Source organism: Oncorhynchus gorbuscha, linkage group LG05 (genome assembly GCF_021184085.1).
Source record: "Oncorhynchus gorbuscha isolate QuinsamMale2020 ecotype Even-year linkage group LG05, OgorEven_v1.0, whole genome shotgun sequence".
Classification (NCBI taxonomy): domain Eukaryota; kingdom Metazoa; phylum Chordata; class Actinopteri; order Salmoniformes; family Salmonidae; genus Oncorhynchus; species Oncorhynchus gorbuscha.
In genome coordinates, this window is record NC_060177.1 from 75,118,956 (window position 1) to 75,180,021 (window position 61,066).

Here is a 61,066-nt window from a genome sequence, read left to right on the forward strand (position 1 = left end):
CAGCGAGAATCAAACCCATCTGAACCACACAGGACATACATACAGGTATGTATGATATGTATGATAACTGGGACTTGCCGTTCCTCAGCATCACCTTGCATCTGAAGATCTCCTGCCCATCGTCCCCGGCGGTGCCTATGGCCCACGGCCGTGGCATGGCCTTCCCCGTGCCCCAGGTGAAGATCGAGATGGAGTCGGACTACGACACAGACACTGACCACCCCCGCCACAGGGACATGAGCAGCGAAACAACGCTGTAGGCACTGACTACAGTGTGACAGAGCAGTGGCATACGTGGGTCGAACGCGGACGCTCTACAGTACATAGCTTTAGAGCGCTGACCCACTCACACATTATGACTCTTCTAGAATGCCTGCAGAGGACAGTGCAAGGTGTCATGGACTAACAGCTGACAGCATATGACACCTAATGTAAAGAAATTAGATGCTGGGAATACATGTACATGGAATAACTTAGCTTGAATGTACAGTGCATTTATACTTGATCTGATTCCTCATATAGCTGTCCATTTTGATGTGTCCAAAGTCCAAGCAACAGCTTCTGCTTTTAACCTAGGAGGCTCTTTGCTGTCGTAAATTGTCATGGATATCTCTGTTGAGAACATGTTGACTGTATAATCTTCAGGACACGTGTAGCTTTAGAAACAACGTAGAGGGATATAGGAGAAAGGTGGAGTGAAGGATCTCCTCTGTATGTGCTGTATATAAGAATATATTTTATGTCAAGATATTTCTATTTCTATAAATATATAGAGTACCAGTCAAAGGTTTGGACACACCTACTCATTCAAGGGTTTTTCTTTATTTGTACTATTTTCTACATTGTAGAATAATAGTGAAGAGATCAACACTATGAAATAACACATGTGAAATCATGTAGTAACCAAAAAAGTGTTAAACAAATCTAATTATATTTTGCATTTTAGATTATTCAAAGTAGCCACCCTTTGCCTTGATTACATCTTTGCAAACTCTTGGCATTCTCTCAACCAGCTTCAACCAGCTTCCAGGTAGTCACTTGGAATGCATTTAAATTAACAGGTATGCCTTGTTAAATGTTAATTTGTGGAATTTAATTCCTTCTTAATGTGTTTGAGACAATCAGTTGTGTTGTGACAAGGTAGGGGTGGTATACAGAAAATAGCCCTGTTTGATAAAACAGTCCATCATTACTTTAAGACATGAAGGTCAGTCAGTCCTGAAAATGTCAAGAAATTTTAAAGATCTTCAAGTGCAGTCGCAAAAACCATCTAGCGCTATGATGAAACTGGCTCTCGTGAGGACCGCCATAGGAAAGGAAGACCCAGGGTTACCTCTGCCGCAGAGGATAAGTTCAATAGAGTTAACTGCACCTCTGATTGCAGTCCAAATGAATGCTTCACAGAGTTCAAGTAACAGACACATCTCAACATCAACTGTTCAGAGGAGACAGTGTTAAATCAGGCCTTCGTGGTTTAATTGTTGCATAGAAACCACTATTAAAGGACACCAATAATAAGAAGAGACTTGATTGGGCCAAGAAACACAATCAATGAACTTTAGACCGGTGGAAATCTGTCCTTAAGTCTGATGAATCCAAATGTGTGTCTTTGTGAGACGCAGAGTAGGTGAACGGATGATCTCTGCATGTGTGGTTCCCACCGTGAAGCATGGAGGAGGAGGTGTGATGTCTTTCTGAGACACAGAGTAGGTGAACGGATGATCTCTGCATGTGTGGTTCCCACCGTGAAGCATGGAGGAGGAGGTGTGATGTCTTTCTGAGACGCAGAGTAGGTGAACGGATGATCTCTGCATGTGTGGTTCCCACCGTGAAGCATGGAGGAGGAGGTGTGATGTCTTTCTGAGACGCAGAGTAGGTGAACGGATGATCTCTGCATGTGTGGTTCCCACCGTGAAGCATGGAGGAGGAGGTGTGATGTCTTTCTGAGACACAGAGTAGGTGAACGGATGATCTCTGCATGTGTGGTTCCCACCGTGAAGGAGGAGGTGTGATGATGTGGGGTGCTTTGCTGGTGACACTGTCTGTGATGTACTTAGAATTCAAGGTAGACTTAACCAGCATGGCTACCACAGCATTCTGCAGTGATACGCCATCCCATCTGGTTTGCGCTTAGTGGGACTATCGTTTGTTTTTCAACAGGACAATCAATGTTTAACACTTTTTTGGTTACTGCATGATTCCATATGTGTTTTCATCGTTTTGATGTCTTCACTATTATTCTACAATGTATAAAATGAGTAGGTGTTTCCAAACTTTGACTGGTACTGTATATATAGTATTTTTTCACAGTTTGTTCATACAGAAAGTTACACTGAGTGTACAAAACATTAGGAATGCTTTTCTGATATTGAGTTGCACCCCCTTTTGCCCTCAGAATAGCTTCAATACGTTGGGGCATGGACTCAATGTTCCCCCAAATTGTTTGGGGCACTGAGTAAATTTCAGTTCTGCTGAGTGCAAACTTTAATGTTGTGACAATTCTGTGCAACTTCCAGCGTCCATTTACTATGACCATTGAAGCTGTACCTGCTTTAACTTACAGTTGCAAACAGTGGTCAAGTAGGCTCCTGTGGCTATTTGATCTTAAATTAGGCCTACCAGAGTGTCCTACCATGAAAAACAATGTATAAAATGCATCCCATAACATTTTAACATGGAAATAGCTGTTCTATCATTCAGCCTTCAATAGCAGCCAATGTGTGGTGTTCAATGTAGGCCTATATTCCATGACTTTAGAAAAAAACATGCAGGGCTTGACATTAACCTGTTTATCCACTTGTCCTTCAGACTAGGAGGTGACTGAATATGTTGTTGTGTTGTTTGATGCAAGAAACACTTTACAAAAAATGCACAACTATTCCCATACAATTATTATAGAAAATCAGACAAATTATGCTAACCTATGCCTATTGGCTACTTAGCTTATTCAAGCCTGTCTCAAAATAGGACATTGACCCCTTTAAGACAAAAAAAAAGCTCTTTACCTGACTCGCTTTTGAAAGATGTCTGGAAATGTACACATTTGTGCTATTGTTGGAAGCAATCACTCCCCCATTGCTGACTACAAATTAGCAATAACTGGGCTAATAGCTCACTAACTAGCAAAGGATATAGCAAAGGATAAGAACAAATGTGCCCAGGTGGCTATATGCAACTCTGGCTTTGATCTCAAAAATACTACTCACTACCACTCATGCTGTAAACACAGTCCTGTGTTTGTGTAGAGTACGGGCTGAGTGGTGAGAGTCAATTTAATAGAAAGCCTACAACAAAATATCTTGCATACTTAGCTTTGCATACTTGCATAGTTCTTGCATAGTTTGTTTTGTTTCGGTATGCTGCATTGAAAGTGACTAATATTGGGTGGATTTGATCACTATTCCCACAGTAAAGGGAAGCTTGGATAGTGTTAACTAAGGGGGAAAACTCTAGAAAGTTGAGTCAAGTTCAATCTCCTGCATCTCTGCATGGGCCAATATTTATTCTGCACACACACGCAGCTAAGAGGGAACATTGTCTACAAGGTGTTGAAAGCGTTCCACAGGGATGCTGGCCCATGTTGACTCCGATGCTTCCCACAGTTGTCATGTTGGCTGGATGTCCTTTTGGTGGTGGACCATTCTTGATACACACTGGAAACGGTTGAGCATGAAAAAAACAGCATGGTTACAGTTCTTGATACAAACCGGTGCACCTGGCACCTACTACCATACTTTGTTCAAAGGAACTTAATACATATTTTCTGTTGCCCATTTACCCTCTGAATGGCACATATACACAACCCATGTCTCAAGGCTTAAAAATGGTTCTTTAACCTGTCTCCTCCCCTTAATCTACACTGGTTGAAGTGGATTTAACAAGTGACATCAATAAGAGATCATAGCTTTCACCTGGATTCACCTGGTCAGTCTGTCTTGGAAAGAGCAGGTGTTCCTAATGTTTTATACACACAGTTATAGTAAGTATAACGTATAAGGTCCAGGATAACTTTAAGTGCAATCCAGAATTTCAATGTACTGTAGGTGATTGTTAACATGGCCTGCCTTTTCATGTGACAAATGAGTTTTTGAATATCCTTATTTAGCTAAATAAAATAAATGTTTTGGTGTGTGTGTGTATGTGTGTTGAGAGGTTATATGGTGCATCTCTTCTGCTAGCAAACTAGCTTTCCTATTCCCTGTTCCCTCTTGTGTTTTCAAGCCATTGGAAAAAAGAAACAACCAAAAAAATGGAATAGCCCACTGGACTGAATATTGTTTTTAGTGCTGAAAAGGATTGATTTGATAATAACATGGTTGAATACAGTGTTTTGCAATCACGTTATTATTCCCTACTGTGTGTAAATGACTGTGTGCAATTACTGTGCAGACACTGAACAACAGGGTGTAATGGAGGACAATTAGGAAGGAGGGGTTACCATACTTGACAACAAAAGAGGCATGCACAAAGGGGCAAGAAATTGATTATCAATTATGGTTTATTAAATTAAATATGATTTATACTATGTACGAACTGTATTCTTCAGATATTTGGTGTGTAAATGTGTTGTTGATCCTTTCAATATTATTGATTTTACCAATACAGAGAAATGCCTGTGCATTATTGTTTTCTAAAAATATATTACTGACGTACTAAGATAACTACAGCTATGAATGTATTTATATTACTTACATTATGTATAAAGTTTACAGCATTTAAAATATTTCCCAATTTCTGTGAACAAGAAGCAAGCCCACTAAAAGTAAGGTACAAAGGTGAACGCTCAGGTTTTCTTCACTAGTGTCTCTTGACTTTTGGATATGTAATATCCCTACCGGGACAAAAGACCATTCAAATCACAGGCTACACATTTTTTATGGACATGATAATTTAGAATAGATTGGAATAAATGTGACACTGCGTAATGAAGTATGTAGTGCAGTGTTATGTAGAAATAATGTTCCTAATGTCTACCACGTTTCCTCTCTATAACTCTTTTTTTGGCACATGCGATAATGTCCACGATAAGCAGACATCCAGAAACAAATCATACACAAATACATATGGACCAGCAGCATTAAGTTAACGCGGAACGCATGATACATCCTGTAGAAGAGACATCCCTGAGTCACTGGTGAAACCATCTGTGAAGCTCTGTCCCTCGACCAAGGTAGGCTTCTTTTTGCACATGGGGCACAGTTTTTTCCTCTCCTGTGAGGCCCTCATCCAGACAATGAGGTTCCAGCACTGGCCAGAGGAGATGGGCAGGGCACCGTGCATGTGTTGTCCTCTGTATAGGAGACCCTCTGTCATTCCCTGCTCTACCTCTGTAGACACTCTCACTCAGAAGCACCTGCAGGGTCAGGAAAACACTATCAACCAATGAGCCACACTAGACTAACAATGAGAATGTTTACTCATTGGGCTGTGGCGACTTTTGTTTGTGCAACTAATACTTCTGGGAGATTTCCTAACCCGAAATATAACAGTGTGTAACCTGTATGAACTGGCATGGTTTTAAAACCACAGTGCGTGGAATCAATGAGAGATAGTATGAACCTAAATCAAGATCACAGCTTAATTTGTTCTTTCATTCTACATAAGATCAATTCAAATATTTCAATATCTATAATAAATTGGATATTGGGTTATTACACTTCCCAAATTGGCTCTGATTAGGCACCTGTTTCATGTCACCAAAGTAGAGGTTCCCTTCAGCAAACTTTTTCCCCAGAGACACATTGAGTGACCTCTGCATTGTCGTAATGGTAGACGAGGTCCAGGTCTTCATGAATGTCATTTCACCATGAAGGCCTTGTGGCTGTCTAGGCAGCGTCCACAACAGTTAGGGTAGAGCAGAGATGTGAGAGGCTACAGATACTGCACACGGAGAAGGGTGGTAAAAGCCATTGTCAAATCCTAGCTCGTTCAGGAGGATCTGTGTGGACGAAAGAACATCGCAAACAAAAGGACCATGAGTTACCACAGGTAACACTTGATACATTGAATATTTTGCCTGAGGTCTCCATATCTAATAGCCTACAGATGTATTTTATATGAAAGAGGAAGCATACCCTGTAGTTCATTCTGTTGGGTCTGTAGACTGTTCAAAGTGTTCCAGCTCATCACAGAAGCGGTACATTTTTTTTTAAACACAGGCAAGCGCAAGATCCTTGGGGCTTCAAAAGATTTAAAATAATGACATGGACCACCTATTTCAAATAGGAACTCTTTATGGAAAACGTAACCTCTACTGGTCTCATCACTTCAACAATAATCCATCATCTGCTTAAACTCTGGAGCCCAACAGGATTCATAAAGAGTGTAAGTCAAATATTACACTTTACAATCTTAGTGTGTATGGAGACTAAAGTATTGTAGGCTTCCTTCCTACCTGTAGATGGTAGACATGGTCATGGAGGGGTTTATAAATCTCCCTTATGGCAGCAGCTCTCTCAGCTGACTTCACGCCAAGGCTCTGACGCCATTAAACTTCTTTGGCAATCTAGAAAGGAAACATTTAACCACACATCAAAATGGAAAGATCATTCAGTAGTGTCTAGACATCCGCGTTGCCTCCCACAATTTTCAAACGCTCCGGTTTTCGAGACTAATCATTCAGTACAATTTTAATAAATACTCACAATGCGTGGGCCTACTTGCCTTTGTCAGGATATCCTCGAACTGTGTGTTAGTGGAGCAGCCAAGCTTTCTCAATAACACCTGTTTGGCAAACAATTTTTGGTTTCTAGTTAACTAACTAACGTTAGCTCGCAAACTAGTACAGTTATCCAACAAGATGTTTTAACATGACAATTATTTGTAGATCTACTGTACTGGCTAGCTAGTAGATACCCACCGCTTGATAATAAGTTCTAACTGCTGTTTGAACACAAGGTAAATGTTTAGCGCTAAAACAACTAGTGTAAACATTTGCGTTAAGATCCTTACAGTTTTGCATGATTATCCTATGAAGATAATACACAAACGTATCAAAGTTATAGAAAAATCCATAATAAAAAGCTATTGTTCGTAGTTAAATGAGAGTGAACGAGGAGCTGTCAAAAGCAGGTATGGTATTGCTTCCGGATTTTGAGTTGTTTGTTGTGATCCAACGTTGTTATGTGTCCGATGTGAACCGATACTCTTAGCATTTAGTTTCCAAGGTATGTAAATCAACAAAACGGCTTTAATGGAGTCACATTGCTACATATAACATTTCAAAATATTAAACATGAATTATTTAAATGTGTGGCAAATTTTCTTGGTGTAAAATGGATTCAAGCGGAACGGTAAAAATAAAAATGTTAGAGATGTGTTTCCGCATGCGTCAACATAAATCGTCCCTTCTCTGAATACCAGGGCAACATGCGAATCTTTCCTCCGTTGATTAATTCTTTAGCTAGTTCTTCTTTTGTCCTATTTGTTTGCACGTAAGTCGGTTTCTCCTTCCATTATATAATTTGCCTTGCATATTTTACGTAGTTTGAGGTTCATTTCGCTGCAGAGATGTTGAGTGTGGACTCGTTGCAAGTGGTGGCTGAAGAGGAGGTGGTGGAGTCGAGCTCAAACCGCTTGGGTGACATCTACACGTTTGTGGCCGAGGGCTGCTACCCCCAGACAATGAATCCCATACGAAAGAAGAATCTCAAAAGATATGCTCAGAAATTCATCATTGATGGTAAGAAAGAGAAAATGCTTGAGACGTAGAGCGATCTGAAATATGTTCTGTTGAATGTAGCCTAGTGTCTCTTTCTAATGGCATGTTTCATTGATTGTTGTCTGTGTGGTTGTCGTCCTAGAAGGTCGACTGTATTATGTGGGGCCCAAGAAGGAGGAGAAGCGAGAGGTTGTGATTGAAGCTGAACGTAAGAGGCAGATATTCCTTGAGTGCCACTTTAATGACATTGGTCATCACCTGGGACAGAAGAAGACTGTTCACAGGATCCAGAGCAAGTATTACTGGCTGGGTATTGTAAAAGATGTCGTGGACTGGGTATGTTTGTCTATTTGGAGTTCAGTGTACAGCTTGGAGGCATACATTCATTAGTCTTACAAATTGTGCAATTGTCTGTTTCAGATAAAGGTATGTGAAACCTGTCAACACACAGAGAGGAACAAAAACATGACAAGGACTGTTCGGCCAATCAAAGTGGATGCTCCCTGGGAAATTCTAGGGATTGATATATTTGGTAGATAAACTCATATCTTATCAGAAAATGAAGCTACTTGGCTAGTCTCTCAACAATAGATGAACTCTGAGTACAATTGTTTGTCTGACTTTGTTGAATGTGTTCATGTTTTCACCAGGGCCTTTCCAAAAAACACAGCAAGGTAATTCCAGCGTGGTAATTGTCACAGATTACTTCAGCAAGTGGGTGGAGGCGTTTCCCATTCAAAAAAGAGATGCCCTCTCTGTTGCCAGATGTATATCTACATCCATTTTCAGGTAATTCAACACACACACAGAATTTCATCTTGATTTGACAATTATTTACAAGATACAACCATCATCACCAACATGAGTGGCAATGAGATAGAGCACCATATTTGTTTTCCTATCAGGTTTGGAGCAGCAAAAACAGTCATCTCCACACAAAGCGTTGACTTTTGTGACGAGGTAAGACATTATTAGCCTGTTTCTATTTACAAGCTCTTAAAGTAACTGTCCAGTGGAAATCTCACTTTTAAAAGTTCATATTCTATTAACTCGTACCTAAATAATGTTGACTCGTCATTCTATACTCATATCTGAGGCCAAAGCATGAATTTGAGAGAAAATCCAGCTCAAACTTGTATCTCAAACAGACTGTTTAAATAATGCTTGCTATTTTCTCATAGAACATGCTGTCATGTTGGCTCATTGACTGAGCTGACCAATCAGTGGTCTACTTGCATGAATATTTTTTTATGATCTGTTTACGCCCACACCATTCTGCTGTTGGGGATCGCCCACACTATTCAAACACAGAAAAGCTGCTAGAATTGTTTTAATAAAAAAATTATTATAACCACAAATAGGTGCTAAGTTTGCATGAAAAAAATCCAAGTCCAGGCACTCGTGTGGATTAGCAAGTTAAAAAGCCTTTAATGTGTAAAAATACATGAATGCCTTCATCAGGGTGTCGGATACAATGTGTGACACACTTGTGTAAAGGTGATCACAGGTACAGAAAATATGCTTCTTTTTTTTTTTTTACATAAAATGAAAAAAGGAAAACCTTTTCACTCATATTGTAATTAATTCAATCAACATTCCCTCTGTATAATATGTTGCTTCTAGGTGACAAAGCACCTCTGTAACAGGTGGAATGTAGTGCAGAGAGTGTCTGCTGTAGAGTTGAACCCGCTACACGACCACAGCAGTGGACTACTGAAGGAAGCCATCACACAGGTGGTGGCAGAGAAACAGGCAGAGTGGGACGATTTCCTGGACCCTGTCTTATGTCTGTTTAGGACGACCATCAACCCCACAACAAAGTTCACACCCTATTCACTCATGTTTAATAGGAAAACTATTTTACCTAGTGAGGTGAGATATTGTTTTGTTTTTTAAAGACATTTAATTGCGTTAATACTATGTCTTAGTTGTTAATATTGAATTATTAATTTAAAATGTATTTTGTCAAGACCGACCAAGAGACGGATTTGTATCACTCAAAGGAAGAGGCCTCGGCGTGTATGACAGTGATGCAAGAGCAGCAGAACTCCGTGAAGCAACTGGTGAGTTTGAATTGGAAATGGAATATCTTGCCGTTTGGGAGACGCTGTGCTACACTGCCAAAGAGAGCCTGATGAGCTTGTTTCATGGTTGCCACTTTTCATTTCTACTTCAATGCTAACTTACTTGACCTACAACCCTATTAAGCTCTGCGGAGCATAGGTCATCGTATGACATAGGTCATGTGTGTAATTCCCATGTGAGATTTCTCTGGATTCCACTGGAAATGGTCAATAATAGTTTGTGTTTACAGGTGATTGCCAACATGAATGCGGCGTACAAACAGGAGAAGAAGAATGCCAAGAGAAGAGCTCGGAACATGCCCTCCATTACCTTCAAAGTCACAGATCCATTGTTTGGCTCGGGTGAGTCGTCCTCCCAGAAGAAACTGAAACGGAGCATTTACCTGTCTTTCCCGGTGGAAACGGTCCTTGCCACTGAGCAATGCAGCTCTGATGACAAAAAGAGTGACTTGGAATACCCCCTGCCGATTTCTGATGCGCATTGAGGCCTACTATGCTGGGGGTTATAGTTTACAAGGAACATAATTGAGAAGCATACAGTGGTTGTATTAATTGATCAACAATACCTCTTGCTTCAGTGGTATGATGGAGACATGATGTCCTCATAAGATGCTACATCTCAGAGAGAAGATTGGTGAACATGGAGGCACTGGAATCAAGAAGCCTGACCAAAAATATTGCTAAGAAATTATATTGGGTTGGACATATGTCCAAATACATAGATTTTCCCAGTCAGTGCCTGGTGGATTTGTGGTCTAGTCATTGATATTGTGAGGCATGTAGGTGCTAAAGGGCATTTTTTTGCAAAGATGTGAATGAAATGAGCATGTCCACTATCCTATCATGTAGGATACACCTTTCTCCAACTCTGTTAAAAATGTGATATGAAGTTGTATTGACATCATGGAGCAGGGTATGTGCACTTGGGGTCAGCATCAGTTTTTTTGTGGCCACACTTAGAATACTTTGTCTTCACAATCAGTCATTCATTCATAGTTCTTTGAATTTCGGGTCTGCTACATGCTTTAGGGAAGGACTTTAAATAACTAGTTAGGGTCCATATCAAATGATGGCATTTGGTTTATTGCTGTGCATGGATTCAATATTCCCGATAGCACCAACATTCTATTGACCAGTGCAACCTTGAAGAAATGTGGATGGAAAAGCACAATAGAGTTCTAAAGTAAAAACAATGTATTTTAAAATAAGCTAACACAAAACAAATCAACCTTTTAATCTATAAAGGTGCAATATCCAGAAATCGTTCCAAAAATTCTAATAGTTAACCTAATTTTAGTTTTTGACAAAACAAACAATGTGTAGTGTAGAGCAGGGTTCCCCCATTGATGGCCCCGGGGCCAAGTCTGGCCCCCCAAATGAATTATGAATATTTTTTCCCCCCATAAAAAATACTTAATCTCGGACCCGAGATTCAAAAACTCTCAAATGTAATGTCGCAAGAAGGAAGTTACCTTACCTTAGTAATGTAAAAGTTCCGTTTTACCTTCATGAGGATAGAAATATACTAATTATGTTCTGGACCGCCGAATATTAGTTCAAAAACAAAATTGGCTTAGGGTCAAACCTAGTTGACGAACTCTGATGTTGAGAAACATTGTACCATCTAAATCTCTGAAATAGATTTTCAATAACCAAAAATAATGTATTTTCAGCTGTTTGTACCTGGTGTACAAAAACCGATAGTAAAAAAAAAATGACATTAAAGCATAGATATAGTTCACATAGAACAGATCTACCGCTTAGCATAGACTGTAAAAGGTATTGGCAAAGTAATCGATTACATCACGGCATATTTTGTATGGGAACGCTCAGTGGCACATTTTGAAGACCAGAAAGCATTGTTGATGCGTGCGCTATCTTGTTTCATGGAAGAGTTTTGGAACATCGCATGCGCCGTTTGAGCTAGTCCAGGAAGTGACGTCACAAGCTCCGACAGTCTGAAAGGACAACATTCCATCACGTAGAGTTTAGGCAAACTGCTGGTAGTTCAGATGTATGGTCATAGGCCAACTGCATGCAAGAGCTGTCTATGTGCCAGAGGCAGCTTTTGTTTCTGTCAGTGAGAGCTACATAACTCTTCGATCTGCTTCGGTCTATGGCTCAAGCCAGCTCTATGTGCATGAGTAAAAATCTTGTATGTTGGGGAGAGGATATCATGCACCACCACGTCTAGCGGTACAAAAGGCAATTGTTTAAATACAATGTTATTGGTCACAAACCCATGTTATTGCGGATGTAGCGAAATGCTTGTTTCTAGCTCCATCAGTGCAGTAATATCTAACAAGTAATATCGAACAATACACACAAGTCTAAGTAAAGGAATGGAATTAAGAATATATAAATGAGCAATGTCAGAGCGGCACAGACTAAGATACAGTAGAATAGGACAGAATACAGTATATGGGTCATTCTTTGGCTTGGGTAATATTTCAGTCCCTCTGACTTTTTATATTATATTTATAATACATAATACATGCCATTTAGCAGACGCTTTTATCCAAAGCGACTTACAGTCATGTGTGCATACATTCTACGTATGGGTGGTCCCGGGGATCGAACCCACTACCCTGGCGTTACAAGCGCCATGCTCTACCAACTGAGCTACAGAAGGTCACCAAAATGAAATGTTAAGATTTTGTATATAAATTTAAATGTCCAGTATAAATGCATTTAAATAAAGAATGAATTTAAACTTTTTATTTAATAAATTGTATTTTTTTAACTGACACTAATAATTGTGTCATGTCCCCCTGTCACACCCTGATCTGTTTTACCTGTCCTTGTGATTGTCTCCACCCCCTCCAAGTTCATCCATCTTCCCTATAACCCTTAGTGTATTTATACCTGTATTCTCAGTTTGTCTGTTGCCAGTTTGTCCAGCCTTTTTCCAAGCTCCTGTTTTTTATAGTTTCTCTTTTCTAGTTCTGACCTTTTGCCTGCCCTGACACCGAGCCCGCCTGCCTTACCATTCTGCCTGCCCATTCTGCCTGCCCCTGACCTCGAGCCTGCCTGCTGCCCTGTACCGTTTGGACTCTAACCTGGTTATGAACTCTTGCCTGTCCTCGACCTGCCTCTTGCCTGCCCCTCGTTGTTCAATAAATAAACCATCTGCCTCCTGTGTTTGCATCTGGGTCTCGCCAAGCCCAGGACCTCGGCACCATCGTGAATGACTGCTTAAAGTTCAGACCTTAACCCAACTCGACCCACTTGCACAATGGCCAGGGACATGATCACAATTATGCTGGTGAGCCTAAATGACGATGTGAAAGTGAAGGTCCCTGTCGCTCAAGCACTGATAGAGGCAGAGAGTGGCAACCTTCCCAGACCCGGCTAACCCAGAGGATACAGGCCCTGCTAAATATGAGTGAGATGGTCCAGCCTGCTGCAGATCTTTAAAAAAATATATATTTAATTTCACCTTTATTTAACCAGGTAGGCAAGTTGAGAACAAGTTCTCATTTACAATTGCGACCTGGCCAAGATAAAGCAAAGCAGTTCGACACATACAACGACACAGAGTTACACATGGAGTAAAATAAACATACAGTCAATAATACAATAGAAACAAGTCTATATACGATGTGATCAAATGAGGTGGGATAAGGGAGGTAAAGGTAAAAAAAAGGCCATGGTGGCAAAGTAAATACAATATAGCAAGTAAAACACTGGAATGGTGGATTTGCAGTGGAAGAATGTGCAAAGTAGAAATAAAAATAATGGGGTGCAAAGGAGCAAAATAAATAAATAAATACAGTAGGGAAAGAGGTAGTTGTTTGGGCTAAATTATAGGTGGGCTATGTACAGGTGCAGTAATCTGTGAGCTGCTCTGACAGCTGGTAAATCCTTCTGGACTGAACAGAGCAATCATTGCCCAGAAATAGGAAGGGCAATCATCTTTTATGTGAGGATGCCTAACCCAGTGGCAGGTAGTTTAATATACCAACTCCAGGATACATTAAGATGCTCACAATAACGGCATTGTAGTTACCCGTTGTTATATTATCTATAAATAGTTCACTAAACTTTTCTGCATCACACTGTCCGCCTACTTGTTTTCTTTCTTGTTCGACACAAATCTTATCAAGACCTCCAGTGGTGTCAGGTTATGTACTGGCTGCTGGCCCAGTTGATGGAGTTTGACATTTACCATCACAGTCTTGAGGGACTGAGAAGCTGAACCTTCACAGGCACAGATGATAGTCTAGACTGCAAAGTGGTGCTGCAGTGTACCCAAGTCGCGTCAGGAGCAACTGCTTGCATGCGCGTTACCACTCCACTATGTCTCCCTGTCATGGCTTTTGCGCCATCAGTAGATACCAACATGAGTAGCAGCTATGTTTGGCTACATACGGACCGTTAGTGGAATTCCCGCGAGAGTAACGGTTAATGTGATTGGATGTTAATTATTTGACTAGGCTACCTGTATTTGACATTGTGTTGTTATTTCTCTGAACACTAGATGCTCTAATTTTATTATTGGCAGTGAAATGAGTCTACTCAGAGGCGAGAAAAAAACCTCATCCAAATGTATAGCCCCATTGGAGTAACCCCAGTTCAGAATACCTGTTCTAGTCCAACCATCTATCAAGTCCCAATCGCTTATTTTTCATGCTTTGACATGCGGTAATCACAAATACTGGTGTAATAGCCTAGTTTTCTTGAAATATTGTTTTAATCATTGTGATAGGTTCATGTTTTACCGGTAGTGTAAGTTACCCCCAACTATTTATTTTGCCTACAACCTTACTTTCACCCCTGATTTTGATAATGAGTTTTGTTTCCACATAGCTACATATGAAATTACATCATGCATGACACAGCCTATGTATGACACACTGTACAAAACAATTATTCATGTTGAATAGGCGTAATCTTTTTTCAATGCTTAGGCATTCGCATTCACAGGTTATAACTAACATGGCTGATTGTGCTATCTTTATGCAATAGCAACCAGAGATATATAACTCAGATTTCTATGTGCATTTGGTTGGGTCACCCAATAAGTTAGATATTGCAGCTTTAAGACTATAATGATAAATATTACTTTCACTTAATGCATATTTTAATGTTAATATTAAAATAAATATTGACTTGTCAGTTCTGTTTTTCATAAATGCTCTCTCCTCATTTACGCGCGCACACACTATCTCTATTTTGAATAAACATAATATAAATAACAATGTACAGGTCTGGTTGTCCATTTGTCCCGCCAAACCCGTCCTTCTATTATCTTGAGGGAGGAGCCTCTCACACCATAACTATTACCGGCTTCCGTAAACACTAAACAATAAGGCATGAAACAAGAACGAGAGACGGGTCTGTCACCTAAAATATAATACATTGCTGAAGCAAGGACAGCTGTTAAGTAATCGAATACCAGAGAGAAGACAAGCAACGGTAGGGAAATGTGATAAAGTAACGCAAGCCCTTGAAACCTGATGTCACCGGCGCATTAGTGATCACGGTCGGCATACAATTTGGGTTGAATTCAAAACTAGTCTGAAAAAAACCTTTATAATTGTAATACCCTATTAATTTCTTCTAATACCAGCTCTATTAAAACAAATATAAAAAGCTATAGTTTGAGTTTCACTGAAACTTGTTTCTCCCAAGACTTTATGACATTACACCACTGACAGACTGAAACAGAATGGGGGTCATGGTAGTGGTGAGCTGCATCTTGGTATTCATCCTGATGGATGTTATTGTCACCACTGTCATCTACTTACACGGATCCCAGACTGAAATATTCACAGAGGATGGGCAGAACTTTGACATTCTCCACTCTGTCCTGGACCTCTGGTGTACTTTGCTGGTCAGAGTCTGCCTTCTGCTGGGGGCCTCCATAGGCGTGTTATGGAACAGAGTGGACGGTCCACACAGGGTCTCTGCCCTGGGGACCCTGACTCTCCTCATCTGCCTGACCATCAGTACCTATGCCTTAGCCAAGCTGCTGATCCTGTCAGAGCAGGGCGATCTGGCTCACCAACCCTGGTTTCTTAGCCTGTTCTCCTGGACCTGTGTATCAGCGCTGGGGACCGTGCTCCTCTGGAGGCTCCTGGGAAGGACTCCCAACACTGTTACTGAAGGAGAGGGAGGTGGTGGTGGAGGAGGACATGGGGGCTCTGAAGAGACTGAGAGGCTGGTGGAGACAGCTGGAGAGAATGGCACTGAAGAGGTGGAGGAGCAAGGACAGGAGCATGGGGGGGAAGAGGAGGAGGGCTAGCAGGAAAGGGACACAGGACCAGACGGACTCAGGGGCCACAATGGGACGTCTGCTGTCCTACTGCAGTAAAGACGCTGGGCTGCTCTCGGTTGCCGTCCTCTTCCTCCTCATCTCTGCTGTGTGTGAGTAACTCTAACCCCTTATTTATGGTCATGGCTAGAAGGGATGCAGCTAATGTCGAGGTGATGTCAAAAGCAGTGGCGTGTATTCATGGATGCCAAGGGAAGCCAGGCTTCCCCCCAAAAATGACAAAGAAAATAACAAAATAACAAAAAAACATACAAAATAATTTATTTTATTTGTATAATTGACAGAAAAAAACTTGAATTGTTGCATCTCCATTGTGTCGTTTTCCTCCGGTGACTAACTAGCAAGCTAAAATGGTCCCTTTCCTAAATTAGCCGTGGATGGAGATAGAGATTTGGACTTGATTATAACAGCCATCGATTACAAAGCCAATACTGATCCAACCATAAATTCATACATTGATGTGCCCCTGATCTGAGAGGATAGGAGTTAGACGTATTATGCTAATGTTAACAAGCTGGCCTGGCATATCGTTGCCCATGAAAGGAAGTAAGGGTAGGAAGCATGTACAGTGCCTTCGGAAAGTATTCACACCCCTTGACTTTTTCCACATTTTGTTACATTACAGCCTTATTCTAAAATGTATATTTTTTTAAATCCTCAGCAATCTACACACAATACCCCGTAATGATTAAGCAAATATTTTTGGGGGGCAAATTTAGCAAATGTATTAAAAATAAAAAACAGAAATACAATATTTACATAAGTATTCAGACCCTTAGCTATGAGACTAGAAATTGAGCTCAGGTGCATCCTGTTTCCATTGATCATCCTTGAGATGTTTCTACAACTTGATTGGAGTTCACCTGTGGTAAATTAAATTGATTGGACATGATTTGGAAAGGCACACACCTGTCTATTTATGGTCCCACAGTTGACAGTGCATGTCAGAGCAAAAATCCACGCCATGAGGTTGAAGGAATTGTCCATAGAGCTCTGAGACATAATTGTGTTGAGGAATAGATCTGGGGAAGGGTATGAAAAAAGGTCCCCAAGAACACAGTGGCTTCCATCATTCTTAAATGGAAGAAGTTTGGAACCACCAACACTCTTCCTAGAGCTGACTGACCGGCGAAACTGAGCAATCGGGGGAGAAAGGCCTTGGTCAGGGAGGTGACCAAGAAACCAATGGTCACTCTGACACAGCTCTAGAGTTCCTCTGTGGAGATGGGAGAAACTTCCAGAAGAACACCCATCTCTGCAGCACTCACCCAATCAGGCCTTTATGGTAGATTGGCCCGACGGAAGCCCCTCCTCAGTAAAAGGCACATAACAGCCCACTTGGAGTTTGCCAAAAGGCACCTTGAGACTCTGACCATGAGAAACAAGATTCTCTTTGACCTGAATACCAAGCGTCACACCTGGAGGAAACCTGGCACCATCCCTACGATGAGGCATGGTGGTGGCAGCATCAAGCTGTGGGGATGTTTTTCAGTGGCAGGGGCTGGGAGACTAGTGAGGATCGAGGCAAAGATGAATGGGGCAAAGTACAGAGATCCTTGATGAAAACCTGCTCCAGAGCACTCAGGACCTCAGACTGAGCGAAGGTTCACTTTCCAACAGGACAACGACCTTAAGCACACAGCCAAGAAAACGCAGGAGAAGCTTCGCGACAAGTCTCTGAATTAGAGGTCGACCGATTAATCAGGGCCGACTTCAAGTTTTCATAACAATTGGAAATCGTTATTTTTGAACACCGATTTTGTCGTTTATTTTATTTTACACCTTTATTTAACTAGGCGTGTCAGTTAAGAACACATTCTTATTCTCAATGACGGCCTAGGAATGGTGGGTTAACTGCCTTGTTCAGGGGCAGAACGACAGATTTTTACCTTGTCAGCTCAGGAATTCAATCTTGCAACCTTATGGTTAACTAGTCCAATGCTCTAACCACCTGCCTCACGAGGAGCCTGCCAGTTCTTACATGGCACATATTACACTTTTACTTTCTTCTCCAACACTTTGTTTTTGCATTATTTAAACCAAATTGAACATGTTTCATTATTTATTTGAGGCTAAATTGATTTTATTGATGTTAAAATAAGTGTTCATTCTGTATTGTTGTAATTGTCATTATCACCAATTAATCGGTATCTGCTTTTTTTTTGGTCTTCCAATAATTGGAATCGGTCGACCTCTACTCTGAATGTCCTTGAGTGGCAAACAAGAGCCCGGACTTGAACCCGATTGAACATCTCTGGAGAGGCCTGAAAATAGCTGTGCAGCAACACTCTCCATCCAACCGAACAGTGCTTTTTTAGGTTTTGTGGAATTCACAGATCACATGTTGCTCCCCGGTTTTGTTGTGAAACAAAGGTGTGGTTGAATTCATTTATCCACTGTCTTCTTATTGTTTCGTCTTTAGGCGTCTATATCATGGTGTCAAGGCATGTGAACTGAAAGGTTATAGAGCAAACAATGTATTTATCACAAGACATGTTGTAATATGTAATTTTTTTTAATGGATTGGCTTCCCCAGTGATTTTACCCAAGCACTGCTACTGGTCAAAAATTGCATGCTTGAGTTGCTTGTGGGATAATTTTTTCATTTTAGCTAACACTAACCCTTTTCCTATCTTTAACCTAATTCTCCTAACCTGCGACGCTAATTCAGCTAACCTGCTGTGTAAGTTCTCCTAACCTGCTACGAAAAGTCACTTCTGACAGCTGCAATCATCCCATCTAGTCAAAACCCTTATTTAAACACAATCCTCAGATGACTAGGGCTTGACCCAATGTCTCACGTTACGCTCGTCTCTCAACCTATACGGCCTTCGCGCTATCTGATGTGAGACAATGGGGCTTGCCCAGGAACAACTCATGGCTCCTATAGCTTATTACTAGGGCCACAGAGTTCTTCTTGGTCAGTAATGTGTCAAAAGGGGACCACCGCGCTCTCCCAGAAGAATTCATACAATCCAAAGATGTAATGAGTCCACACTCAAAAAGAGGTCACAAAGCTTACTTAATTTTGAAAGTATTTTTTATTATTTTCACTGCATCAGGAATAGCGTACACGTGCAGTGAACATGTAACATGGTCAGGAAAAACTCTGGGCCCTATAGATGACAAATCAAGTTGCTTAATGATCACCATTGTGAGGCATACACTTTACACAGTACTGTGTAACATAGAATACTATCTACAGTAGGTCAAAGGTGAACATGGGTAATAAAGCCGCAATACTATCTTTGAAGTTCTGTTTTGATCCCATGCGTTTGTGTTTTATGACGGTGTTACTCATACTCACTCATTCATATATCCTTATGTACATATTCCTTATCCCCTTACACTGTGTATAAGACAGTAGTTTTGGAATTGTTAGTTAGATTACTTGTTGGTTATCACTGCATTGTCGGAACTAGAAGCACAAGCATTTCGCTACACTCGCATTAACATCTGCTAACCATGTGTATGTGACAAATAAAATTTGATTTGATTTGATTTACCAGCATTGTATTGCATTTACGGTTGCAATATGTTTCTCTACTACTTATTAGCCAAACTTACTGTCCAATTACAGTAGATGACTCGTGCTACATGAGTAAATAACCTAAGCATGGTGTATAACTATTGCGTTATTCTTACTAATTTCCCTTCATTAGAGACAACAGTATGTTGCATTACCATATTTCTATTTTACACTGTTGTGCTTATTTTTTAGCATTTCATAACAGTTAATGACACAATGTTATCCCATTCATAGGTGAGGCCTTCATCCCCTACTACATTGGGCAGGCTATAGATGGCGTTCTTATTCACAAAAGTATGGAGTACTTTACTAAGCCCCTGATCACCCTTACGGTGTTGGCCTTAGCCAGGTAAGAGACTATGAATTGTTGAAGTTTTGTGTGTGTTGTGTTAACTTTTTAGACTATGTTGTGTGCTACATCTTCTCTGGTGGACTGTATCTGTGCTTGATTCTACATTTGAATAGATTATGACGTACATTCTTGTGTTTTTTGCGTATATCCTCGGCAGTGTTTAATTTCTTGCATCTCTTCTCAGCTCTATTGCCGTTGGAGTACGAGGTGGTCTCTTTAGTCTAACATTTGCCAGACTGAATCTTCGCCTGCGGAACCTTCTCTTCAGATCTCTGATGCGTCAGGAGATAGGCTTCTTTGATGCTAACCACACAGGTGACATCTCAGTTGCGTAACGAATTGCATCCTATTCCTTTATAGTGCACTATGGGCCCTGGTCAAAAGTAGTAGACTAAATAGGGAATAGGGCATCATTTAGGAGGTATTGTAGACCTCAACACTTATTTACATTCATTCCCTTTTCCTTTGTTCCTCTGATCAGAAGATACATAAAACACTTGCCTACGCTTTACGTTAAGCCTGCAGATATAATATTTTCTTAGATCCCCATCAGCTTACACTATAACAAGAGCTAGTCTACCTGTTATAGCAATTTGTAATGCTTGCTAACTTGTTGTTCATGCTTTATAACTTGTTATTAATGGTTTATAACTAGTTATTAATGCTTTATAACTTGTTATAAGGATGTATAACATGTCTAAAGTGATAATTTCTTATAACAAGGCTTATATCTCTTTATGCCTACAGGCTTTAAGTAAAGCGTTAAAGTTGTGGAGGAAAAAACCCAACCTGAAGGGAATCGAATCTCAAAATACAGTAAAGCTTTATTTGAGCGTGCATAAGAAAACAAATTCAACTCGCTCTTTGTTCTCATAGACATTTTATACAGACCCAGGATGGGTGTGGTGTTTAGCATGTCATTCGTATGAGTCTGGTAATTCTGCTTATCATTAGATAGCAGCCCCACAGGCAGAAGACAAATCATACCAAGGACACTGATTAAGAGCAGTCTTACAGAAACTAAGAGGAATCGGATCGGTCCCTTCTTCAGGGCATATAAGATAACAAATAAAATGTTCCTCTTCCACAAAGTGTAAAAGCTTTTCATTCTCCTGGGCCCAGAGTTTGGTCCTCATGACAGTGATCCCAGTTCGGTCCCTGCATGAGCCCTATATATTGTTTCCCTGCTTCTGTTCCTATCCTCTCATAAAGTAATGAGAATACGAAAGTTTGGAAAGAGTTTAGAAAAAGTACAAGAAAAAAACTGTTTGTCCTCCAGGTGACATCACCTCTCGCCTGTCCTCTGACACTACACAAGTGAGTGACTTGATCTCACTGAACATCAACATGTTCCTAAAGAGTATGGTGAAGGGCATAGGGTTCTTCATCTTCATGTTCGGGATTTCCTGGAAGCTGACTCTCGTCACCATCATGGGATTCCCCTTCATCGCAGTCATCTCCAAAGTCTACGGGGAGTACTACAAGGTACACGCACGCACAAGCAAGCACACACTCAAGTGGACAAAAACACAAACTTCACTTGTCTTTCCGAACAAATGTCCCCAGCCCATTTATTAAGTTGAAATACTTATGCGTATTAACAGATTAATTCACACCGTATTTAGTTTGTACATTTCTCTTAGAGACTGACCAAAGAGGTTCAGACTGCCCTGGCTCAGGCTAACCAGGTGGCCGAGGAGACCATTTCAGCAATGAAGACGGTACGCAGCTTTGCCAATGAGGAACAGGAGGCTGATTCCTACTACGGCAGGCTACAGGTCATGTTTCAGCTGAACAAGAAGCAAGCGTTGGCCTATGCCCTCTACATGTGGTCCAGTTGTGTAGGTATTACCCAGATGTGAGACCGTCACTGTAAATAAGAATCAAGAATTTTGTTCTTAACTGACTCGACAGGTTAAATAAAAGTGAAATAAATAAAGATAGACTGGGACTGAATGTTGCTCTGACATACAACAGATGGAGATTTAAGGAGCTGCCTTGTGTTTTATATCTGTTTTGTATGCACTGTGTCGGGGCTATACCCGTGTCGTTGGTTACATTCGCAAATTCACAAGAGTTTCAAATGTGTTTGTATTGCTTCAGATCTCATAGCTTGTTCTTGAAGTGGCTATCCTCTTCTATGGCGGTCACCTGGTCATTACTGAGCAGATGAGTGGAGGGGGCCTGATATCATTCATCTTATATGAGCTGGAGCTAGGAGAGTGCCTGGAGGCAAGTCTGACGCATTCAAATCAAATCAAAGTTTACTTGTCACATGACAGAATACAACAGGTGTAAACCATACAGTGAAATGCTTACTTACAAGCTCATTCTCAACCATGCAGAGCTCAAAATCAGAGGTCCGAAATAGAAAGTAGGATCTTAAAAAAAGCAAGGAAACAACACTAGGTCTGATAAAAAATAAAAGCACATATACTGTACATCTGTAACTGTACACATGACAATCACAACCTATCCCTTTAGAAGGCTTACATTACCATAGGCAAGATGAAGACTTTCACTATGAAAAGCCAGAGTAACTGAAAAGGACTATGACAATTGTATTATCATTATCTCCTGTCTTGATTGAATTGTGTTACAGAGCATATCATCGGTCTACACGGGTCTCATGCAGGGAGTGGGAGCAGCTGAGAAGGTATTTGAGTACATGGACAGGGAGTCCAAACACCCACATGATGGGAAAGAGGTCCCTGGTACCTGCAAAGGACTGGTCGAGTTTAAAGATGTCACGTTTTCCTACCCAACACGGCCCGAAACAGAAATTCTAAAGGTATGTGTCAGCTGACCATTAAAATTGGGCTCAAAGCTAGACTGCTGAGTGGAGCTATAGACAGAAAAACTTGTCAGGCAATTCTGTATCATTTCATGCCAGTAGAAAGTTTATACACCATTACCATAGAGTAAAGTTAACCGCTACACGTCTCTTGTCTATCGTTATAAAATTAAGCTATTAATCAATGTCAGTACATTTCATGTCTAAACGTATATTTGTGATATACTGTATGTATGCCTATGCCATGATGGCTGGGTGTGAATGAAGGGATGGTTTGTGTCAGAGCCATCTATTTAGAGCACGGGTGTCAAACTCATTCCAGGGAGGGCCGAGTGTCTGCGGGTTTTCGCTCCTCCCTTGTACTTGATTGATGAATTAAGGTCACTAATTAGTAAGGAACTTCCCTCACTTGATTGTCTAGGTCTTAATTGAAAGGAAAAAACAAAAACCAGCAGACACACCAATAACAATATACAGATCATCTAAAAGTAAAAAGAAAAATTAAGACATGTCAGAACGAGAAATGTCAGAACGAGCAATGTCAGAACGAGCAATGTCACAGTCCGGAATATAAATAAATATGTGAATGGTGTGCATAGGGAGCACATACAGTGCCTTCAGAAAGTATTCATACCCCATGACTTATTCCACTGTTTGTTGCGTTACAGCCTGAATTCAAAAATGATTAAATCATTGTTTTCTCATCCATCTACACACAATACCCCATAATGACAGAGTGAAAACATGTTTTAAGAAATGTTTGCAAATGTATTAAATTAAATACAGAAATATATAATTTTCATAAATATTCACTCCACTGAGTCTATACATCTTAGAGTTGCCTTTGGCAACAAATACAGCTGTGAGTCTTCATGGGAAAGTCTCCAAGAGCTTTGCACAACTTATTTTCAAAATTCTTCAAGCTCTAATAAATTGGTTGTTAATCATTGCTAGACAACCATTTTAAAGTCTTGCCAAAGATTTTCTAGTAGATCCAGTTGTGCAAAGTTCTTAGACTTACTCAGAAAGACTCACTGCTGGAATTGCTGCTAAAGGTGGTTATTAACTCAGGGGTGTGAGTACTTGTGTAAATGAGAGATTTCTTCATTTCATTTTCAATAACTTTGCACACATACAATGCCTATAGAAAGTCTACACCCCCCTTGAACTTTATTCACATTGTTGTGTTAAAGTGTGATTTAAATAAATTGAATTAAAACATTGTCATAGATCCACAATGTCAAAGTGAAAAGAAAATCCTACACATTTTTACAAATGTATAACAATTAAATAACACATTGTTGTTGAGTAAGTATTCACCCCTTAAGTATTTATTAGGATCCCCAATTAGCTGCTGCCGAGGCAGCGGCTACTCTTCCTGGGGTCCAAACAGGAAACAACACAAATCAAATCCAAATAAAATGTTATTTGTCACAAACACATTTAGCAGATGTTATTGTGGGTGTAGCGAAATGCTTGTTTCTAGCTCAAACAGTGCAGTAATATCTACCAGGTAATATCTAACAATACACCGTCTAAAGAAAAATAATGGAATTAAGAATATATAAATATTTGGATGAGCAATGTAAGAGCGCCATAGACTAATATACAGTAAAATAGGGCAGAATACAGTATATACATATGAGATGAGTAATGCAAAATATGTAAACATTATTAAAGTGACTAGTGTTCTAATGATTAAAGTGGCCAGTGATTTCAAGTCTATGTATAGGGCAGCAGCCTCTAATGTGGCAGTGATGGCAACATCACAACCAATTTAAAATATAATATACATACATCGCACTGCATTTACATTACAATTTAGCCATTCAGCAGACGCTGGCATCCACAGCGACCCACAGCTAGTGCATTCATCTTAAGATAGCCAGGCGAGCATAGGCGAGACAACCATATCGTAGTCGTATCCCAACCACTTATCACATACAGTAGATAATACAAAACAAAATGCAAGAAAATGTATGTTGCTTCACACTCCCGTCGTGCTGTAAGGTCTTCTTTTAGCAGTTTTTTTGGATTTGGTGTTATTGCTAGCTTGAGTTCCCTGGGGTTCAGTGGTGTAGTGTTATTTTCTTTAGGCGAGGGAGGCAAAAAAAGTGTCAATTACATCAACATTTGTACGGACAGATGTAGGCTGTCATTATACAAGATGCATAAAATGCATCCTCCAGTTGCAACTTCTGTCTACGCCCACATATATTGTCCCAAGAACATGTTCTATTTTTAAAACCCTCAAACACCAAGTTAGGCATATGTGGCCGATGTGAAATAGCTAGCTGGTGAGCGGTGGTGCGCGCTAGTGTTTCAGTCGGTGACGTCATAACGATGCTTCGTGAGTGACTGTGATTGATGTGTGCAGAGGGTCCCTGGTTCGAGCCCAGGTTGGGGTGAGGAGAGGGACGGAAGCTATACTGTTACACATACATCATTTCAATATAGGCCGTTATCACTGTCAACAATGTCATGTTGAAACTGCATCTGCATGCCATCCATTTCAATGATCTCAATAAGTTTCATGGTAATAGCCAATGCATTTTGATCTTCTTGAGTTACTGTTTCGTGAGCGAATTTGAGTAGATGGTGTTAACAAACTATTAAACGTTCTTATATTTTGTTTAAATCAAAGCATGTATAATGCATAGTGGCGCGCTCTGTTGAGTTTTTGGGCATGATTAAACATGTTGACTCTTCATCTTCAGCTAACCATTGTAAAATCTCATTAGAAAGGTGTTGTTTGTGTAACAGTAACGTCTTAGGCCTACTATGCTTTTCTATTACAGTATATATATTTTTAAATATTTTTTATTTCACCTTTATTTAACCAGGTAGGCTAGTTGAGAACACGTTCTCATTTGCAACTGCGACCTGGCCAAGATAAAGCATAGCAGTGTGAACAGACAACACAGAGTTACACATGGAGTAAACAATTAACAACTCAATAACACAGTAGAAAAAAAGGTGAGTCTATATACAATGTGTGCAAAAGGCATGAGGAGGTAGGCGAATAATTACAATATTGCAGATTAACACTGGAGTGATAAATGATCATGTACAGGTAGAGATATTGGTGTGTAAAAGAGCAGAAAAGTAAATAAATAAAAACTGTGGGGATGAGGTAGGTGAAAATGGGTGGGCTATTTACCAATAGATTATGTACAGCTGCAGCGATCGGTTAGCTGCTCAGATAGCAGATGTTTGAAGTTGGTGAGGGAGATAAGTCTCCAACTTCAGCGATTTTTACAATTCGTCCCAGTCACAGGCAGCAGAGTACTGGAACGAAAGGCGGCCAAATGAGGTGTTGGCTTGAGGGATGATCAGTGAGATACACCTGCTGGAGCGCGTGCTACAGATGGGTGTTGCCATCGTGACCAGTGAACTCAGATAAGGCGGAGCTTTACCTAGCATGGACTTGTAGATGACCTGGAGCCAGTGGGTCTGGCGACGAATATGTAGCGAGGGCCAGCCGACTAGAGCATACAAGTCGCAGTGGTGGGTAGTATAAGGTGCTTTAGTGACAAAACGGATGGCACTGTGATAAACTTGCATCCAGTTTGCTGAGTAGAGTGTTGGAAGCAATTTTGTAGATGACATCGCCGAAGTCGAGGATCGGTAGGATAGTCAGTATTACTAGGGTAAGCTTGGCAGCGTGAGTGAAGGAGGCTTTGTTGCGGAATAGAAAGCCGACTCTTGATTTGATTTTCGATTGGAGATGTTTGATATGGGTCTGGAAGGAGAGTTTGCAGTCTAGCCAGACACCTAGGTACTTATAGGTGTCCACATATTCAAGGTCGGAACCATCCAGTATGGTGATGCTAGTCGGGCGTGCGGGTGCAGGCAGCGGTCGGTTGAAAAGCATGCATTTGGTTTTACTAGCGTTTAAGAGCAGTTGGAGGCCACGGAAGGAGTGTTGTATGGCATTGAAGCTCGTTTGGAGGTTAGATAGCACAGTGTCCAATGACGGGCCGAAAGTATATAGAATGGTGTCGTTTGCGTAGAGGTGGATCAGGGAATCGCCCGCAGCAAGACCAACATCATTGATATATACAGAGAAAAGAGTCAGCCCGAGAATTGAACCCTGTGGCACCCCCATAGAGACTGCCAGAGGACCGGACAGCATGCCCTCCGATTTGACACACTGAACTCTGTCTGCAAAGTAATTGGTGAACCAGGCAAGGCAGTCATCCGAAAAACCGAGGCTACTGAGTCTGCCGATAAGAATCTGGTGATTGACAGAGTCGAAAGCCTTGGCAAGGTCGATGAAGACGGCTGCACAGTACTGTCTTTTATCGATGGCGGTTATGATGTCGTTTAGTACCTTGAGTGTGGCTGAGGTGCACCCGTGACCGGCTCGGAAACCAGATTGCATAGCGGAGAAGGTACGGTGGGTTTCGAGATGGTCAGTGACCTGTTTGTTGACTTGGCTTTCGAAGACCTTAGATAGGAAGAGTTTGGGTCCAGGGTGTCTCCCCCTTTGAAGAGGGGGATGACTGCGGCAGCTTTCCAATCCTTGGGGATCTCAGACGGTATGAAAGAGAGGTTGAACAGGCTGGCAATAGGGGTTGCGACAATGGCGGCGGATAGTTTCAGAAATAGAGGGTCCAGATTGTCAAGCCCAGCTGATTTATACGGGTCCAGGTTTTGCAGCTCTTTCAGAACATCTGTTATCTGGATTCAGTGCAGTGGGCAGCTGGGTGGAGGTGCTCTTGTTCTCCATGGACTTCAGTTTCCCAGAACTTTTTGGAGTTGGAGCTACAGGATGCAAACTTCTGCCTGAAGAAGCTGGCCTTAGCTTTCCTGACTGACTGTGTGTATTGGTTTCTGACTTCCCTGAACAGTTGCATATCGCGGGGACTGTTCGATGCTATTGCAGTCTGCCTCAGGATGTTTTTGTACTGGTCGAGGGCAGTCAGGTCTGGAGTGAACCAAGGGCTGTATCTGTTCTTAGTTCTGCATTTTTTGAACGGAGCATGCTTAACTAAAATGGTGAGGAAGTTACTCTTAAAGAATGACCAGGCATCCTCAACTGACGGGATGAGGTCAATGTCCTTCCAGGATACCCGGGCCAGGTCGATTAGGAAGGCCTGCTCACAGAAGTGTTTTAGGGAGCGTTTGACAGTGATGAGGGGTGGTCGTTTGACTGCGGCACCGTAGCGGATACAGGCAATGAGGCAGTGGTCGCTGAGATCCTGGTTGAAGACAGCGGAGGTGTATTTGGAGGGCCAGTTGGTCAAATCAAATCAAATTTTTGAGGATGACGTCTATGAGGGTGCCCTTGCTTACAGAGTTAGGGTTGTACCTGGTTGGTTCCTTGATGATTTGTGTGAGATTGAGGGCATCTAGCTTAGATTGTAGGACTGCCGGGGTGTTAAGCATATCCCAGTTTAGGTCACCTAACAGAACAAACTCTGAAGCTAGATGGGGGGCAATCAATTCACAAATGGTGTCCAGGGCACAGCTGGGAGCTGAGGGGGGTCGGTAGCAGGCGGCAACAGTGAGAGACTTATTTCTGGAGAGAGTAATTTTCAGAATTAGTAGTTCGAACTGTTTGGGTATGGACTTTGCAGGCTAACTCCTCCCCCTTTGGCAGTTCTATCTTGACGGAAGATGTTATAGTTGGGTATGGAAATCTCTGAATTTTTGGTGGCCTTCCTGAGCCAGGATTCAGACACGGCAAGGACATCAGGGTTAGCAGAGTGTGCTAAAGCAGTGAGTAAAACAAACTTAGGGAGGAGGCTTCTGATGTTGACATGCATGAAACCAAGGCTTTTTCGATCACAGAAGTCAACAAATGAGGGTGCCTGGGGACATGCAGGGCCTGGGTTTACCTCCACATCACCCGCGGAACAGAGAAGGAGTAGTATGAGGGTGCAGCTAAAGACTATCAAAACTGGTCGCCTAGAGCGTTGGGGACAGAGAATAAGAGGAGCAGGTTTCTGGGCATGGTGGAATATATTCAGGGCATGATGCAGAGACAGGGGTATGGTGGGGTGCGGTTACGGCGGAGGTAAGCCCAGGCACTGGGTGATGATGGAGGTTTTATCTCTGGACATGCTGGTTGTAATGGGTGAGGTCACCGCGTATGTGGGAGGTGGGACAAAGGAGGTATCAGAGGTATGAGGAGTGGGACTAGGGGCTCCATTGTGAACTAAAACAATGATAACTAACCTGAGCAACAGTATACAAGGCATATTGACATTTGAGAGAGACATACAGTAATCACAGGTGTTGAATTGGGAAAGCTAGCTAAAACAGTGGGTGAGACAACAGCTAATCAGCTAGCATAACAACAGCAGGTAAAATGGCATTGACTAGGCAACGGGGCCGACAGAAAAAACAAACAAGCAGAATGGAGTACCGTGATTAATGGACAGTCCAGCGTGCATCAGCTATGTAGCCAAGTGATCCGAGTCCAGGGGCAGCGGTGGATGGGGCAGGAGGGCTGGACTGGCGAGTGTTATCCAGGTTAAAAAACTAACAATGACTAAATATCTTGTAGCTGGTTAGCTTCTGGAGGTTCTTGAGTGTTCTAAAAATTTAAAATAATAGCGATTCCGTATCACATTGGGTGAGGCAGGTTTCCGGAAGGTATAAACAAATTTTAAAAAATCGGGAAGAGATATAAAGTACATATGGGCCACTGCGATGCAGACGGTTAGCAGGCCTGTGCTAACAAGCTAACAGATTAGCAGGCCGGGGTAAACAAGGTAGTAGTTAGCGGACCTGGGCTAAACAAGCTAGCAGTTAGCATACCGAATTAGCAAGCAAGGAGATAGCGAGGGCTAGAGAGTTAGTCTTTGGAGGACGTCGCGATGGGGTGAGTCTTTATTCCTCTTCATGCAGTGACATCGATAGACTGATCGTGGGTCCGGGTATAGAAGCCCAGGAGTATGCTAGGAGCATAGGAGCTCTGGCCGGGCTAGCTTCAAGCTACGTGGGTGGAAACGCTAGCCAGGAGTAATCAACCAGGGTTGCAGTTTAGCTCGATAGCTAGTTGTGAAGATCCGGTTCGGTTATGTAAAATACTAATGATCTTGCGAGATATTGATTCAGCTTTAATCTAACTTCACTAAACAAGCACCATTGTTGGAAGTGATAATCTTCTATTTGTAATAATAATCATAATAATACGTGATGAGTATAAGACTATTAGATATTGAAAGCACAGCGCCAGGATCGCGCAATGATATTAAAGAACGTGAACCAATTTGTGGTGCCGAATGATAACTCTGCCATTCGGCCAGTTCAGGATAAAAAAATAATTTCAGTATAACCTCATAGGCTTACGGTTACGTGGTATGGTTATGTGTAGGTTATAGCCTAATAAATACATATCTTAATTTCATTGCACTGTTTGCAGGAGAGCTTAAGTTGCGCGTAGGCATTTCTTTGTATTGTGTAGTTTACACTACGCTGTATTGATTGATTGATTGGTTATTTAACTAGGCAAGTCAGTTAAGAGCGCATTCTTATTTACAATGACGGCCTATCCCGGCCAAACCTGGACAACGCTGGGCCAATTGTGCGACGCCCTATTGAACTCCCAATCACGGCCGGATGTAATACAGCCTGGATTTATTTAATTTATTAGCTTGAACACGTGGTTACAATATACCCTATTACAGAATCAAATAAAACATAGTTGAACTACAGATCCATTTAATGTATTTGTCTAGATGTAAACATGCTATCAAATCAATTGACCAAGTAGTGAACGTTAAATATAATTTCATGAAATTTGTTTTAAAACAGCGAAACAAATCAAGCTTTTGGTGTGATGTATTCATGAATCTCAATAAATTATAACCTAAATAAATGCATTATTACCTCCAATTTGGCCCAATTCACGTTTCCAGTTTCCCACACTGACATACCAAGCTTGATCGGGCCACGAGTCTCAATCAATAGCCAATCAGCTACATATCCCAAGCACGGCTACAGCAACTTCTAGAGAAGTTCAGGCTCCTTCGGCATTGCGGTGACTACTTTGGTTTGGGTGTGCTCGGCAGAACCGTGTTGCGGTGACTACTTTGGTTTGGGTGTGCTCGGCAGAACCGTGTTGTGGTGACTACTTTGGTTTGGGTGTGCTCGGCAGAACCGTGTTGCGGTAACCTATTGGTCACACATAGTTCTGGGTTCCACTGCGCAAGAGAGGGTCCGTCGAGATTTATGGATTTCAAGGGAAACACATGGTGATTTTGATTTGTTTTTTTCACCGTTCTGATTGGCCAAAGTGGTCAAGCCTCCATCTGATCTTCACAGTGCGCATACACAGCATACAGTTCTTCATCATTATCGCCATCGCCAGAGAGAAGACAGGGAAGAAACCACCATTTACTTACCTCTAGGCTGCTATACATAGTTATTTGGTTTGCCATTCTATCGTTTTTCATGGAATTTATGGTAAATAAATATAATATATTTCGAATTTAGGAGAATACATTTTCCAGAAATAGTGTTCCCAACTCTTGTACCAATTCTCAAATTTACATTTTTTAGGAAGCACCGCAGCGGCCCCTAACAGCAGCGGAGTTCCATGTAGTCATGGCTGTATTTAATACGGTGTTTCCCAGGCTCTTTTCTGGACCTGGGAACTGTCAAGAGACCTCTGGTTGTTTAGGCAAGCCTAAATAAGTTCAGAAGGAAAATGTGGCTTAACAAATCACATCATAATATATATGGACTCACACTGTGTGAAATAATAGGGGTTGGCAGGATTTTTGAATGACAACCCTTTCCTCTGTCACCCATATTTACAACATTAATTTCAAGCGCATATTTAACTACAAAGACCAGGAAGCTTTTCGAAAGCCTCATAAAGATGGGCAATGATTGGTAGATGTGTAATAATAACAAATCAGACATTGAATATACACTACACTGCCAAAAATATGTGGACACCCCTTCAAATTAGTGGATTATGCTATTTCAGCCACACTTGTTGCTGACAGTATATAAAATCAAGCACACCACCATGCAATCTCCATAGACAAACATTACCAGTAGAATGGTTCAGTGTCTTTCAACTTGGCACCGTCATAGGATGCCACCTTTCCAAGTCATTTCGTCAAATTTCTGCCCAGTTAGAGCTACCCTGGTCAACTGTAATGCTACCTGCCCCAATGTATAGTGTCAACTGTAAGGTTTGGTAGAGGAGGAATAATGGTCTGGGGCTTTCCTCTCACTATCCCCTTAGTTCCAGTGAAGGGAAATCTTAACGCTGCAGCATACAATGACATTGTAGACAATTCAGTGTTTCCAACTTCGTGGCAACAGTTTGGGGAAGGCCCTAACCTGTTTCACCATGACAATGCCCCAGTGCACAAAGCGAGGTCGATACAGAAATGGTTTGTTGAGATTGGTGTGAAAGATCTTGATTGGCCTACCCCAATCCCTGACTTCAACCCCATCGAACACCTTTGGGATGAATTAGAACGCCGACTGCGAGCCAGGCCTAATCGCCCAACATCAGTGCCCGACCTCACTAATGCTTTTGTGGCTGAATGGAAGCAAGTCCCTGGATCAATGTTCCAACATCTAGTGGAAAGCCTTCCCAGAAGAGTGGCGGCTGCTTGAGCCGCAAAGAGGAACTATGATTTTGTAATGAGATGTTTGACGAGCTGGTGTCCACATACCTTTGACCAAGTAGTGTATCTTTAAGCATGTCAAGTTAATAATTATGCTGTGGATTATATATTTTACCACCCACACATCAAAGATGCAGTCATCCTTCTGAACTGAGCTGCAGGACAGGAAGGAAACTGCTTAGGGATGGCACCATGAGGCCATTGGTAATTTAAAACAGCTACAGAGTTCAATGGCTGTGATGGGAAAAAACTGAGGATGGATCAACAACATTGTAGTGACTCCACAATAATGACCTAAATTACAGAGTGAAAAGAAGAATACAAATATTCCAAAACATGCAACAAGGCACTAAAGTAATACTGCAAAAAAACAAGGCAAAGGAATATACTTTTTGACCTAAAAGCAAAGCCTTATGTTTGGGGCAAACACAATACATCATTGTGTAGCTGCCTCTTTATTTTCAATCATGGTGGTGGCTGCATCATGGTATGGGTATGCTTGACATCAGCAAAGACTGGGAGTTTTTCAGGATGAAAAGAAACTGGTTGGAGCTAAGCACATGCAAAATCCTAGAGGAAAACCTGCTTCAGTCTGCTTTACACCAGACACTGGAATTCACAATCTGCTTGATAATCTATGGCAAGACTTGAAAATTGCTGTCTAGCCATGATACCCAACACCTTGACAGAACTTGAAGAATTTTGAAAAGAATAATGGGCAAATATTGCGCAATTCAGGTCTGCAAAGCTCTTAAGAGACTGCAAAGGGGTTTTAAACATGTATTGACTCTGAAATCTATTCCACTTTTACATTACAGTGTTTTGTGTAAATCGTTGACAAAAGAAATACAATTAAATATATTTTAATCCCACTTTGTAACGCAACAAAATGTGAAAAACATTCAAGGGGTTGTAGTTCTAAACTGTATATGAGTCTGGTTTGTGTCTCCAGAGTGTGTCCTTCACTTTGCGGCCTGGGGAGGTGACAGCCTTGGTGGGACCATCAGGCTGTGGGAAGAGCTCCTGTGTGGGGCTCCTAGAGAACTTCTACCCCCCACAACAAGGCCAGGTGCTGCTGGACGGCCGGCAGGTGCACACCTACCAGCATGACCTCCTCCACTCACAGGTCAGCACTCCACACTTGCTTGATATATATATTATACTTTTTAAACACCAGAGGGAAGCAGTGTTCCTTTTTAGTTGAAGACTGGTAAAGAACCCTCTGCAGGATCCCTATCCCTATGTATCTGTGTTGTTTTTGCAGGTAGCACTTGTGGGCCAGGAGCCTGTCCTGTTTGCCCGTTCTGTAGAGCAGAACATAACCTATGGCCTGACTGATATCCCTATGGAGGCTGTGGTGCAGGCAGCCACCAAGGCAAATGCACATGACTTCATCACCAGTCTAACCAATGGCTATGATACAGGTGATATTAATGCTATTGCCTAAGCTGTTGGAGTGAAATATAAAAACTAACATCTTAGGAGGTAACTAAAAACTACTGAATCTTACGATGTTTACAACAACATGTAAAAATTGGCCGATCAGTATGTTGAGAAACACAGCATATCCTCACAATGTTCATAGGATTTTGCATTTCAATTTTAAGATCTCTAATGCAGTGGAACTGTTCCTCATTCCTTTCTTAGAAGTGGGTGAGAAGGGGACCCAGTTGTCAGGGGGACAGAAGCAACGGGTGGCCATCGCAAGGGCACTCATCCGCAACCCACATGTTCTGATCCTGGACGAGGCCACCAGTGCACTGGATGCAGAGAGCGAACATGTTGTAGGTTAAAGGCAGGCCAAATCAGTATTCTGTGATCGTGTTCTGTAATCTGTGTTTAATTAGATCATGTTGTGAATTATAGATCAAGATACTGTATATCCTGAAAAATGAAAACCCCTCCCTGCCTTGGTGGCTTTAAAGAGGAAGAGTGTATATTGTGTAATATCCATCTCCTCAAGTTCTATGACAATAACCTACTTTTTGTTTTAGTTCAATAACCTAGTTCTCTAAATGCAGTCTGTTATTATAAGGACTCTCAGCTGCTGGTGTCATCTCCCTGCTCTCTGTCTTCAGGCAAATCAAGTATTGAACTATACTAGATACTATTAACCCTGGAGAATCCTCTTTAGTATAAATAAACTGTCTGCAATGTAACTATGCTGCTTTCAAAAGGTCAGTATTATTGCAGAAGAATGTTGGCCAGCATTCAAACATATTCTTTTTATCTGTTGTCTTGAATTTGATGCCACTTTATCTAGTTTTCTGAATACTATGTATTGTGTTATTTAGACTTAGTGTAGCTTAGGATTCTCTCCCTGTTCTCTCTCCTCAGGTTCAGCAGGCCCTGAACAACAAAATGTGTCAGCACACAGTGCTGGTGATCGCCCACCGCCTCAGCACAGTGGAAAAGGCAAACAACATCATAGGTATCAACCACGGCTGTGTGGTGGAGCAGGGGCCACACAACCAACTCATGGCCAAGGGGGGCCTGTACTGCAAGCTGGTGCAGAGGCAGGTCCTGGGCATCGAGACGGGGGCAGAGGTCCTCAACACCCCAGAGAAGCACTCCTGGAAGTCCGAGGGGGGTAGTCAGCGGAGTGGACCTGATAGCAGCAGTCCCAGTAAGTCTGAATGTGAAGCACCATGCTACTGAGAGAGCTTGAGCTCCATCGGTAGCTAACACTGACTGACTGACAATCATGGACTAAGGAGTACACCATATCCAAGGAATTACATTACAGTACCCTAGATTCATTAAAGGCCAATAATAATAAAACATATATATTGTGTTTTATATATATTTCCACGCTATGCGGTTGGAATAGTACTGTGAAATTGTGAAAATTATGATAATGTCCTTTTAGTGTAAGAGCTGTTTGGAAAGACCTGTTTTGTTGGGATGGAGTTTTGGCCTCATTGGTGAAATCACCAGGTGGTAAATTAGTTAAAGGTCAAACTACACCCCTTTCTCAATTTTCTATCAAAACAGCTGCATTGAACCTTTTAAGGGATTTAACGGTGTCCAAAACCATGAATAATGCATAATTATTGAATAATCAATAAGAGTATTGGGATTTGGTAGCCATTTGACCAGCTTTGATGGACTTGAATGAGCAACACTTCAATTAGTTTTCAATGTTATTTTTCATAGAGTCGATTATACTGTCTATGGTTATCACAGTGGTCTTCGTGTTGAACATACATGTATTTTGAGGTGGAGACAGCTCAAGCCAAAGTTAACATCATTGATTGTATGACGTACAAAAGAGTAATAGTATTGTGATACTTTATTTCTTATGACAATACTAGGTGGAAATGGTAAAGGCATCTCCGCTTCCATGTCAACAACTAAGCCTCTCTCTGTTAATGGGTAAATGTGTACTGTATACAGGAAAGAGAGGTGCCTTCGCTGGAGACTTTTTTGAATTATTGGCAAATCAATAGGAAGTGCATTATCTTCAAACTATGACACTATCATTGCTGATTTTGAATAGATTACATTTTATGTTGATGCTGTCTGATTCTTGATTTTGCACAATTAAACATCAATTTACTGATTGAACTAAGATATGACTGTCATTCTGAACTAGGCTACTGAAAACATATTGGTTGTTGTTGCCTATTGGTTTTACTGTAGCAGAGATGGCTCTGACTAGTATATTTAGATCATAGCATTTCTAAACCTAACACTAAAACTGTACTTTTTCTCTTATTATTTTTACAATTTCAAATTAAAACACAATAACAAAACAGGATATCACACTTATATTTTCTCTGAAGAAACTTAAAATGACTACTTTTTATTTTAATAAAAAATAAATAATAGTAACTATACGTTCTGTAATGTACTGTCTGATGATGTCAAATCCCCACCAATCCTGTCCTAGAGACCCACAGCTTCCGGTGATACTCGAGCTTCTTTTTTTTGTATCTTCAGCCAGTCAGTCACCTATCTTGATGCTGTTGTTTATTCTCCGGATCGCGTAAACTTGGTGAAGTGAAAGGATCCGCGAGGCAAAGAGAGGAACACAGCTGTGACAGAAATGTCTGGTTTTGGGAACAAGTTTAGTTCGTACTCGATGACACAGCTCAACGAATTGCTTGAAGATGATGACAAACTCAACAGCATTGTCCAAGAAATGGAAGAGGTAAGCCACTATAACAATATTACTATATAGCTTGGGTTTTCTGCTGCATTGTTTCAATGTCAATCCCTTTGTTTAGCTTTCGCCAGCTTGTAGGGTAGGCAACGAAGCCTCCAGGGAAAGTTACAAATTTGCGGAACAATGGCATACTTCCCAATATATATATATATATTTTACCTCTTATGTGCGGGGAGGTAGAGTAGCTTATTTCGATGTCAGGTGTGTTACGCTCTTTTGCGACCTTTTTAGAACGTTGCTTTCTTACTCGAAGTAACCTTCCTGGAACTCGAGACGTTTCGTAGAATCGAAGCACTGTTGCAGTTTGCCATTTTACAGCGTAACAAGTAAAAACACTCGCAGTGATTGACAGTACAAGAAACATGACAACACTGTTGTAGTTAAAATGGGCAGAATCCTTCCCATATTTGTATTGGTAGTAGATTCATATTGATCAACATGTAATGAAAATAGTAAAAATACGTACTTCCTCTCTGGGGAGGGAGTCCGATATTGTGGTTGGTAAGTGACAAAGCAAAATACTGTACGCTATGTTGCCAAGCTGCAGACATGACATGACATACAGTTCAGCTGGTCAGAAAGGATCTGTTTGGAAAACGTCAATTGCAAGACCCAACAGGGCAGGTATTCACACTTATTTCTGTTTAAATTGGTGCAATGCCACGAAGTCATGGTCTTGCGCCCGATCTAAAAAAATATAACATTTTCACTTGTATAACCAGCATCCCTTTTAGCCCAGGGGAACCCTGCCCTGAACCCAGTTTGTGAGTAAATAAATACATATGACCACGATTGGCCAATTGTAAGGACACTGATGACAACAAGCATGGCGTTGTCAGCTGCTGAATGGACTTAGTTGCAAACTGTGCCATGGCATTCTGCTCAACTAAACAGAATAACTTTCAGTACATTGTTAGATTATATTGAATGTAAACCACTCCACGGCTTAATACTGATGATTGCTTAAGTTTTCAGAGTCCTCCTTTGTCAGAACTTCTAGTATCACACAAAAAAACAATAACCTAGCTGTCCCACTGTATGTGAGGGTGAACTTACTTGGTTCCTAGACATGAATTCCATAGAATCCTCCTTTCCTACAGATGGATCTAGGCCTTCGTAATCTGTAAGGTCTTTAACTGACATTGTAAAATAATCAGTGAAACCAGCAAACATTGATTTGCTTGTCTCAATGTGCTATCATCAGAGATTAGCTTTTTATAGTCCAAGTTCCTTTTCTATTACTCCCTCTATCTGTTTCTAGCTGACCATGGTTTCCTTTTACTCCGTATGATGCAGCAACAGTTTGTGGCAATGGAGTCGAATGCCGATAGAGCTATATATCACAGAGCTAATGCTGTAGGTTACCAACCATGGACCTTCAGCTATGTCATTACAGGTTACAGAGGGTTGTGTATTGACCTGTCAGTGGAGGGAATTAGTCATAGTCTGTGTACCAAATGGCACCCTATTCCATGTACCTCTTTTGACCAGATACCTGGTGAAAAGTAGTGCTGCTCTATGTAGGGAATAGGGTGCCATTTGGTACAAAGTGAGAAGTGCTCCTAATGACTGGAAAAGGCAGTTCTGACTAATTCAGGACACACCTCATTGAGTAAGTTGGGAAGTTCTGCACCGTTATCATATTATGTGTGTGTATATTGTAAGGGGACAAAGGCGAAGCTGATGGCTGTCACAGCTCTGAACATGTGAATGTAATCTGAGCAGGTAGAGTAAGTAAGTACACTGTGTACTGCTCCAGGAATGAGAATTCATTGTATGCATACCCGTAAGTATAGACATGTGTCCACTTCCGGGTAGCTAACACATTTGGAAATGCCCTCGCCGGCCCAGTAATTGTGTGCAAATGGGGTTACATTTAAATTTGGTCTGTTCTTGTTATTTGAGTTGAAGAATAATCTCAGTCTGAATCTACACGAGTCTCCTCTGTTTGGTTTACCTTGGTTTTGTATCATAGGCTATACACCGACTGTTTTATATTTGTCTGGCAGCCAGACATCAATCAACATTTACATTTTCACAATTTAGCAAAAACTCTTATCCAGAGAGACTTACAGTAGTGAGTGCATACATTTTCATACACATTGACATAATTATATTTGTCACATGCTTTGTAAACAACCGGTGTAGACTAACTTGTGCCCTACTAGTAGATATAAACCTACTGTTCTAAATTAACTCTGTGGATTATTATTTTACTGCGCTCTCTAATAGTGTGTGTGTGTGTGTGTGTGTGTGTGTGTGTGTGTGTGTGTGTGCGCGTGCGCATGTTAGTCAGGGACAGACGGGGACTATAGCTGCCAGACTGGCCTTGGTTTGATCAGGCAGCAGAAACTGCACACTATTTTCAACCCAACACATCCAGCTAAGAATAGCATATCAAGCAAGGAAAGTTCCCTTTGAACAAATGTTACAGGGAGGATCTGGATGCCAGGGTGCTGGGTGACCTAGTTGTCTATCACCACATGGTGTATCTTATGATTAACTTAACATGTGAAATGTACAAATTCTAAGTGAATTTGAGTTTAAGCTGATTGTGTACAGTCATTCAGCCTCTCTATGTGAATTTCTTCCATGATCAGTGTCTCAGTAGGCAAAGCCTCTTTCTCAGTAGAGCTGTAGAGAAGAGCCACATTGTCACCATTTTGATGTGATTGTAGTTAAAGAGACCTGCAGAAGTAAAATAACATAATCGCAGGTGTAAGCCAGTATCAGTCAGTGAATAAGAGACTGTGATATGTAACTAGACCTGTACCAGTATTGTGTCTTTACTATCATTAAATTGACTTACAGTTTTTTTTATCAAAGATTCTCTTATTATTATGCGATCGACTGATTAATCACGTAACGGTAATTAACTAGGATGTCGGGGCACCGAGGAAATAACTTTTCAGATATTTTATTTGATCAATTAGTCTTCGACTTAATGAATTATTTACTTTACCTCACGTTAGTCTCATTCCAAATGTCGAAAATGGTTGGTTATCTGCACCAACCCAGTCTTCACTATGAGTCATCCATACGTCAATTGTCTTAAATCATTTATTTATTACTAAGTAATTCACAGAAATGCATAAACAAACAGTAAATATGGTTACATGAAATGATAGAATGTGCCCTAGTGGGCTAAACCGGCATGGTGGCTTGTTAGACAAAAGGGAAGTGGGGGTCGACTAAGAAGTCACTACAGAGTGATAATTCTAACAATTGAAATGCTTTGTACATGAACGCTCACTCATTCGGGAACAATTGCAATAAATATATATATATATATTTACGCTCAGTGTGTCATCTTGATCGCTGGTGAAAAGTTTGTTTGTTGGAGAGTTTTGTTCTCTCTGTCTTGGTTAGAGGGGATAGTTCAGAGTGACATTCATTCATTTGTTATAGAATGGATGTTTTTGGTGGTTGTTGTTCTTTGCGTTCAATGATACCGAATTCCTAGCTGCAGACTAGTAATTCATATCAAAGACTTGTTCTTATTCTGTCGGTATCGATAATCGTAAGAGTTTAGAGTTTAACCACGTTAAAAGATTCAGCAATGGTCTACAACCTTTGTCCCCCTCCTAATGGAGAAAAACATGGTCTCGTGATAATTTCTCAAAGTTGGGTTTTATTCAGAATGGCAGAAAAGGGCTGTCCCAGGACGCCTGACCCTAACTGGGCTCAGGGGCGGTCCTCTGATTTAGTTAACTCCAATTCCCTTTTTAAGTTCATTAAACAGTCCAAAATCACATTGTAAAATAGTGTAAACAGTATCATACTCACTCATTTATGTTATACAACAATTAGATGTAAACCTCATATGAGGCTATTATATAAACAGCGTTATGGTAATGTGGCCACACCGTCTCCCATGAGCTTCCCCAAGTTGTAACAAACGGACCAGTTCGTAGCTGGATTCTTCACCGATCTTTTATACTTTCTCCGGAACATGAAATTTGTTCGTACCTCAATTTCTGTGAGGTGGAAGGAATTCCTTGGTTCTCTATGAAAATGTACTCTCTCTATACTGCGTGTCCATGAGGAGATCCTCAGGAATTTACGACGTCTCTCTGGCCACAGCAGCCTAGTTGAATGAGGAAAGGGGGAGGCAGGGAGAGGGGGATGGGCTCGCCACCCCAAAGAGGCAACGTCATGACACCAGGCCTGACATTGGGACATGTCCTCTTTATCTCACTCCCTGTTTGGCTAGACAGGGCTCTGCAATCCTCTATTGGACCAACAATGCTCCAGACTAACATTTCCCCCTACTAACTTTTTCAGTTGGTGATGACCAGGTCATAGTTAGGTGGAACCCCCGTCCCCCCCCTCAAAAAATGTGTGCAGCGTCACACAATACATTTGAAGCATCATCTTATAATTTATTATAATGTCATTCACAATGTTTTATTAAGAAGTGACAGCCTACTGAGATGGTATTCAATAAATATGTTCTAACATGTCCAAACAGGAATTCATAATTCAAAATATTTAGATATGCAACCTAATCCAGTGATTTGTCATGAATTTTGGGTTAACGAATAGGCAAAAATAGGACTACAACATGTTCTGTTTTTTTTTTAGTTCAAAAGAGATGAATTGCCTTCATCTTTATGTGCACTAATATATTATAGTGGGGGAATTATTTAGTCAGCCACCAATTGTGCAAGTTCTCCCACTTAAAGATGAGAGAGGCCTGTAATTTTCATCATAGGTATGTATACTTCAACTATGACAGACAAAATTAGAAAAGAAATCCAGAAAATCACATTGTAGGATTTTTAATGAATTTGTTTGCAAATTATGGTAGAAAATAAGTATTTGGTAACCTACAAACAAGCAAGATTTCTGGCTTTCACAGACCTTTAACTCCTTCTTTAAGAGGTTCCTCTGTCCTCTGCTCGTTACCTGTATTAATGGCACCTGTTTGAGCTTGTTATCAGTATAAAAGACACCTGTCCACAACCTCAAACAGTCACACTCCAAACTCCACTATGGCCAAGACCAAAGAGCTGTCAAAGAACACCAGAAACAAAATTGTAAACCTGCACCAGGCTTGCCCCACTGTATATAGGCCTAATTCAATTTGGTAATTCACCATATGAGGAAGTGGAAACTCAAAACATATTGGCTAGATCGTGACTCTAATGATAAAATGAATACCCTTGTCAAACCAAAGAACTTTGAAAATGAATTTCCTATCAATTTTAATCTCTTTCTAGAAAAATGTAATTTGCTGGTAAAACTTCACAGGTAATTTTCATGGGTCAAAATCACATTTCATTAGGAATTCAAGTCCACCAATTTTTTTAAACAGACTTTAGGGATATGATACCACAGAGGTAGGATTAAACAGACAATTTCAACCATTTAATCCTAAAAGTACCCATGAACAACTTAAAATCAATAGGAAGTAAACATCCATGATAATCTTTTTCATAAATTTTGATTTCCAAATATGTGTTTTATTCCTCTAAATAAATCTAACAATTTACTTGTTTGGTGTTGTTAGAAGAAAGAAAAAGGAATTGACTTGGGTAAAGTATTCTAGATAAACCATCAGTCTTGCACAAAGAACACAACTCAATTTTGAGTCCTCACGTTGCAGCCACTGACTTAAAGAATCTCTCATGGAATTAATTATACTATCAATGTTGAAAGAGTCTCTGAAACATTTTTTTTGTGATAAAAAAATAATTAATATTTAACTTTGTTTTTAACAGGTAGGGAGGCAATGTTGACTTGAGTCACAGCAGTGAATTGGCATGATATCACATTTGTTAAGGTTGAGTCAACCCAGAGGCCAAAGAACATTTCTTGATTATGTCAATAGCCAAGGGAGTAAAAGGTTAATATAATCTGCAAATTGACTGATATTTATATCTTTACCAAAAATACGGATCCCTTTTAAATTCTCAGATTTGTTAGATACTGATCCCTTTTCAATTCTCAGTAAATTGTTGGCTACAATAAATAAAAGAGTGGAGATTGGACAACCCTGCCTAATTCCTCTAGCAATAGAGAAACGAGGGGATGTTCCATTATTCATAGCCACCGAACTGTTAGTATCATGTCTATTGACATTTTTGGCCTGATGTTAGAAGGTTCTTGCTTTCAGTCTACAAAGAGAGTATTGCTAATCCTATCTTACCTCCTTCTTTGAGACGGGGACTATTAGTTTTTATGCCCAAACTAAAGAAGGAATCTCTTTACTTGGACAATTGGAGACCAATCATATTATTGGCAACTGACTGCTAATAGGCTGAAAAAGGGCCTTGATGATATCAGTGGAACTCAACCTTCATTAAAGGAAGGAGTATTCGTAACCATATACTATTGATATTTTAGATTACAGTTAATAGATGGCTTTATATTGTGTTTAGATTATGTTTTTTGACACTTTAGAGCATAACATTTTTATTTAGAACTAACTCTACTTTTGGGTTCGGGGAGAATTTTTGTAAAGGGCTGTGATAATACCTACTGCTAGTAGCCATGTATTAATCTAACAGTAAATGCTTCGTGCACTTGCAATGTGACTAGATGGTCACAGTCTGGAGCCCTGACTGAGCTCCAGAGGAGGCTCCAAATAAAAGCCTCTGTTTGGGTGTGAGGCTTCCTCTGGCCTTCTGTGCTCTATGGATGTATGTGTGTTTATCAAGCATCAGAGTAGGAGTGTTGATCTAGGATTAGGTGTTCCCTGTCCATAAAATCATATTAATTATGATCTAAAAAGGCTGAACTGATCCTAGATCAGCACCCCTACCTACTCTGAGCCACTTGATACGGCCGCTGTACTCAATCCCTACACAGCTAAAAGCCTCTGCCTTCAGCATAATAACGTCATATGGCATCTTAAATAGGAAGAAAATGAATATGGTGAGCAGCACAGTCTGTCTGGTGTGACAGTTTTGGTGTTCTCCTGTTAAATTTGTTCCTCGTCTTCTGTCACTGTACAGAGAAAGTGGAGATCCAGTCATTAACTATTTCCTTCCCCTGTAAAACAGTGTTTTTTTTGGGGGGGGGGGTTTGACAGAACAAGCCTGCAGTCATGGATGCTATTTAAGGCTTTTTTCCCTCCAGTGCACTGCGTTGGAGTGGCTTATTGAGACACGGTTCTGTTGGTTGTATGGTTTGGTCAGGTCACGACAGTACAGTGTGTGAAGCACAGTGGTTATGAATGCACTTAGCCTCTGGCCTTGTCTGAAATGTGGTTTTCTCTCTGTCACCATCCATACCCACCCACTCGCAGCCCAAGTCCACACTGCTGGCTGGCTTCTGTCATTCCGTGACAAAATCATTTGTTTTGGAAGAAGTGTTCTACTGCCTATTAGGTTAGTTAATTCATTTCCAAAGCTGGGCCACATGATGCTGTTCACGCCCAAGCTACTTGCTTTTTCTGTCCATGTAGCTTGATGAGACTGACCCGAGTCATGTGGTAAAATGACTCGAGTCATTGCAATTAGTTATGTTCGTTTTCGCTTAGCATTTAGCTAACAGCGTCTGTAATTTCGCTATCAGTTTGTACAAATTTAGTTAGATTTATGGTAATAGAAGCCCCAGAGGGCATTTTTTTTTGCTACATACAGTACCAGTAAAAGTTGGGAAATTACTTTCTCATTCAATGGTTTTTCTTAATTTGTACTATTTTCATGTAGAATTATAGTGAAGACCACAAAACTATGAAAAAACAAATATGGAATTGTGTAGTAACCAATAAAGTGTTAAACAAATCAAAATATATTTGAGGTTCTTCAAAGTAGCCACGCTTTGCCTTGATGCCAGCTTTGCACACTCTTGGCATTCTCTCAACCAGCTTAATGAGAAATGCTTTTCCAACAGTCTTGAAGGAGGTCCCACATATGCTGAGCACTTGTTGGCTTCGTTTCCTTCACTCCGCGGTCCAAACCATCTCAATTTGGTTGAGGTTGGGTGATTGTGGAGGCCAGGTCATCTAATGCAGGACTCCATCACTCTCCTTGGTCAAATATCTCTTACACAGGCTGGAGGTGTGTTTTGGGTCATTGTCCTGTTGAAAAACAAATGATAGTCCCACTAAGTGCAAACCAGATGGGATGGCGTATCGCTGCAGAATGCTGTGATAGCCATGCTGCTTGAGTGTAGCTTGAATTCTAAATACCGATAGTGTCACAAGCAAAGCACCATAACACATCCTCCTCCATGCTTCACGGTGGGAACCACAGATGTGACGATTATCCGTTCACCTACTCTGCATCTCACAAAGACACGGCGGTTGGAACCAGAAATCTCACATTTGGACTCATCAGACCAAAGGACAGATTTCCACCAGTCTAATGTCCATTGCGCGTGTTTCTTGGCCCAAGCAAGTCTCTTCTTCTTATTGGTGTCCTTTAGTAGTGGTTTCTTTGCAACAATTCGACCAAGAATGCCTGATTTACGCATTCTCCTTTGAACAGTTGCCCACCATTCTTGTGATCATGTTGATGTCTGTTACTTGAAATCTGTGAAGCATTTCTTTGGACTGCAATCTAAGGTGCAGTTAACTCTAATGAACTTATCCTCTGCAGCAGAGGTAGCTGTGGGTCTTCCTTTCCTGTGGTGGTCCTCATGAGAGCCAGTTTCCTCATAGCGCTTAATGGTTTTTGCGACTGCACTTGGAGAAACTTGAAAAGTTCCTGACATTTTCCGTGTTGACTGACCTTCATGTCTTGAAGTCTTGACTGTTGTTTGTCTTTGCTATTTTGAGCATTTTCTAGCAATAATATGAACTTGGTCTTTTACCAAATAGGGCTATCTTCTGTATACCACCCCTATCTTGTCACAACACAACTGATTGGCTCAAACATATTAAGAAGGTAAGCAATTCCACAAATTAACTTATAACTAGGCACACCTGTTAATTGAAATGCATTCCATTGTGACTACCTCATGAAGCTGGTTGAGTGAATGCCAGGAGTTTGCAAAGCTGTCATCAATGCAAAGGGTGGCTACTTTGAAGAATCTCAAATATAAAATATATTTAGATTTGTTTAGCACTATTTTGATTACTACATGATTCCATGTGTTATTTCATAGTTTTGATGTGTTCACTATTATTTTACAATGTAAAAAAAAATAAGTAGGTGTGTCCACACTTGACTGGTACTGTACATAGACACACTGGCTTTACTCAAAACAGTGGCATGTCTTTAGTAAAAAATGAAAAAGTAAGGGGCCTAAATGGCTGCCCTGGGGAATTCCTGATTCAACCTGGATTAGTTTGGAGAGGCTTCTATTAAAAAACACCCCCTGTGTTCTATTATACAGGTAACTATTTATCCACAGTATAGCAGGGGGTGTAAAGCAATAACAAGTTTTTCCAGCAGCAAACTATGATCGATAATGTCAAAAGCTGCACTGAAGTCTAACAAAACAGCCCCACAATCTTTTTATCATCAATTTCTCTCAGCCAATTATCAGTCATTTGTGTAAGTGCTGTGCATCTTGAATGTCCTTCCCTATAAGCGTGCTGAAAGACTGTGGTCAGTTTCTTTACTGTAAAATGGCATTGTATTTGGTCAAACACTATTTTTTTACTAAGGGTTGGCGACAAGGTTAATTGGTTGGCTGTTTGAGCCAGTAAATGGGGCAGAATTACTGGGGCGGAATTACTTTTGCTTCCCTCCAGGTCTGAGTGCACACACTTTCAAGGAATCTTAATTTGAAGATATGGCAAATAGGTGTGGCAATATCGTCCTCTATTATCTTCAGTAATTTTTCATCCAAGTTTTCAGACCCCGGTTGCTTTTCATTGTTGATAGACAACAACAAAGAATTTTACCCTCACTTTACGGAATTCTAAATTCCAATGCTTGTCTTTCATTTCATCAGTTAGACTTGGATGTGTAGTGTCTGCGTTTGTTGCTTGTATGTCATGCCTATGTTTGCTAATCTTGCCAATGAAAAAAATCATGAAAGTAATTAGCGATATCAGTAGGTTTTGTGATGAAGGAGCTGAGTTTGCCTTTTTGGCCAAAGTTTTATTTAGGTGCTCCAGAACTTTTTACTCTCATTCTTTTATATAATTTGTTGTTGTTTCATAGTATAGTTTCTTCTTCCTTTTATTCAGTTTAGTCACATGAATTCTCTATTTGCATTACATTTAACAATCTGTTGTGCTGCCAGACTTATTTGCCATTTTTTTTAATGGATGCATGCTTATTAGTAACTGGAATTAGCCATTTCATAAACGTGTCAAGTGCAGCGTCTGGTTGCTCCTCATTACACACCACAGACCAACAAATTATTTACATTAAAAACATAGGAATCACTGCAAAAATGTCTTGTATGACTATATTAGGCCCAGCCTTTTTGGAACTTTGGTTTTCCTAGATATGGCTACTATATTGTGAAAACAACTTCTGATGGATCTGGATATTGCTTTCAAGCAAATTTCTGCAGCAGTCGTAAAGATGTGATCAATACACGTTAGATGATTTAAATCCTGTGCTGTTTGTTACTATCCTGGTAGCGTGACTGATATCCAGAACCATGTTACAGGCACTGATTACAGTTTGAAGCTTTTTATTGAGTGGGAAGCTTGATGAAAGCCAGTCTGTATTTAATTTGCCCAGAAAATATACCTCTGTTGATATCACACATTATCAAGCATTTCACACACGTTATCCAGATACTGACTAGCACTTGGTGGTCTATAGGCTTTAGGTGAGGCAGATGAACCTGTAGCCATATTACTTCAACAGTATTTACAATTACATCCTCTCTAAGCTTTACGGGAATGTGGTTCTGAATATAAACATCAACACCTCCATTGGCATTTGTCTTTTCTGTAGGTTTTATAACCATGTATTGCTACTATTGTATTGTTGAAGGTATTATTTTAGTTTCAGATAGTCAGAATTAGAATATTATTGGTTACTACCAAGTTAGTAATTTCATGACTCTTGTTTCTTAACCTACATATGTTAATGTGGGCTATTTTTAGCTCTTTACTGGGATGCTTGATTGTTTGCATTGCTTTACTGGGAAGCTTAGCAGAAGTATACATGCTCATGTTATTTTTGTTATTGCAAGTTTGGCTGCACACAGTGAACTTCCTACTAGAATACACTGCCTCAGTGCTAACAATATAACTCTGGCACCTGATTACTGCAAACAATAGCTGTAAGATCAGCAGAGGCATTCAGGGCAGTTAGAGGAACATACAATAGGTTACTTATATTGTGTCTACCAACGCCCCTGGTATAATGTACTTTGTAGTAGCATTATTTATTTTATTTTATTTGTTTATATTTTTTAATTTGACCTTTTTCTCCCCAATTTTGTGGTATCCAATTGTTTAGTAGCTAGTATCCTATCTCATCGCTACAATTCCCATACGGGCTCGGGAGAGACAAAAGTTGAAAGTCATGCGTCCCCCGATACACAACCCAACCATGCCGCACTGCTTCTTAACACAGCGCCATCCAACCCGGAAGCCAGCGGAGCAAACACAGTGCACCTGGCAACCTTGGTTAGTGCGCACTGTGCCCGTCCCGCCACAGGAGTCGCTGGTGCGCGATGAGACAAGGATTTCCCTACCGGCCAAACCCCCCTAACCTGGACGATGCTAGGCCAATTGTGCTTCGCCCCACGGAGCGGCCGGTTACGACAGAGCCTGGTCGCAAACACAGCGTCTCTGGTGGCGCAGCCCTTAACCACTGCGCCACCCGGGAGGCCCCTGTAGTAGCATTATGACAACTCATCGACACAGTGGTAGGGACTAACTGAGCTGTGCTTGGGTCACTGATAAGTTCTTATTTGCAACTGCGACCTGGCCAAGATAAAGCATAGCAGTGTGAACAGACAACACAGAGTTACACATGGAGCAAACAATTAACAAGTCAATAACAGAGTAGAAAAAAAATAAAAGAGGGGGGGAGTCTATATACATTGTGTGCAAAAGGCATGAGGAGGTAAGCGAATAATTACAATTTTGCAGATAAACATTGGAGTGATAAATGATCAGATGGTCATGTACAGGTAGAGATATTGGTGTGCAAAAGAGCAGAAAAGTAAATAAATAAAAACAGTATGGGGGCTTTGTTGGAGGCTTTGTTGCGGAATAGAAAGCCGACTCTAGATTTGATTTTCGATTGGAGATGTTTGATATGAGTCTGGAGGAGAGTTTATAGTCTAGCCAGACACCTAGGTACTTATAGATGTCCACATATTCAAGGTCGGAACCATCCAGGGTGGTGATGCTCGTCGGGCGTGCGGGTGCAGGCAGCGAACGGTTGAAAAGCATGCATTTGGTTTTACTAGCGTTTAAGAGCAGTTGGAGGCCACGGAAGGAGTGTTGTATGGCATTGAAGCTCGTTTGGAGGTTAGATAGCACAGTGTCCAAGGACGGGCCGGAAGTATATAGAATGGTGTCGTCTGCGTAGAGGTGGATCAGGGAATCGCCCGCAGCAAGAGCTGATCATTGATATATACAGAGAAAAGAGTCGGCACTAGAATTGAACCCTGTGGCACCCCCATAGAGACTGCCAGAGGACCGGACAGCATGCCCTCCGATTTGACACACTGAACTCTGTCTGCAAAGTAGTTGGTGAAACAGGCAAGGCAGTCATCAGAAAAACCGAGGCTACTGAGTCTGCCGATAAGAATCTGGTGATTGACAGAGTCGAAAGCCTTGGCAAGGTCGATGAAGACGGCTGCACAGTACTGTCTTTTATCGATGGCGGTTATGATATCGTTTAGTACCTTGAGTGTGGCTGAGGTGCACCCGTGACCGGCTCGGAAACCAGATTGCACAGCGGAGAAGGTACGGTGGGATTCTAGATGGTCAGTGACCTGTTTGTTGACTTTAGATAGGCAGGGCAGGATGGATATAGGTCTGTAACAGTTTGGGTCCAGGGTGTCTCCCCCTTTGAAGAGAGGGATGATTGCGGCAGCTTTCCCAATCCTTGGGGATCTCAGACGATATGAAAGAGCGGTTGAACAGGCTGGTAATAGTAGGGGTTGCGACAATGGCGGCGGATAGTTTCAGAAATGGACGGTCCAGATTGTCAAGCCCAGCTGATTTGTACGGGTCCAGGTTTTGCAGCTCTTTCAGAACATCTGCTATCTGGATTTGGGTAAAGGAGAACCTGGAGAGGCTTGGGCGAGTAGCTGCGGGGGGGGGGGGGGGGCTGTTGGCCGAGGTTGGAGTAGCCTGGCGGAAGGCATGGCCAGCCGTTGAGAGATGCTTATTGAAGTTTTAGATAATCATGGATTTATCGGTGGTGACCGTGTTACCTAGCCTCAGTGCAGTGAGCAGCTGGGAGGAGGTGCTCTTGTTCTCCATGGACTTCAGTGTACCAGAACTTTTTGGAGTTGGAGCTACAGGATGCAAAATTCTGCCTGAAGAAGCTGGCCTTAGCTTTCCTGACTGACTGCGTGTATTGGTTCCTGACTTCCCTGAAGAGTGGCATATCGTGGGGACTATTCGATGCTATTGCAGTCCGCCACAGGATGTTTTTGTGCTGGTCGAGGGCAGTCAGGTCTGGAGTGAACCAAGGGCTATATATGTTCTTAGTTCTGCATTCTTTGATCGGAGCATGCTTATCTAAAATGGTGAGGAAGTTACTTTTTAAAGAATGACCAGGCATCCTCAACTGACGGGATGAGGTCAATGTCCTTCCAGGATACCCGGGCCAGGTCGATTAGAAAGGCCTGCTCACAGAAGTGTTTTAGGGAGCGTTTGACAGTGATGAGGGGTGGTCGTTTGACTGCGGCTCTGTAGCGGATACAGGCAATGAGGCAGTGATCACTGAGATCCTGGTTGAAGACAGCGGAGGTGTATTTGGAGGGCCAGTTGGTCAGGATGACGTCTATGAGGGTGCCCTTGTTTACAGATTTAGGGTTGTACCTGGTGGGTTCCTTGACGATTTGTGTGAGATTGAGGGCATCTAGCTTAGATTGTAGGACTGCCGGGGTGTTAAGCATATCCCAGTTTAGGTCACCTAACAGAACAAACTCTGAAGCTCGATGGGGGGCGATGAATTCACAAATGGTGTCCAGGGCACAGCTGGGGGCTGAGGGGGGTCGGTAGCAGGCGGCAACAGTGAGAGACGTATTTCTGGAGAGAGTAATTTTCAAAATTAGTAGTTCGAACTGTTTGGGTATGGACCTGGAAAGTATGACATTACTTTGCAGGATATCTCTGCAGTAGACTGCAACTCCTCCCCCTTTGGCAGTTCTATCTTGACGGAAAATGTTATAGTTGGGTATGGAAATCTCTGAATTTTTGGTGGCCTTCCTGAGCCACGATTCAGACACGGCAAGGGCATCAGGGTTAGCAGAGTGTGCTAAAGCAGTGAGTAAAACAAACTTAGGGAGGAGGCTTCTGATGTTGACATGCATGAAACCAAGGCTTTTTCGATCACAGAAGTCAACAAATGAGGGTGCCTGGGGACATGCAGGGCCTGGGTTTATCTCCACATCACCCGCGGAACAGAGGAGGAGTAGTATGAGGGTGCGGCTAAAGGCTATCAAAACTGGTCGCCTAGAGCGTTGGGGACAGAGAATAAAGGGAGCAGATTTCTGGGCATGGTAGGATATATTCAGGGCATAATGCGCAGACAGGGGTATCGTGGGGTGCGGGTACAGCGGAGGTAAGCCCAGGCACTGGGTGATGATGAGAGAGGTTGTATCTCTGGACATGCTGGTTGTAATGGGTGAGGTCACTGCATGTGTGGGAGGTGGTACAAAGGAGGTATCAGGGGTATGAAGAGTGGAACTAGGGGCTCCATTGTAAACTAAAACAATGATAACTAACCTGAACAACAGTATACAAGGCATATTGACATTTGAGAGAGACCTACAGTAATCACAGGTGTTGAATTGGGAGAGCTAGCTAAAACAGTAGCTAAAACAGTAGGTGAGACAACAACAGCTAATCAGCTAGCACAACAACCGCAGGTAAAATGGCGTTGACTAGGCAGGGAGGGTCGGATTAACTACACACAGAGCCTGAGTGCGGATGGGGCCGACAGATAAAACATAAACAAGCAGAATGGAGTACCGTGATTAAGGGACAGTCCAGCATGCATCAGCTATGTAGCCAAGTGATCAGTGTCCAGGGGGCAGCGGTGGATGGGGCAGGGGAGCTAGACTGGCGAGTATTATCCAGGTTAAAAAAACTGGCTGGCTGTGCAGAAGGTAAAGGACGCTTGCAGTGGCTAACTATGACTAAATAGCTTGTAGCTAGTTAGCTGGTTAGCTTCTGGATGTTCTTGAATGTGTTCTAAAAAATGTAATATAATAGCGATTCCGTATCACATTGGGTGAGGCAGGTTACCGGAAGGTATAATCAAATTAAAAATCGAAAAGAGATTGAAAGTAAATATGGGCCCGTTGAGTGGTTGGGACGCGGCGATTCAGACGGTTAGCAGGCCTGTGCTAGCAAGCTAACAGTTAGTAGGCCGGGGCTGAACAAGGTAGCAGTTAGCAGGCCGAATTAGCAAGCAAGGAGATAGCAAGGGCTAGAAAGTTAGCCTTTGGGGGACGTCGCGATTGGGTGAGTCTGTTTATACCTCTTCATGCGGTGACATCGATAGACCGGTCGTGGGTCCGGATATTGTAGCCCGGTGGTATGCTTCGGTGGTAGCACAGGAGCTCTGGCCGGGCTAGCTTCAAGCTAAACGGATGGAAATGCTAGCCAGGAGTAATCATCCGGGGTTGCAGTTAGCTAGTTGTGAAGATCCAGCTGAAAATGTTCCGTTTGCGGTGGGAATCCGGGGATAAAAAAATATAAATAATAATATGTCCGTTATGCTCTGCTTAGAGTCACGTTGTTCGAACTGGCGAGAGCTTTCCGCGCTAAAGGTTAGCTGATGACCGGTTAGCTGAAGATCGCTAGCAATGGTTTGCAGACTGATAGCTGGTAGTTAGCTGGCTAGCTTCAGTTGAGGGGTTCCGGATCTGAAGTAAATATAAATACTTTAGAAAAAAAAGCAGATCCGCGCTACATTGGGTGAGGCGGGTTGCAGGAGAGTATTTAGAAGTTGAGGTTTAGCAAAATGTTTTAAAAGATATGCGAAGGAAAATATGTTTAAAAAAACAAAACGATATATACAAGGGACACGACACGACAAGACGTCTGACTGCTACGCCATCTTGTCTGTTCACACTGCTATGCTTTATCTTGGCCATGTCGCAGTTGCAAATGAGAACTTGTTCTCAACTAGCCTACCTGGTTAAATAAAGGTGGAATAAAATAAAAACATAAAATTGTCTCAATGCAGCCTTATAATGCTATGAAAGGATCCAGGAACCCAAAATATGCTGGTGGATCCCATCCTCTTTATAAAATGTGTTTTGTTTCCAAAAGGTATGGAAATTGTCAACAAAAAATACACACATTGCGCTGCAGTAACATCTTAATCGGCGTTCCAGTGGTGTATTTGATCAGCGCATGTGCTAGCACTCCTTATGTGAGTGTAGTTCAGGAAAACAGACTATGCTTACTTAGTAGTTTTCACATACAAACTGTATACTGTATATCCGAACTCAGAATCAAGTATGCTTCCAAAACATAACATGGTCACTGTGGTAGAATGTTTATTTTATTGCCAATTTTCAGATGTCCATGTAAACAGGATTATTAGGGAAATCTTTCTTCTTGCGAACTGTTTAATCTATTGTATTTATCTGACTATCCACAATAATTGCATTATTGTATCCATACTCAATGTCTGTGTGATCCTTTGTATGTTGTAGATGCAGGAGGTGCAACAGACCAAGGTGATGATCCTGGCCAGTAACCGGAGCCTGGCAGAGCAGAACCTTCAACTGCAGCCCAGACTGAATCACCAGAAGAGCCAGCTCACCACTTGCTACAGCTCCCTACAGGAGAGCTTCGAGGCCTACCAGGTTCACAAATCCAAACTAGGTAATAGATGCTACAGAAACAAGACTAGGGTTCCTGCCGTATTTGCCATTCTGACTCAGATGAGGCTTTCTTACTGTTTGAATTTATATATTTGAATTTGAAATGCATTACTGTTGACATGAATAGGTTGATATGATAAACAACTTTTATTTTGATTGACATGGTTTGTGTGACGGTTTGAAGAAGTTCAATGCTATTACCCGGATTGCCAAATTGACAACTCACTTTGAGCTTTTGAACATTGTAATTTACTGTCATGGCGGGTAGTTTGTGAGTTTGCATAATATTTTCCTCATGTTTGTTCTTCCATTGGATTATCAGAGAGAAAAATGTGCAATTCTAATAGCTAATCTCATGCTATTTGATATATTTTGCAATGAGGCTGAGAGAAAATGTTGCAGTTTTAAAGTTAATTTCCTGTAATTCTTAACATATTGTGTTACATTTGACGTGTTCATATGCTATCTGGGGGGCCCCCGAGCTTTGGGGGATCCCCCCTGTCTTGCGGGGCCTGTGGAGGTGCATCCTACGCCACTGAATAAATTGACTGCTGATACTTATGACCTGGTATGACGCGAAGGTTGCCAGGCAGCCCCCTCCAAACAGCATGCCAATATTTCACTTCAGTCTTTGTTGTGGTGGATGTAGCACTCACTGATGAAGTTAGTTTGTCTTTGTATTCTCCTCTCGTCACAAGAGCAGTGATTTGGTCCTCCTCAATGCATAGGCTGCCATTTACCCTGCAGCTGAACAGGCTTTCTGTCTCTGCCTCCTTTTGTACACAGTAGATGGTATTGTGCTTTTACATTGACATTTTAGTAATTTAGCAGACACTCATATCCAGAGCGATGTAGTGCATTCATCTTAAGATGGCTAGGTGGGTCAACCTAATATCACAGTCCTAGTACGTACATTTTTCCTCAATAAAGTAGCTATCAGTAAAATCAGAGCTTGAAATTAAAGTGTGTGTGTTAGTTCACAAAATACACATTATTTTTTGGTGTGAGAGGGGGTTTCAGATGTTTTCGGAGGATGGGCAAAGACTCTGCTGCCCAAGCTTCAAGGGGAAGCTGGTTCCAGCATTGAGGTGCCAGGACAGAGAAGAGCTTGGACTGGGCTGAGTGGAAGCTGCCCCCCATAGGGGTGGAAGGGCCAAGAGACCAGAGGTGGCAGAACGGAGGTTGGAGTGTAGGGTTTGAGCAGAGCCTGAGAGTAGGGAGGGGTCCGTAGGCAAGTACCATGGTCTTGTAGTGGATATGAGCTTCGACTGGAAGCCAGTGGAGTGTGCGGGGTGACATGAGAGAACTTGGGAAGGTTGCAGGGGTTTGATGGTACAAGCAGGGAGCCCGGCCAACAGCAAGTTGCAGTAGTCCAGACGGGAGATGACAATGCCTGGACTTATATTCCCATGCTCTACTTGTGTGGCTGTTCTATCATGGAAGACCTCGCCACCTGCCATTTGTTTGTTGATGGCGAGAGGGCTTTTGTCAAATGTAGGATACCGGTTTCCCTGTGTGCTGGCTATCCTAGTTGTAGATTTGCTCTAAGCAGCAGCCGTAGTGCATCTGCATGGGAAGGACAGAGCAGGGTTGTGTCTCAAACAGGCACTTTATTTTTGTGCTATATAGTGGATAGGGTGCCATTTGGGAGACAGCCCACAGCGCTGGGAGCAACTGAACTCAGCCTTGTGACCCAGATGAAAAGCATGGTCTTACGGCAGAATCAACCCAGTATTGTTTGGCACGTGTGTTTCCTTCGCATACAGTGACTCCCTCCACCATAGCAACTGCAACAGGGGTGCTTCAGAACATTCTCGAGGGTGGCAGTGAGTGGGGACCAGGGTGGCAGGACAGACTGTGCCCCCCTGCCCCTTAGTACAACAGCGGGCAAAAAAAGCATGGGAGGGAGGGAAAGAGCGAGAGGAAGAGAGGCCAAAAACTCCCCCTTCACTGTCAGTTGAGGCTGGTCTGTATCCATTACTAAATGGCAGTCTCATGATCCCTGGTCAAAACTGTGTGTGTGTTCCACTCTGGTCTTTCAGAGGTGGAGAATCATTCCATTGTGTGGAGAAGTGCTGATGCTTGTGTGTGTCTGTCTCATTAGAGTGGAGAGGGGATGAGAGAGTCATTTGGCTGGGCCAGAGGAAGAGCTTCTATCCTCCTAACACTTCACTCTGCAACTCACACCTACAGTATGCTTGGATTTGGTTCTAATAGACTATACTTGGAACATGTCTAGTTCACAAATAAATCAAATGATCTCAGTCATGTCAATTGGACCGATGACCACTTCCCCTCCCTGTCCTCTCTGTTTAAATGTCGTCTTCCTGTGATATTAGACAGACGGTAGTTCTCTCTGTCATTGTGGTAATTCACTGTGAGTGGGTGCACTCCGTTGGCTGGGGCAGCTGTGAAACGCCTTGCATCACGCCCGGGGAAGCTGGTTAAATTAAGCCAGTTTTATCTGGCACTTCGCAGGGAGGTGGAGGGGGCCAGGCCTTTGTCTAGGCTTTACAGTGTTTTCTCGATCTTTCCTTTTCTATCTGTCTCTGTCTTTCTTGCTGGAGCTCCCTGATGTATAGCTCAGATCTGTCTTATTCTGACAAGTCAAATGGGTTTACACACATATTACAATACTTTACAATACTTATTTTGTTATTACGCAAACATTGTAATAACAGATATGATTTAAAAAAAATTATGCATACAAATTTTTCCAACCACTCATGCTCTCGTCTTCTAGGCTACATGAGTTATGTCTTTCTGTAAGGTGTGATTTGTCCAGTGTTGGTGAAATGTGGGTGAGTTGGCATTGGCATCACACTAGTGGTTAGGGATAATAAACCTAGAGTTTTGCTGTGTGATCTGGTTGCTTTGGTGTCAGGTCCTGCATGTAATTCCAGCAGCTCTAGCTGGTATTGTCTTTCAGTCAGCAGACTGACTCAACACAGGAACCAGGCTGGCCTCTCGTTCAGCTTCCTTGGAGACTCTCTGACTGGGCCAAATAGCACCCCATACTCACAAAGGGCTCTGGTCAAAAGTAGTGCACTGTTTATGGAGTAGGGTGCATTTACAGACGCAGGCCCCAATCTATTTCAGTTCACCACTCATTATGAAAGACAGTCAGTCTCTTTGCTCAGAGTGGTTCTATCCTGAAAATTCGTAATGAGGCCTTGGTTTTGGTGTCAGAGGTTGTTTTAGAGAATGAGTGACGGCTGGATATGGAGCGCTGTGTGTGTGTTCCCTGCTCACTGGTCGAATACTCCCTTATACTTCTGTAGCAGTCATCATGTGACTCTGTCTCATGTTATTGAGGCCTACTCAATATTTTCAGCAGTATTGTCAACAGTCGTGTGACTAGGAGGCAACTATTTGAGATTAATTCTAGTTGCTGTCGTAAAACAAAATGTCAACTTTTGTCTTGTCCTTTCCGTTCTCCTCTGTTCAGACCACATATTTCCAAGTGTTGTCACTGTGACATGATGCATTCTAGCTACATTTGAAAACAGAATTGTAACTTTGTTTATTTTTTCTCTTCTGTTCACAGACCACAGCTCTGGGAACAGTTCATTGGACACATTTCTTGCTCTATTGCAGGCAGAGGGAGCCAAGATTGAAGAGGAGACAGAGGTAAGCAGCATTACAGCATTACAACACCTCTCTCTGTCAAAGGACGGCCTAATGTGTCCTGCGGCATCAGTTTATACACTGTGTCCTGCCGTTCCTGTTTTTATTTCCGCTGTGGCCCAGAGGCCCTATCCATTTATGGTTTGTTAATCTGACTTTATGGTCCTGATAGTTACAAGTTGGGGGAACACCTTGCGTTTGTTCTTTAGTTTTGTTACTGTCGAATCCTCACATCTATTCATCACATTGTTTATACTTTATTATTATTATTTTTTTCCATAAAAGGGTTGCATGGAATCTCCAGACTGCTTTCTTGGAATGTTTTTAAACCGTCCCTCTTTTCTAAACAGAACATGGCGGACTCCTTCTTGGACGGGGACGTCACCCTGGATGCCTTCATGGACTCGTACCAGAGCAACAGGAAGCTGGCCCACCTGAGGAGGGTGAAGATTGACAAGCTGCAGGAGATGGTGCTGAAGGGTGGACGGCTGCCTCGGGTCCCAGTCTCCTGCTCCCATCCTCAGGAGGTCTCAGCCAGGCCAGCCCCCCTCTACACAGAGGCCAACAACCACAACCCCTTTCCAGTGCCTCAGCCCAGGAGAGCCCCCCCTCCCCCTCCAGCCCAACAACCTCCAGCTGTAGCCTCCCAGCCCCAGCCTGCTGTCTTTTCCTACCCTGCCACCCCATACCCCCCTATCCCCCCCAGGGCAGGCCACCCTTTGCTCAGTGTCAAGCCTGGGTACCAGCACCCTTTTGTGTCTCAGTACCCCCCTGCCCTGCCTCAGAGGCCTCCCCCTCGCATGGCTCCACAGTCTGGCTTCATGATTCAGTAGTGAAGGGGCCACAGTACAGGTGCATTACAGTACATGCAGTGGACTTGCACTGCAGCCTCGCTGGAACTATGAATACGGTGCAACGTATCACAAAGCGGGTTGATTGACTTGCCAAGGCTGGTCTGGGCGTCCAACTGAAGAAGAAAAAAACTATCTATACATCGGGATTGAATTTGCACTCTTACCAGAATCAGAACTCCATTGCTACAACACCCCAGAAAGGACTTGACCTACCAGTCTGCCTATGTCTGCAAAGCTAAATCCCTCAGCGACAGGGCTTTAGATGTAGTCTAAAGTGAAGTACATGTCCATGTATGGTTCACTGGCCTCAGTAGCCTGGACTGGCCATCAACCCAGTTAAATGAGCCCTAGGTTTTCACCACTTTGTCCCAGTCAGACAGTCCATGCCCCTCAGTAATGTCCTCAGTCCTCCCTTTTCTCCTGACGGTGCCTCGTCTGAGGTATCTAAAGGGAAGGGGGACTATAGCTGTTCATCGCTGTTTCTGATCTGAGCTACTGTGTCATTTGAATTGGTTGTTTTTATGTTGCGTTACCAGAGACTGTTCACGGAAGATATTGGCAAACCATATGCAAAACGAACAGAGACCTTACTGTGCTGTTTTTAAAACTTATTTACCAGGTATATCTGCACAAACCTGTATCCATTATATTCTGACTTTCTGACTTATTTCCATAGGGTACTTAGAAATGTTGAGACTTCTTCTTAAATTAATTAATATATATTTAGAGTACTAATCTCTTGCTGGATGCTTATTTTTGCCAGGAAGGAGTGGACAGACATTTTTACAGAAATTGTGAGGTGGGTGCATCTCTTTTCCAGCACAGGGATTTGTCAAAGGATTGCATGGATCGCATGCTCAATCCAATAGGGAGGTCAGTTGGTCTCTGTCGCTCAGGGCAGATATGTGCAAAAATGCACTGATAAGGGTGGGTGGGGCTCTTGTCACAAACACACTGAAACATGGGCCTCTTGCTCTGGCCTACTGAAGGATCTGTCCATGGCCATATAATACATTTTCCTTAACTATATTTTAGTCACTTATCTAATAAGCATATTTTATGCTCGAAAGTTGAGATATTTGTTTGCCTTTTACCTTTTTTTGTCTTGTCCTTCATCACTCATTTCATCATTGAATGAACTTCTTGTCTTGATTTTACTTGGGTACATGTTCTAAAGCTTATCATTCTTGATGTTTTAAGTCATTGCTGTTGAACCAAGATTTAGTCTATATGTCTTAATCTGTGATATAACCATATAGTCCATGTAAAATCAAGCATATAACTGAGCCAGTCATCCACAGTTGTGTGAGCGGTAAGCACCCTCCGTATGTAGACAATGTTTGTGTTGGGCTCTAAAGATTTTGATTCGGATCATATTGACTGAACACCAAAGATTCCATGTCATCTCAATGTCTCTGAAGTTGTTTATAGAGTAACCGTTGTGTAAAAGGACTATTTTCATACCTTCCTGCGTATCCATGTGTTAGGTTTATACCCTTATGGCAGTAGTTTGAAGTGTGCACATTTGAACGTTTGTAGCCTATTGTTTCTTCACACCAGATGCCGTATTCAGGAAATGGAGTCTGGATCAAACATAATTTAGTACCCATCTAAAATGTCTCTTGCACCATTTTTATTACAAATACTTATCCTGAAGGAGTCACATCCTAAAACAGTTGTTGGTTACCTTGTCCTAAATGCTGCAGTTGTGCACTGTTAAAGAGCCACTGAGTGCCTACACTGGACTGATTATGGAGAATCATACTGCTCTATACTCGATCTGTGAACACTGACCATGATTGACTGCTCTGCTGCTCTGGATCCCCCTAGCCTAAGAACGTACATGTATAGTATGTTCCAAGCCCTTTTCTAACGCTACCATCAATGTTTTACTTCCCCTTGGCTGTGCCCCAGTTCAGTTCTCCAACTAATGTGATGGTTATGCATGCCTGGGGGCAAGAAAGGCTTGATTCTGTCTGCCTGTCAGGATTCAACTCTCCTAACTGGTGCTATGGGGCTGGTGCCACCGCTTCAGTTTGCTTCTGAATTTGTGCTTGAGAGGTATGTCTTCAGGGATTGTGCCTATTGCTTGTGTGGTACTTGTACAGCTTCTTTATACCATCAATAGAAGGTGGTTTGCTTGCCTGAGATGGGTGACCACTATTTCTGTTCTTATGCATATCTATGTTTCACCAACACAATGGGACTCCTAGAGTTTAAAAAAATGTGTCTAGTAACAAACAAATGCATGTTTTTGATAAATGGTCCACAATCGGAGCAATAAGTTTGCTTGTGATTTATTATATACCCATTTGGTTTGATGAACTTACATTTCTAACTTACTGTTAAACTCTGAAATTAATCATTGATTTCCTCTGCTGTAGTTAGCTGTTTGTCTGTAACTGGCATAATTCAGCTGTTTGGGCTGCTTTAAAATAGACATTTGTAGTACTCATTTTCATACATTGTTTGCTATGTTATGCAATGTAATGTTGTAGGTCTTTTAGATTTTCAGATTGTAGAGGTGGTTGGTGGAATTATAAAACTATTTTTAAGGATGGTGAATCAATTGTGTTTTTATTATATTTTATATTAAATGTATTTGTTGTCTCTTGAGTTTCATCACACCAAATCACAAAGCTTGATCTGTAAGTTTAATGTCGGTTGTTAGGGAGTAGAGCTGGTACAGTTGGCCATTTCAACTTAATTCAGAATACTTAGAAAGGTTATATTCCAAAATGTGAGGTTAACAATGACATCTGAGCTTGGAATGAAATGTCAATGGAGTTGCTCTCCCTCTACGGCCTAGGCCTCACAGTCCTATTCCTTTTATAGGGCTCTAAATTTGACCAGGACTCATAAGGCTCTGTTTACAAGTAGTGCACTATGTAGGAAATGGGGTACCATTAGGAACACATCCACACTTACCTACTGTCTCACTGGTAATATATTTTGCTGTGAAGATGTATACATTGTCACATCTTGATTATGTTAAATGTTATAATGAACATTGGAGTTAAATGACGTTTTTTTTTAAAAATGAATCCTAATTACAATACAAGAGCCACTCTTGATGGTAAAATCAAGCTGCGGGGTATATTGAAACAAGACTGCCATCTAGTGTTTATTTACTGACGTTGCCATGAAGTATAATTACTATATGATGTTCCTTGGACAACAGGGGAGAGTCTCAATTGCATCCTCTCACGTCCTCTCTCGATTC

General features: G+C 41.7%; 3 protein-coding genes and 1 long non-coding RNA gene across 5 annotated transcripts in view; 3 read left to right on the plus strand and 1 right to left on the minus strand.

Annotated features, from left to right (window-relative positions):
• The window catches only part of LOC124036500 (electrogenic sodium bicarbonate cotransporter 4-like), a 45,554-nt gene extending 44,680 nt beyond the window's left edge, over positions 1-874 (plus strand). Inside the window, 1 exon segment of the mRNA XM_046351165.1 lies at positions 89-874. Within this exon segment, the coding sequence (XP_046207121.1) occupies positions 89-260 (172 nt within the window). The 3' untranslated portion in view covers positions 261-874.
• A 3,606-nt stretch (positions 875-4,480) lies between these two features.
• Positions 4,481-6,654, minus strand: LOC124036501. Of its 2 annotated transcripts, XR_006838915.1 has the most exons (3): positions 6,075-6,654; positions 5,684-5,938; positions 4,481-5,353 (listed from the first exon to the last, which is right to left on the minus strand). It is a non-coding gene; the product is annotated as an uncharacterized LOC124036501 (long non-coding RNA). The 2 variants fall into 2 exon arrangements; XR_006838914.1 differs by having other exon boundaries at positions 5,684-6,654.
• An 8,391-nt stretch (positions 6,655-15,045) lies between these two features.
• Positions 15,046-35,869, plus strand: LOC124036503 (ABC-type oligopeptide transporter ABCB9-like). Its single transcript, XM_046351168.1, is given in 12 exon segments — positions 15,046-15,963; positions 15,995-16,113; positions 19,785-19,899; positions 20,087-20,217; positions 21,182-21,387; positions 21,546-21,743; positions 22,006-22,134; positions 22,505-22,693; positions 33,251-33,424; positions 33,563-33,722; positions 33,946-34,082; positions 34,636-35,869. Coding segments are annotated over 12 exon segments (2,427 nt in total). The 5' UTR covers positions 15,046-15,415; the 3' UTR covers positions 34,957-35,869.
• A 324-nt stretch (positions 35,870-36,193) lies between these two features.
• Positions 36,194-60,401, plus strand: LOC124036502 (vacuolar protein sorting-associated protein 37B-like). Its single transcript, XM_046351167.1, has 4 exons — positions 36,194-36,451; positions 53,192-53,363; positions 56,910-56,992; positions 57,340-60,401. Exons 1-4 carry the CDS (start codon positions 36,347-36,349, stop codon positions 57,820-57,822), a joined length of 843 nt encoding a protein of 280 aa, XP_046207123.1. The 5' UTR covers positions 36,194-36,346; the 3' UTR covers positions 57,823-60,401.
• The last annotated feature ends 665 nt before the right edge of the window (positions 60,402-61,066 follow it).

Coding starts and splice junctions, on each gene's coding strand:
- LOC124036502 (XM_046351167.1), top strand. CDS start 36,347: ATGTCTGGTTTTGGGAACAAGTTTAGTTCGTACTCGATGACACAGCTC. Junction 36,452..53,191: donor TTGTCCAAGAAATGGAAGAG/GTAAGCCACTAT, acceptor TGTATGTTGTAG/ATGCAGGAGGTGCAACAGAC. Junction 56,993..57,339: donor AGATTGAAGAGGAGACAGAG/GTAAGCAGCATT, acceptor TTTTCTAAACAG/AACATGGCGGACTCCTTCTT.